Source organism: Megalobrama amblycephala, unplaced genomic scaffold, assembly GCF_018812025.1.
Source record: "Megalobrama amblycephala isolate DHTTF-2021 unplaced genomic scaffold, ASM1881202v1 scaffold503, whole genome shotgun sequence".
NCBI lineage: Eukaryota > Metazoa > Chordata > Actinopteri > Cypriniformes > Xenocyprididae > Megalobrama > Megalobrama amblycephala.
In genome coordinates, this window is record NW_025953418.1 from 13,744 (window position 1) to 85,832 (window position 72,089).

The 72,089-nt window shown below is 38.2% G+C and overlaps 4 protein-coding genes across 6 annotated transcripts; all 4 read right to left on the reverse strand.

Annotated features, from left to right (window-relative positions):
* Window positions 1-33,566: 33,566 nt before the first annotated feature.
* On the reverse strand, window positions 33,567-36,855 carry LOC125261849 (urokinase plasminogen activator surface receptor-like). The gene is made up of 6 exons (XM_048180401.1): window positions 36,458-36,855; window positions 35,266-35,387; window positions 35,054-35,173; window positions 34,647-34,778; window positions 34,335-34,442; window positions 33,567-34,209 (listed from the first exon to the last, which is right to left on the reverse strand). Exons 2-6 carry the CDS (start codon window positions 35,312-35,314, stop codon window positions 34,019-34,021), a joined length of 600 nt encoding a protein of 199 aa, XP_048036358.1. The 5' UTR covers window positions 35,315-35,387; window positions 36,458-36,855; the 3' UTR covers window positions 33,567-34,018.
* An 8,115-nt stretch (window positions 36,856-44,970) lies between these two features.
* LOC125261848 (gamma-bungarotoxin-like) lies at window positions 44,971-46,249 on the reverse strand. Its single transcript, XM_048180400.1, has 4 exons — window positions 45,887-46,249; window positions 45,697-45,813; window positions 45,413-45,538; window positions 44,971-45,141 (listed from the first exon to the last, which is right to left on the reverse strand). Exons 1-4 carry the CDS (start codon window positions 45,933-45,935, stop codon window positions 45,074-45,076), a joined length of 360 nt encoding a protein of 119 aa, XP_048036357.1. The 5' UTR covers window positions 45,936-46,249; the 3' UTR covers window positions 44,971-45,073.
* A 4,406-nt stretch (window positions 46,250-50,655) lies between these two features.
* Window positions 50,656-52,730, reverse strand: LOC125261844 (ly6/PLAUR domain-containing protein 2-like). Of its 3 annotated transcripts, none has more exons than XR_007183449.1 (4): window positions 52,393-52,730; window positions 51,608-51,727; window positions 51,336-51,461; window positions 50,656-51,021 (listed from the first exon to the last, which is right to left on the reverse strand). XR_007183449.1 is itself a non-coding variant. In XM_048180395.1 (4 exons), exons 1-4 carry the CDS (start codon window positions 51,846-51,848, stop codon window positions 50,922-50,924), a joined length of 330 nt encoding a protein of 109 aa, XP_048036352.1. In that variant the 5' UTR covers window positions 51,849-52,127; the 3' UTR covers window positions 50,656-50,921. The 3 variants fall into 3 exon arrangements, 2 of the variants coding, with proteins under 2 accessions (XP_048036352.1, XP_048036351.1); XM_048180395.1 differs by lacking the exon at window positions 52,393-52,730 and adding an exon at window positions 51,800-52,127 and having other exon boundaries at window positions 50,656-50,956; XM_048180394.1 differs by lacking the exon at window positions 52,393-52,730 and adding an exon at window positions 51,800-52,125.
* Window positions 52,731-60,128: 7,398 nt separating this feature from the next.
* LOC125261845 (beta-cardiotoxin CTX23-like) lies at window positions 60,129-61,327 on the reverse strand. Its single transcript, XM_048180397.1, has 4 exons — window positions 61,174-61,327; window positions 60,981-61,100; window positions 60,679-60,804; window positions 60,129-60,363 (listed from the first exon to the last, which is right to left on the reverse strand). Exons 1-4 carry the CDS (start codon window positions 61,223-61,225, stop codon window positions 60,296-60,298), a joined length of 366 nt encoding a protein of 121 aa, XP_048036354.1. The 5' UTR covers window positions 61,226-61,327; the 3' UTR covers window positions 60,129-60,295.
* Window positions 61,328-72,089: the final 10,762 nt, after the last annotated feature.

Genomic DNA, 72,089 nt, shown 5'->3' on the forward strand with positions numbered 1-72,089 from the left:
TATTGACTTTATTTCTGTCACATGTCTAAATAATTTCTTATTGAGAATTAACATAGGTTTAGATGTTGGTGTTTTATTGGTCAATAAATTATGCCACCATCGTGGTGGTCAGGGTTTGTTTTAGTTGGGCTCTTGACCTTTTTATGTTTTTAAAATAATTTGTGTTTGAGCAATTGCAATAGTGTTTCACAGCAAACCCTTGTGTATTGCCGAATCAAAAGACTAAAGGAGCAGATCCTTTCTATGTTAGATTTTTCTCTGCAACAATGCATATGTTGTTGTGAAGTCAGTGCTTATATGCTGATATAGTCATTGTGAGATGGCCTGATGGTATCTAAAGCAACTGATCACATGTTTAGTCGTTTGTACATTTTGGCTTTGCATTAGCAACCCTGTGAAACTACAGCATGAAAAGAAAGTGCTGCAGCAAACAGATATACTGTTTAATTTTAAAACCATGCAGTGCATAAAAAAATTTAACTACTGCATCATTTAGACACACACAGACAAATGGCTTTCAAGCTGCAAATTTATGTGGATCTGCTCCTTTAGTCTTTTGAATCGGCAATACACAAGTGTTTGCTGTGAAACACTATTGCAATTGCTCAAAAACAAATTATTTTAAAAACATAAAAAAGGTCAAGTCCCCAACTAAAACAAACCTTGACCACCACGATGGTGGCATAATTTATCGACCAATAAAACACCAACATTTAAACCTCTGTTAATTTTCAATAAGAAATTATTTAGACATGTGACAGAAATAAAGTCAATATGGTTAGTAATAAGTAAATCATATCTTGAGAGATTTAATGTCTTTTACCTTCAGTTGATTTCAATTAAATGGTTTTGGCTGAAGTCACTTGTAGTTCTTGTGTTTCTCTTTTCTTCAGTTACTCTGTTAACTTCATCATTAATGTTCAATCATCGTGAATATAGCTTTTATCTCATTAACTTTACTCTGCTTCAGTGTTATTTTTAACACTATTCAGAGAGGGACCAAATGTTATCTGAGCAGAGTTGATTTAACTCTGTGGATTTTACTGTGTAATTTCAAAGAATGCCCCCAGCGAAGAAAACCCGGGGACATTGTCGAGGAACAGACACATTGGATAACGGCACCTTTACCTGCCTCTCTATTCCCCAGACAACGCCCCCAACTACACATCCATCTGGTAAAATAGTCTCAGTGATGGAGGCGCTCTCCGAGGTACCGAACTGGCGAGAGAGAGCGTCAGGCTTTGTGTTCTTAACGCCGGGCCAAAAAGAAAGTCAAAGCGTCCAAAGAAAAGCACCCAACGAGCTTGGCGAGCATTTAATCGCTTAGCTGTACGAATATATTCAAGGTTCCTGTGATCCATCCATACTATGAATGGAACAGCGGAATCCTCTAACCAGTGTTGCCATTCGCCTAGAGCCAATCGCACGGCAAGGAGGCCTTTTCATCAATGGCGAGCGCTGAGATAGCACAGCATCTGCAGCCACATCGGAGTCATCGACCTTGACGATGAATTGTCTCTCGGGGTCTGGGGTTATCAGTATGGGAGCTGTGGTAAACAGCTCCTTGAGTTTATCGAACGCAAATTGCGCGGGTTCGGTCCAAACGAAACGAGTCTTAGACGAGGTGAGGGCAGTCAAAAGGGCGGCAATATGACTAAAATTAGAGATGAATCGACGATAAAAGCTGATATAACCGAGCCAAAGAACGTTACTGACTGGACAGGAAAGGCACACTTCTCAGCCTTAACGAAGAGGCGGTTCTCTAAGAGGCGCTGCAGAACGTGACAAATGTACTGGACGTGCACCTGGAGAGAGGGAGAGAGAATCAGAATATCGTCCAGGTAGACAAAAACAAAAATATTAAGCATGTCTCTCAGGACGTCATTTACCAGCGCTTGAAAAATGGCCGGTGCGTTGACAAGGCCGAACGGAAGAACCCGATATTCATAGTGCCCTAACGGGGTATTAAATGCCGTCTTCCATTCGTTGCCCTCCTTAATTCGAACCAAATGGTAAGCATTATGGAGGTCAAGCTTCATGAAAACCTTAGCTCCCTGTAAGATTTCAAAAGCTGATGACATAAGAGGCAAGGGATAATGGTTCTTGACTGTTATGTCATTAAGCCCTCGATAGTCTATACAGGGACGCAAAGACCCGTCCTTCTTTTTCACGAAGAAGAACCCCGTGCCGGTGGGCGAGGAGGACGGGACAATGGTACCAGCAGCGAGACTCTCAGTGAGATATTTCTCAAGAGCTTTGCATTCAGGTGCGGATAAAGAGTACAACTGGCCGCGAGGAGGGGTAGTACCGGAAGTAACTCGGTACTATGCTACAGTCGTACGGACGGTGAGGTGGAAGGGAAGCAGCCCGGGAACAACTGAACACAGCCTGCAGATCGTGGTACTCCTCCGGCACTCCAGACAAATCACCAGGCTCCTCCTGAAAAACAGAAACAGAAGAAACGGCAGGAACAGCAGACACAAGACATTGAACATGACACGATAGTTTCCAGGACATAATAGTCCCTTCGGCCCAGTTAATCTGAGGGTTATGCTGAACGAGCCAAGGATGACCCAAAACAACAGGGGAAAAAGAAGAACGAAAAATAAAAAAGGAAATAGTATCTTGATGATTGCCAGAGATGGTGAGAGTCACCGGAACGGTGACGTGACGAATTCTTGACAGCTCGCTGCCATCAAGCGGGAACAAGGGGGTAGGATCCTTAAGTTTGCATAAGGGAATGTCTCTCTCAGGGCCCAAACTTCGTCCAAGAAGTTACCCTCTGATCCCGAATCAATGAAGGCTAAACAAGAAGCAGCAGAGCTAGTCCAGCAAAGGGTGACGGGAAAAGTGGTGCAAGTCCTTCCAGGAGGGGAATGCGAAGTAGTGCTCGACAGTACTCCCTGTTCTACTGGCAAGCGCTTCCTTTTAACGGGTCTGAACGGCCGCAGTACGTGCATGGCCTGTGCAAAACGCAGCGCCGGCGTTCGGCAGGAGCAGTCTGAATCCCCCCCCACCTGCACGGGTTCGGGAAACTGTGCATCTTCGAACGGAATTTCAGCAGCAGGAGGAGGAGTGAATGGTACAGATGGCACATCGCGGACACGGCACCGTAAGTCAGATCGCTTGTCCAGTCTGATAGCTAATTCCACCAGCTGATCAAATGCAGCAGGGATTTCACACGCATAGATCTCATCCTTGAGATCCTTCAATCAAGTAGGGTTCAATCCTTTCAGGAAACAAGCAGTCAGGGCCAGTTCATTCCACTCACAAGTTCGATGGCGTAGTCAGAAACGGAACATTTCCCCTGGCACAGCACAGCGAGTAGACGAGAAGCCTCGTGCCCAAAAATGGACTGATCGAATACTTTGATCATCTCCTCCTTAAAAGCGATGAAACTGTGACAACAGGCAGCCTCCGCCTCCCAGACAGCCGTAGCCCAGTCACGCGCCCTTCCAGTCAACAGAGAAATGACAAAAGCAATCCTGGCGTGGTCAGCCGCATACATAGTGGGCTAAAGGGAAAAAAAAACTCACACTGGGTTAGAAAAGCTCTGCATTCAGTGGGCTCACCAGAATAACGTGGGGGGTTGTTGACTCTCAGTTCGGAAGTTTCGCAGGAAGTCGGTGAGTTAGGCTGATTTCGGTGAAGACACTGTAGGCGACTATTCAAGTCCGTTACCTGGGCAGCGAGATGCTCCACTGCATGCCTGGCTGCAGAGAACTCTTGCTCGTGTCTGCCCAACAAAATTCCCTGCCATCTAATGGCGGAACAAACGGCTGCCAAATTCGCCGGGTCCATTTGGTCAGATGATTCTGTTATGTGCGGCAGAAGACCCAGAGGCGAAAGTGCAAGTTAACAGATTTTAATCCACAGTCCAAACAAAATAACAGAGGCAGACTGCCAAGCGCCATCACAAAGGGCTGCTCACAGCTGGTAATCACAGAGGAAAAACAAGTAACAGTCACAGGCGATGGTTCGCAGAGAACAGTAGCTGGATCTCGGATCTGGAAGCGCCTCGGGTTGTTGATGGCGAGAACAATGCCTGGCAGTCGGACGAGACCAGGCTTGAGGACAAGAGAGCTTCAGATGGATGGATCACAAGACGGCTACTGGGACTGGGACTAAGACTGGGACGGACACACAAAGGTTACAGATATCTGAAGAAGAGCAGAGAGGTAACGCCAGTAAAATATATTTAATCGACTTCCGGTTATGGCACGCAGGTGGTAGGGCACGTTGATTTGAGCTGACGCTAATTCTCCTGAAATTTAACTCTACAAAACGACCAAGGCTTACCCACAAACGGTAAAAACTAAAACAAAAGTTTATTCACAAGTGACCATGCCACCAAAAAGCATAAAGCCGGGGCAACAGCCAAAATCTCAGCCTCAAACGAGCTCTGACAATGTGGATCAAACTAACAAGCTAGCGGTTAATGAGCAGAGCGATGCTAATGGAAATGAGGCTACAAGCTGTATTCTTTCGGCCATCCAGTCATTAAGGGACGACATGACCAAGCAATCATCCGACATGCTAGAAGCCATAAACGGGCTTAAAGCGGAACTGCTGTCGCATTCCAAAAGAATCTGAAAAATGGAAGAAAGGATATCGCAAACGGAGGAGGATGTTAATACACTTTGACAGAAAGCTAAAAAACTAGAACAAACGGTCGAGACGTTATCCAACAAGGTTCAGGATTTGGAAGACCGAAGTCGCCGCTCAAACCTTAGAATGGTGGGCCTACCTGAAAGAATGGAGGGATCGGATGCGTGTGCTTTTCTAGAGGACTGGCTTCCCAAAGTTTTGACTGACTGTTTTACTGCGGCTCCAATAATTGAACGGGCACATCGCGTGGGCCAGATTAACCCTTCTGCTCCGAGAACAATAGTGATGAAATTCCTGAATTACAAAGACTGTGAGAAGACGCTGAGGGCAGCTAGGAAATTAAAGGAGATACGCTACGGAGACCATCGGATCAGTCTGTTTCCAGACTTGTCAGCAGAGACTCACCAGCGCCAGTGATGCTTCGATGGCGTAAAAGCCCAGCTGAGATCTAGAGACATTCGGTATGGAATGCTTTATCCAGCTCACTTGATAGTGACCCACGAAGATAAGCGACACATCTTCAAGACTGTCTCTGAAGCGGAGGAGTACATTCGAGGGCTTAAAACTACCGTGTGAATGAAGCTGTACTGATAATTGAACTAGTGTGCCAATTCCTTTATGCTCCATTTACAAAAGGTAAACTTTTGACATGTACCCTATTTTGCCCTTTATGCTAAAGCAGTGAAAACTGAACCTGGACATTATAAGTTTACGATATTATATAGACTGGTCACGGACTTTTAAATTTCATTTCATTTAATAAGGTTAATGCCTATGGTTAACTTCGTGCTGTTCTTAGCGTTTTTCAACAGTTAGATGTTGTTTGCAAAATTCACACTGTGTTGCTTCACGCATTGTGGATCTATTGCTTTCCATAGCCAAAGTTTGGAAAAGGGGGGTTGTTTGTGCAGTTCGTTTGGGGAAATGCACGGTTCTTTGCATGGGGATTTCTTCTTTTGTTTCTTTCTGCGAAATCAGTCAAACGGTCAAATCATTGGATGCAATTATTACGTATTTCACATAATTGAATATGCCTAAATTAGTATGCAAGAGCTAAAAATAAGTAGTTGGAATGTAAGGGGATTGAATAAACTTGTTAAACTAAAGCAGGTATTAGATAGGATTAAACAAATGAAGATTGACATATTATTTTTACAGGAAACCCATCTGTTAAAGGCTGCTACTAGTCGAGTTTCAAAAAGATGGCCAGGACAGGTTTTTTCTGCCTCATATAGCTCACACGCTCGAGGGGTTATGATTTTAGTTCATAAACTAGTTCCATTTCAGTTGCATAAACAACATATTGACCCACAGGGTAGATTTATAATCCTTAATGGTTCAATTGTGAAAACACAAGTAACTCTAATAAATATATATGCTCCCAATGTCAAGACACACCAGGCTCCACCCTCACTCAGTCCCAGCGCACTCAATCACCGAGTACTAATCACCACCACCTGCATCATCATCACCGCACCCAGCACTATAAGAAGCCAACACTCACACACACTCCTGTCCGGTCTTGTTGTACCATACAATATCACCTCAAGGACTCCAGACGAACTATTCCTGTCTTCAGTCTCCAGTTTCCCTCGTGTGCTTCTCCTCCTGTGTGTGAGTGTTCCCATTATGTTCCATCTCCAGCGTTTCCAGTTCTCCTATCCTGCGACCACAAAAAGGACAGTATCACCAGTCAGCACTACTATATCTATCTCTACATCACGTATTACTCACCTGATTTGAACTCTGCTGGTAATAAACCTTACTGTGTTTTACACTGCCTCCGTCTCTTCTGTACTGTACACAGAAGATGATTCTTCTTTCTATCAAAACCTCTTCCATACAATATCAACATATTCAGGAGATTATATCATTGGTGGGGATTTTAATTGTGCACTGGACACACAGCTTGACCGTTCCACGATCACAGACAGCACTCATCAACAATCAAGGAAAATTATTAAAAAATGTATAAAAGATTTAAACTTAACTGAGATATGGAGGCATTTTAATTCTAATAAAAGAGAATATTCATGTTTTTCAAATACCCATAATACCTACTCCAGGATTGACTACTTTCTAGTCTCTAGCACCCTGCTGTCCAAAATAGGAAAGTGCTGGTATGATAGCATCATATTGTCTGACCATGCCCCCATTTAATTTACTATACAGTTAAGTAATTTAAATCCTACTCCATTTAGATTTAGATTTCAAACAAGTTGGCTCCGAAGCTCAAAGTTTGTAGGTTTTATAGAAAAAAAATAGATGAATATTTTAGTATTAATACAGATCAGACGAGTGCTTCGATAAGGTGGGAAGCCTTTAAGGCCTATATATGAGGGGAAATAAGGAGTTATACAAGGAGTAAATCCAAATAATATTATAAACAGTTAGGAAATCTTGATCAACAAATCAAAGAAATAGAATTACAACTTTTTGTGAATGATGACCCTGAGGAAAAGAAAAAGCTTCTTTCATTAAAAGCGCAATACAATAAACTGACTAGTAGTAAAATAGCTACAAATCTGATGTAGTTAAATCAGTCTTACTATGATCAAGGTGAGAAACACGGAAAATTGTTGGCATGGAGAATAAAAAGGATACAATCAAATAGAGCTATAAATTCTATTTTGCTAGATAATGGACAAACCTTGATTGATCCTATAGAAATAAATAATGCCTTTAAATCATATTATGAAAATCTGTATAATTCTGGGGCCGTATTCACAAAACATCTTAAGGCTAAAAGTAGCTCCTAAATTGCTGATTTAGGAGAAACTCTTAAAAATAATGGGCGTGTCAGTCCTAATTTTAGGACTCCTAAATTTTTGCTCTAAGAGTATTTCACAAAGCATTTTAGCGTTAAAACTAGCTCCTAAATCTGTGAAACATTAGGAGTAGTCAAGAGGACTCCTAAGTCGCTACCCCGCTAGAAATTTTACGTTCCCAGAACATTCTCAGAACGTCCCCACTGGTGTTGAGTAACGTTCCCATTATGTTCACAGATGGTCACGATGTGGAGTTCTTTTAAGGTTTGGGGGACGTTATTTGGTGGACCTTCAGGGAACATTCAAGACATTTAGGGAACCATACTTTATTTGGAAATGTTCTCAGAACGTCCCCGCTGCCCTTGTATATATATATATATATATATATATATATATAACTGTATATACTAGTTTAATTAGTGACACTTAGCCTATATTTTAAAACCTTTATGGCAACAATATGGCAACATTTTATTTTGAATAGGGCAACATTTGTATTTTTAAACCTTTATTTTAATATGGAAACATGACACCTCATTCTACAATATTTCTGTGATTAAATCACTGACTCCTCCCTCATCAGCCAATCAGTGTGTGTTTACTCCATAGCAACGAGGTCAACCCCGCCCTTACTCTTAGCTTAAGACTTCAAGTTGGTCTCAGCAGGTTTGTGAATAGGTTTTAAGAGAAAACTCTTAGCTAAGAACTTTTACTGCTATTTAGGAGAACTCTTAGTAGTAAGATAAAATGTTTTGTGAATACGGCCCCTGAATGCTTAGACACCTTGGAAGACCAAAATAATTTTCTTGATGAAATTGAATTTCCCCAGTTGACAGAAGACGTAAAACTAGATCTGGAAAACAATTTATGTATTGAAGAATTGATGGAAGCAGTACAAAATATGAGTAGCGGAAAAGCGCCTGGGCCTGATGGCTTGCCGCTAGAGATTTATAAAACATTTTCTAAAAAACTACTGCCCCACCTACTCGGAGTATTTAATGAATCATATGAAACAGGAATACTGCCCCTCTCTTTAAGGTCTGCATTAATTACTTTTATTATTGTGTTAAAGACGGGGAAATCCCCAACAGATAGGGCATCTTATCGACCCATCTCACTGATGTCATGCGATACAAAAATACTATGCAAGGTTTTAGCTAGAAGGATTGAAATTCATATACCCAAATTGATCCTAGATGATCAAAATGGATTTGTTGTTGGTAGACAGGCTTTTAATAATACTCGTAGAGTTTTAAACATATTATATAAAAAACAGAATGCCAAAGACCATGCAATCCTGTCCTTAGATGCTGAAAAGGCGTTTGACAGGATTGAATGGGGTTACTTATTTGAAACACTTAGAAGATATGGATTGGGAATAGAATATTTAAAATGGCTCAAACTACTGTACAATAAACCATTAGCCCAAGTTATAACAAACAGTAACATCTCAAAATTATTTAATTTGGCTAGAGGTACTAGGCAAGGATGCCCATTGTCCCCTTTATTGTTTTTGTGTGCTGTCGAAACCCTGGCTATGACTATTAGAAAGAGCCCAGATATAAAAGGTGTGAAGATAGGAGAGAGGGAACATCGCATTTCTGACATTGTTTTATTTCTAACCAATTTGAAGAATTCTATCCCTGCAATGGTCAATATACTGGGAAAATTTGGAAGATTCTCTGGTTATAAAGTCAATAAAAATAAAAGTATTCTGTTATTATTAAATGACCAGGAGAGGACAACCCCTGTAGGTTATACACAATTTAAAAATGCAACGGATGGTTTCACTTATTTAGGGATTAAAATCACACCTAATATAGATGATATAGTACCCTCTAATTATGACCCGCTACTAAAGAGGGCATTGGAATCTTTGGATAAATGGAGTGCAATGCCCATTTCCTTAATAGGACGTATAAACATAATCAAAATGTCGGTCTTACCCAAATTCGTATACCTATTTCAGTCTATTCCTCTTCCGCTACCTGCTGCTTTCCTCTCCACTCTCACTAAAGCCTTTACTAGATTCATATGGAATAATAGGCACCCTTGACTACGTTTATCCCTTCTCTACCTACCATATGATCGAGGAGGGCTCCAAGTACCAAATATAAAACTATATTACTGGGCGGCACAGCTTCGCACAGCATTGTTTTACTTTTCTACAACAGACCACCCTGCTTGGATTGATATTGAGAAAGATGAATTACCACTGCCTTTACAGTCATATATATACTCAGCACAAATTAAAATACTTAAAAAGTCCACTCTTAACCCCTTTCTCAGAAATACCATATTAGTTTGGCATGAGGCCCATTCCTTTTTGGAGGAAACAATATCTATCTCTCCTTTTTCACCAATATGGGGCAACAACGAATTTTTACCTGGGAGAAATGATATGGGGTTTAAAAAATGGCTGTTGAAAGGAATATGCATGTTAAAAAACGTATATGTAGGAGGTACACTCATGACCTTCCAACAGTTGGTCACAAAATATGCACTTCCACAAAAGCATTTCTTTAAATATCTTCAAATTAGGAGTTACATATATTCCAAAATTAAAACATATTCAGAACCTCAACTCCTACTTTAGAACAAATAACTCTGAATTGTGTATTCTGTAACTGTATATTTCTATATTCTGAATTGTTCATGGGGGTTCTACAACAAAATCAATAAATACAGAGTGAAAAAAAAAAAGGTATTTAATCATCTGACAAAGAAACGTGGAAAACAGCAAGGTGAAATAACAGAGAAAATCAGGGAAGAAGAGCAACAGGTGTGACTGCAATCAGCGCGAATGCCAATAGTAATGACAAGCAGCTGAGTCCAATAGGCAATGAAGGCAGAGGGAAAAAAGGAGAGTATCAAACCCGGCTCATGACACAAATCACATACAGGGTTTAAGCCTGAATATCAAATATAGCCAGGTCTATGGATAATTTTGGTTAACTTTCACACTAAACGGTTGCCTGGCAAGTCCAGAATGATATAACTTCTACAAGATATATCAGTCTGGTCAGTCCACCCTCCGTCGCGCCTCGAGTCAACTCCAAACCGCACCGTGCAATCAGATTAGTTTATTTCAGTGACGCAAACAGCGTCACTCTAGTGCGGTGAAAGTCCCTTCAATATCAACATAGATGGCGCACGCGAGACCCGAGAGTTTGTTCTATTCAGCCGTGAATTCAGTTTTAAATTACCAAAAACACATTAAGTCATTAAAACCCCAGCAGCTGACAGCACTAGAAGCTTTTATTTTAAAAGAAGACGTTTTCGCGTTGCTTCGCACAGAGGTGGAAAGTCCAGGGCTCAGAAAGTAAAAGTCCTGCCATATTTTTTTTTTCACCCACTGAAGCGCTGTTAAAGTTAATGAGATAAATAAGTGATTAATTGAGTGATGATTGACCATTATTGAAGACACCTGATGTTAACAAGCAGAATCACCAAAGGAGAAAATCACATTTTTTAAGACACCATCACAGAGATCAGGGTTTGCTTTAGTTGAGCTCTTGACCCTTCACTTTTTAATATTAGAATTTTTTTGGGCTGCTGTAACTGAGTTATAACAGCCAGACAAGCAAAGAGAAAAGATGATCAGGTGGTGTTGGTTATGTTTTCACATAATCATTATTTGATCTGAATCACTGAACTCATTTAGAGCCCAATCTCTGAGTTAGATTTACATTATTGATTACAGCAGCACTGTGATTATACAGCAGAAGATCCAGTTTTTTCAAAATAATCCAAAGGTTTTATCAAAAGTTGTGCTAAATTAAAAAAAAATGGCTCTCAGTTAGACACACAGAGATCAAGAATCAGCGTATGAATCTCAACAGTGGTGACTGTCAAAAAGAATTTTGCAGTGCATTCTGGGTGCCACCAATCAAAACTCATCCACGGCTCCCATCATGCATTGCTGCATGAATAAAGATTGGGCTCTAAATAAGTTCAGTGATTCAGGTCAAATAATGATTATGTGAAAACATAACCAACACCACCTGATCATCTTGTAACTTGACTTGTCTGGCTGTCATAACTCAGTTACAGCAGCCCAAACTAAATCTAATATTAAAAAGTCAAGGGTCAAGAGCTCAACTAAAGCAAACCCTGATCTCTGTGATGGTGTCTTAAAAATTGTGATTTTCTCCTTTGGTGATTCTGCTTGTTATCATCAGGTGTCTTCAATAATGGCCAATCATCACTCAATTAATCACTTATCTCATTAACTTTAACAGCGCTTCAGTGGGTGGAAAAAAAAATATGGCAGGACTTTTACTTTCTGACCCCTGGACTTTCCATCTCTGCCGCGAACGGACCCGTATCAGCGTCCACTTGCGCGCAGTGACGGATCTGTAACGAAGGCGGATCGCGGACCCCGCCTTGGCTCCACGCTGCATCCGCGATTAAAACCTTACGTCCGTGGCGGGTCCGTTTGGGACCCGCAAATTGATACAACCGTTACAGTAAAGGCGTGTGCGCGTCCACGGATCCGACATGGGTCCGCTCAGGATCCGCTGATTGACAGTAGAATTTATGGCGCCGCCCGGAGGCGGACCTGATCCTCTGGGCGGCACCAAAACGAATGTGACAGTCACGCGGGTTTGGCGACTTGAATGCGGATCCGCCTAGGAGTCCCCTGCTGTGTGGGTTCCCACTGGCTTTGGGAAAAGCTTAATATATCAGTTAGCTCAGCTCGTTGCTTTGCTAACGTCATATCCGCCCTTCTCTGATTGGTTTACTCTGCTTCCTGTTTGCACGGATTTGCTCCGCCCTAGAAATCGAATTGATTCAATGACGACCAGACTCATCCACTGGTACAGCGGTGAGGCTGGATTTTTCAGGCAAACTAAACGGTGGAACCAAGCTAACATATTGCCATGATACTTTACTGTGTTGGTTCCTTACTGATTGATAACTCAGATCTATTATTTCCATCTATGGTTGGAACCTCACAACGGAGATGTTAATTTGGCATTGCCTTTATGCCAAGGTGCTCAATATATCCAATAACTGGACAAGTAACATGCACTGTAAACCTGGATAAGTTCTACTAACTCAAAAAAATTTGAGGCAACTGATTGCCTCTTTTTTTTAAAGTTTGCAAATGTAAATATCATCAGCAAGCAGCTAGTTTTTTTTTTTTTTTTTGAATAACTGTAAATTACAAATAAACATTAATTTAAATCAATACTCATGTTAAAAGGGTCAAGACATTGATCGACTCAGCCGACGTCGTTTAGGAGACGTGCTAGAGTATAAATTATTTAAGTGTCGATTATGGGACGACTCAAGTAAACTTCAGGTGCGTAGGGGAAAATCTACCACAATTACCATAAGAGTGTTGATACATTGGTGTTTTCTTTTCTTTATATTTTATTATTGTTTAGATATTTAATTTCATAATCATTTATAATCATTAGTCATTTATGTAGTTGTCATTTGATTTATAATGTATTAATATTATTATTATTTACATCATTTATTCATTTTATCATTTAATTATTATTATTATTATTATTATTATTCATGTCATTTAATGTTTTTATATTTTACAGTATATTACTTATTTACTTAAGAGGAAAAAAATTATCAGGTGGTGTTGGTTATGTTTTCACACAATCGTTATTTGATCTGAATCACCAAACTCATTTAGAGCCCAATCTCTGAGTTAGATTTACATTATTGATTTCAGCAGCACTGTGATTATACAGCAGAAGATCCAGTTTTTTCAAAATTACCCAAAGGTTTTATCAAAAGTTGTTCTAAATAAAAATAAAAATAAAAAAAGGCTTTTATTTAGGCACACAGAGATCAAGAATCAGCGTATGAATCTCAACAGTGGTGACTGTCAAAAAGAATGTTGCAATGCATTCTGGGTGCCACCAATCAAAACTCATCCATATGTTGCTTGTCACCGTCGTTGAGATTCACAGGCTGATTCTTGATGTCTGTGTGTGCCTAAAAGAAAGATGTTTTTTTTTCTTTTGATCAGAACAACTTTAAAGAATTCGTTTGGATTATTTTGAAAACGCTGATCTTCTGCTGTAGAATCACAGTGCTGCTGTAATCAGTAATGTAAATCTAACTCAGAGATTGGGCTCTAAATGAGTTCAGTGATTCAGATCAAATAATGATTATGTGAAAATATAACCAACACCACCTGATCATCTTGTAACTTTACTTCTGGCTGTTATAACTCAGTTACAGCAGCCCAAACAAATTCTAACATTAAAAAGTCAAGGGTCAAGAGCTCAACTAAAGCAAACCCTGATCTCTATGATGGTGTCTTAAAAATTGTGATTTTCTCCTTTGGTGATTCTGCTTATTGACAGCAGGTGCTCATCGTTAATGTTCAATAGTCACACGATTAATGAATTATCTTGATTGAATGGTCTGGTTTTGGTCTTGGAAGGTCTGGTTTCGACCACACCTCTGGTCTTGAATGGTCTTGGTTTTGGAGGTCTGATCTTCACCTCTGAAATTAACACAAAGATGTGTAAATGTGTAATATTAAAGGTGCCCTAGAACATGTTTTTAAAAGATGTAATATAAGTCTAAGGTGTCCCCTGAATGTGTCTGTGAAGTTTCAGCTCAAAATACCCCATAGATTTTTTTTTAATAAATTTTTTTAACTGCCTATTTTGGGGCATCATTATAAACGCGCCGATTTATGCTGCGGCCCCTTTAAATCCCGTGCTCTCCGCCCACAGAGCTCGCGCTTGCCTTAAACAGTGCCTTAACACAGTTTACACAGCTAATATAACCCTCAAAAGTGATCTTTACAAAGTGTTCGTCATGCATGCGGCATGCATGCGTCGGATTATGTGAGTATTGTATACTGTTATATTGTTTACTTTGATTCTGAATGAGTTTGAGGCTGTGCTGCGTGGCTAAAGCTAACATTACACACTGTTGGAGAGATTTATAAAGAATGAAGTTGTGTTTATACATTATACAGACTGCAAGTGTTTAAAAATGAAAATAGTGACGGCTCTTGTCTCCGTGAATACAGTAATAAACGATGGCAACTTTAACCACATTTAACAGTACATTAGTAACATGCTAACGAAACATTTAGATAGACAATTTACAAATATCACTAAAAATATCATGATATCATGGATCATGTCAGTTATTATTGCTCCATCTGCCATTTTTCGCTGTTGTCCTTGCTTGCTTACCTAGTCTGTTGATTCAGCTATGCACATCCAGACGTTCTGCCCTTGTCTAATGGCTTGATCATGGGCAAAGAGTATAGAACCCAGTGTATATTCTTTGTCATGGGCTGGCATATGCAAATATTGGGGGCGTACACCCCGACTGTTACGTAACAGTCGGTGTTATGTTGAGATTCGCCTGTTCTTCGGAGGTCTTTTAAACAAATGAGATTTATATAAGAACACTGTAAAAAACTTCCTGTAGAAATTACAGTAACTTACTGGCAGCAGGTTGCCAGTAACTTACTGTAAATTGAACTTACAGTAAAAATACTGTATTAATATTTACAGTACCATTTAACTTGCTGTAAACATATTTACAGTATAGTATAGTATTTTTTGCTGTAAAAAATACAATAATTTTAAGGTCTTTTCTCTAGAAATATATTTTAATACAATCAAAAACATATAACTTTACACTGTAAAATTTCCTGTAATTCGTTGTCCACTGTTTCTATTTACTATAAAGCTGTACAAATTGTAAATTACTGTATTTTAACAGGTCTCAGTAAATAATAAAAAGTCAATGATAACTGTATAACGTTTATAATTTTGTTTTTAATTGTTCAATTGTAATACTTGAAATAACATTTTTATATTCTTGCAAATTGAACTTTCAATTTTCTTCACAAAATCTGATATTCCCAAGCCTGCAGTAACATTTATACATAAACGTTTAACATTACAGCATTTTAAAACAATTAATGAACAAATTCAGTTATAAGAACAATCTTGACCAGAGAAACTCTGATCTGAGCTGTGTTTCCCAAAAGTGCAGTGAGGCAAAGTTGATCAATTTAGGTTTACAATGCTTTGGGAAGCACAGTCATAATGGTTGTGTTTTATCATTGTGAAATGGCCAGATTCATTGGTGACATCCAGTGTTACCCGGTTACATAGATTTTATAATATTTCTTTACAGTACATCACTGTTACCGCTTGAGATCCAGCAGAGCTTTTATAATCTGAAGGGTTTTTCTGAAACACACACAGACATCAAGAATCAGCATATGACCCTCAACAATGGTGACAATAAAAACAAAGTGCTTCATGTTGCAGTGCCACCAATCAAAACTCATCCATGGCTCCTATCATGCATTGCTGCATGAATAAATTATGCAGCTGAATTGTCCTGTAATTTTCGTAGATTGTTCATGTTTGCGTTTATTTTTCTGTTGTTTTGTTGTGACAGTAGCTTGTTTTGTGATGTTCAGAGTTGATCTGAGTGGATCTCAAGCTGTAAAGTCACAGGACTACAATCATTAATACTAAAGCTACACATCAAGCACACAGTCAGAGATTTAGACTCTAAACTACATCAGGCCATCACATGACGAATATATCATCAAATTATATTGTGACCTGATCCTATTTTCTCTGACCATAACAAATGTGTTGGAACAGTTAGAGAAAAATTAATAAAAAAAGGCAAAAAGTCAAGAGCCCAACTAAAGCAAACGCTGACCTCTTTCATGGTGACTTGAAATGAAACGTTCCATAAAACATTAGTTAACACCTTTTTTTCTCTCTTTCCTTCAGTGAATCTGCTTATTACCATCAGGTGTCACCACTAATTGTCAATCATCACTCAATCATCAATCAATTATCTCATTAACTTTAACACTGCTTCAGTGTTACTTTTTAACACCCGGCAAGATGGACTCATATGTACACTTTGGGGTGTTAATTTAACACTGGGGATTTTGCTGTGTGTCATTATGGTTTGACATCTACATTAAGCCATGGATTTCAATTTCCAACCATCTACAACCGTGATTCCACTGTACCAGATGAACTGCTGCATCCAGAACCTTGTTGTTCATGGCACAGGAATATGTTAGGTTAAGCTTGAGGTCAAGGATTCAAAAGCAGAACACTGAGAACATGCAGCCGGGCGTGTGTCGTAACACTGTGTCAAGACCGGACAAAGAGAATAGAACCCATTATAATCAGTGATAGTGATGCTACACTAGATGCGGGGCAACGCTACATGACACAACAAAATGCTACTTCTGTTATGAAGGACAAATGGACTTGCAATATTCTGTCACATGACTCGATAATGGTCACATCCAGTTTAAACACAGTGTAACAGTGGTCAATAGTTCAGATTCTGGTGTGCTGATATTTGTGTGCAGCCCAACTTACCCATCTTTCAAACACATTCTCTGACATTACATTTACTGCATGTGCAACTTTCAAAACCCATTAATTACATATTACTTAACAATTAGTTAATAGTCATGCGCCTCAACAAGTAAAGTCATGACATAATGATACATTTTCAATTCATTAGATAATTAATTCATGCAGACAACTGGAAGTTGAAGTACATGGCTTCAACCCATTGTGGTAATTAACACATTCATTTACAATTTTAGTTACTAAAATATGGTATTTAATACAAGGAATAAATACATTATGACACATTTAATTAATAACAATTCATATATTACTTAATCTATTAATCATATAGAAACTTTAATAGTTGCTGATGCAGTAATCATTAACCCTCTGGAGTCTGAGGCTGATTTGGGGCCTGGAGAAGTTTTGACATGCCCTGACATTTGTGCTTTTTTCAGTTGTTCATAAACATATTAATGACAAAAGTGTCATTACACTGTATTCAGCACAAACTAGGCTACCATAATATGTAAGGAACATGTATGTACATGTTTGTATTTTTGAAGGGGTTAATAATAAGTGTAATAATGTTTAATGGCTGGAAGTCAGTTGTAGTTGTTGTGTCTCTCTCTTTTTCTCTTGTTGTTTCTTCAGTGATTTTGCTTATTAACATCAGGTGTCACCACTAATTGTCAATCATCACTCAATCATCAATCAATTATCTCATTAACTTTAACACTGCTTAAGTGTTACTTTTTAATACCCGGCAAGATGGACTCATATGTACACTTTGGGTGTTCATTTAACACTGGGGATTTTGCTGTGTGTTTATGCGTGGTTATTGAAAAAACAAAAAATTTAAGTCACTGAAATAAGGCCAAAAAAAGTATATTAAATCTGTGTTCACAAAACTTCTGGTATTGGAGGTTGTAGACTAAAGTTTTTGCTTCAAAATTATGTAAAAATTATAATGCCTACTTGTTCATATAAAACAATATATTGATTTAGTTTTTGTAAGACACTTTTTGTCAAGAAACACAGTATGCGTGGAGGCGTGACTCATCATGAATAATGGCTCATTTTAATAATGACCTGAAATGACTTGCATATTAATGAGGCCTTTCAGTCAGGTAGGCTGTGATCTGTAATCATGTCTCAGCTCAATTTAAAATAATGGTATTCTATTATATTGTTTAAAATATAATGTATTTCTGTGATGCAAAGTGTCTGAACAATTATGTAACAGCTATGGCATTTCATATAGGCTTTTAGCTTAAAAGCATGCACATTTGGAGAAATATTGATGGATTCTTATATGTTTATGTCAATATTCTATACTGAGGAGTAATATTCAATATTTATTATCATCACTATGAGTTCTGGATACTGTGTTTTCAATTCATACTTGCAGCCGGAGGACGCTCTGTGCTCATTTAGTCCACAAATGTGCACAGAGAGAAGAGAAAATTTCAGGAAGTAACGGCATGTCTTCCAGAGGACGCTAACCATGGCTTTTACATACAGATAAACACTTTTCAAGACAATAAATACATGATTGAGACGATGTATGCCTGTATTGACTTGAGAATTTGCGTCTGAATAGCGCTCGCTCCGTGGGCTTGGCCGCATTAGCGGATAATGAGCTGAATCACGGACTTCTGACATGTGTCTCTTTTCATACAGATTACATAAACACAGCATTTTTGTTTTCGATATGACTTACATGATGTAAAACCTTACATTTCAATGTTTCTTAAAACATAAATCTAATTTATTTGTGATTAGTATTCACTAAGTTATAGTTCATTTTCTGAGAACTATCACATTAAACTTTGTTCAGAGGGAGAGGACAAATCATGCATCATTTTAGTTTTCTTTATTTTGCAAAAAGCACAACATTTTGTTTTTACTCTGAGTGTATACAAATGAAAGAAGATATTCTATAGTTTCAATTGATATATTACTTATGTCAAAAAATTACGGAGTATTTTAAGCCTGTTTTGCTGCAATGTGAAAAAAAACTGCAAAACGCGCCGGCGCGTTATCAGACCTCAGGGAGTTAATTAAGGGTTTAGTTCTTCATGAGTTATACATTAAAACATGATTATCTGTGCATTAGTTAAGCATGAATTAAAAGGGTGAGGAACTGAGAAATCAAATTTTCCTTGAACTTTTGACATATAAGAGGTCATCATACTATAAGAATATCATGTAAGTTTCAGAGTTGAAAACTTCCTTGTTAGTCCAATAAAAACTTTGACACCAGACCCAGAAAACGACAGGATTTACAAAGTGGTGATCTATGACGTCAAAGGGCAGCAAGCACCGCCTCTGCAGAAGAAGATCAACGCCTACTTCATTCCTGCCTGTTTAAATTATGAGAACAAATTCATAATTTAACAACTTTTTTCTCGTAATTTAACGAGTTTATTCTCAACATTTTATCTCGACTTTTTTCTTGAAATTTAACGAGTTTTTTCTCGTAATTTAATGAGTTTATTCTCAACATTTTATCTTGACTTTTTTCTCGAAATTTAACGACTTTTTTCTCGTAATTTAACGAGTTTATTCTCAACATTTTATCTCAACTTTTTTCTCGTAATTTAACAACTTTTTTCTCTTAATTTAACAACTTTTTTCTTGTAATTTAACGGGTTTATTCTCAACATTTTATCTCGACTTTTTTCTCGAAATTTAACAAGTTTTTTCTCGTAATTTAACGAGTTTATTCTCAACATTTTATCTCGACTTTTTTCTCGAAATTTAACAACTTTAATCTCGAGATGGTTTTATTTTTTTATTATTGCTTGGCCCTAATCCTCTTCCGTAATGACATAATTACCTTTTTATTTTCTATTCGTGGCAGAAATAAGCTTTCATAGGTGAAAAAACAGAGATGCACACCTACACAGCAAGGGACTCCTAGGCGGATCCGTATTCAAGTCGCCAAACCCGCGTGACTGTCACATCCGTTTTGGTGCCGCCCAGAGGATCAGGTCCGCATCCGGACGACGCCATAAATTCTACTGTCAATCAGCGGGTCCCAAACGGACCCGCCGCGAAGGTAAGGTTTTAATCGCGGATGCCGCCTTTGTTGCGGATCCGTCACTGCGCGCAAGTGGACTCCGATACGGGTCCGTTCGCAGCAGAGGTGGAAAGTCCAGGGGTCAGAAAGTAAAAGTCCTGCTATATTTTTTTTTTCCAGCCGCTGAAGCGCTGTTAAAGTTAATGAGATAAATAAGTGTTTAATTGAGTGATGATTGACCATTATTGAAGACACCTGATGATAACAAGCAGAATCACCAAAGGAGAAAATCACATTTTTTTAAGATACCATCACAGAGGTCATAGTTTGCTTTAGTTGAGCTCTTGACCCTTCACTTTTTGATATTAGAATTTGTTTGGGCTGTTGTAACTGAGTTATAACAGCCAGACAAGCAAAGAGAAAAGATGGTCAGGTAATGTTGGTTATGTTATCACATAATCATTATCTGATCTGAACTCGTTTAGAGCCCAATCTCTGAGTTAGATTTACATTATTGATTACAGCAGCACTGTGATTAAACAGAAGATCAGCTTTATCGATAAAATATGAAGGATTTCTTAAAAGTTGTTCTGATAAAAAAAACCCTTCTTTTAGGCACACACAGACATCAAGAATCAGCGTATGAATCTCAACGACAGTGACAAGCAACATATTCTGATCAACAGATTAACTCTGAACATTAGAAAACAAGCTACTAAAAAGTCCCATAAAAACAGCAAAAAACAAAATAGTGAGAATAAAGAAAATTACTAAAACAATTAAGCTCATAATTTATTCATGCAGCAATGCATGATGGGAGCCGTGGATGAATTTTGATTGGTAGCACCCAGAATGCACTGCAACATGCTTAATTATTCTCACCATTGTTGAGATTCACAGACTGATTCTTGATATGTGTGTCTAAATGTGAGCTTTTTTTTCTAAGAACTTTTGATGAAACCTTTGAATTATTTTGAAAAAAACAAACAAACTGGATCTTGTGCTGTATAATCACAGTGCTGCTGTAATCAATAATGTAAATCCAACTCAGAGATTGGGTTCTAAATGAGTTCAGTGATTCAGATCAAATAATTATATGAAAACATAACCAACACCACCTGATCATGTTTTAACTTTGCTTGTCTGGTTGGTTTTAATGCAGTTAAAACTGCCCAAGTAAAATCTAATGTTAAAAAGTCAAGGGTCAAGAGCCCAACTATAACTTCAATAATGCTTAATCATCACTCAATTAATCACTTAATTATCTCATTAACTTTAACACTGCTTCAGTGGGTGGAAAAAAAATATGGCAGGACTTTTACTTTCTGAGCCCTGGACTTTCCACCTCTGCGCGATACCTCCGCGGTGGATCCGCCACGGAGTCCTTTTGCTGTGTGGGCAGTCCAGCACACATTCTTCCTCCTCTCACATACCTCTTCTTCTCCCTTGTCCTGATCCAACTTCTCCTCTCCTCTTCCATCTATTCCTCTCCCTTACCCACACGTTTTTGTTTGTTTGTTTGTTTGCTTGCTTTTTTTGCTCCTCTGTATTGTTCTTCATACACACTGAACAAATCCGTTTCAAAGAGTCCTATTTTACTGTGTGTCCATGTAATGAAAAGAACTTCAACACCTGACTATGCCTCCAGCTGAGATTGGAATCTGCTATTTCTCAGTATTTCAGTGATCTGCTAATTAAAAATGCTTATCAATTCTTTCAGTATTTGTTTTATAAAAATTTTTCAATACTTTTGAGCTGCTGTTGTTGCAGAATTAGAGGTTTTATCCTATATTTAAAGATTGGAACATTATTAGGTTAATAATTATTATTACTTTTATATTGTTCTCAAATTGTTAATGTTAACAACATCAGCACTGCGTGACTGTGTATTTAGTGTATAGGTCCGTGTACGTTTTGATAGTTTGTTTTCCAATTTGAAATGAAATACGCAGAAACGAGAAAACGGTCGTTTCCCGTTTTATCGTTTGTTAAAAAAACGGAAAAAGGAGATTTTGACTCGATTTTTGTTTTTTTCGGGTCACGGATAGAAAACGGAAACACGACTTCAAAACTCGTTTTCCACATGTGGGCAGTCATTACACGCCCCTTTCAGCCGATTGGTCAATCAAATCTGAGCCAGTGACGTCATCTTCAGTTCGTTCAACAAAATAGTAGTCCTCTGCCGCTATATCAGTAGATGTCATAAATCGGCTTTCTTCTGTGCAACCTAACGCGTATTTCACAGAAATATGTTTGCACAGATAAAAAAAAGTTTTAAAAAAACCTACAGTAAATTTAATTAAATCTGTTTTTAAGCTGTCACTGTGTTTTTTTTTTTTTTTTGTGTATTAAAATGTAAAATGTAAATTCTCTACATCTGTTACCAAGCGCATGACATCCTTTGGGATACTACCACCGATCATAGGCTATAGCTACATAATGATAGACTAGCCTATTCTCTATTATAGATCAGTGGCTACTGCACTCATTTTTTTTTTTTTTTTTTCTTATTTTAATGTTTTGTTTCATACATTTAAATTCAATAATTTAGCAGACGCATTCCTTGCAGTAGGCTATGCAGTCATATTAGAAAATAGGCTATCCACTAGGTGGCAACACCTAATAACGGTATCACCAACGGCTTTTTAGTTTTCCTTACTTATAAATGGCCATGCAGATTTTATCTCTTAAATTAAACACTTTTATGAACACAGTGAACATTATTATATGTCACAGTTTACTTGCTATCCTCACTTTTTCTGTCTTTCCTTCGCTTTTGAATGAATTAGCTATAAATGGCCCTGAACATTTTACTTTCAATTTCGATTTAACGGCAATTGGCGATTCTGCGTCAATTGCTTTAGTGGACAACAGCAAAACAAAAACTCTCGTATATTGAACATAGAACTTTTATTATCTTTGTAATTATTTTATTATCTTTTATTATCTTTGTAATTATTTTATTTTGTAAATATTCGTGGCTTAAACAGCGGGAAAATTTACTGTATGCAGTTCTGTGGATGTTTTGAAAAACTTAAACTAAACGAAAATTATTGTTGCCTTGTCAATATAATTTCTGTTTTTTCCCCCTGACTTTCAACTGACGCGATCATCGTTTCATTAACCGACAAGATTATATTAAATTAGAATTAAACGAAATTTGATAAATGTCTGTGAATCATTAAAAAAATCCCAGGGGTTTAGTTTTAGCCTACATGAACAAATAGCAGAATAAACAACAGAACATGAGGATTGATCATCATCACGCACCTGCCGCGCTTCTGTGTACGGAGAAAAAAGGATTCAATTATACAAAAGGAATAAATAGCCTATGTCTATGCGCGAAAATTATTTCACTTAAGTAATTAACATATTACCAAAATGAAAGGGGAAAAAAATGCGACAATATGAGTGTCGGTTCATTTTTGAGAAGTTCACAGAAAGGAAAAGGAGACGGCAGAAAATTTCTTTGTTTATTTTACGAGCAATGTTTTGTTTTTATTGTGAGTGTACAAAAATAATAGGCCTATTTAACCAGATTCGAATGGTGTTACATATTTGACCATAAATGTCTGAGTATTTTAAGTTGTTTCCGCTTTTACAAGAAAATTCAAGTGAACGCGTCGGCGCATCAGTTTTAGTAACTTGACATCACAAACTGTCAAAATAACATAGCCTACATTCAACCAAATATAAAAAGCTATACTGCTCATTTTAAGTCTGTGTATAGGCTACAATAAAAGCGTCCAAATAATAAATAGCTATAGTTTAGCCTCCAAATCGTGGATATTGAAACATTTGGATTTGTGTCAAATTAGAGAGGTAGTTATAACGCCGGTTTCTGTTTCAGTTCAGCTTTAAATTAATTCGTTTTGGCTTAACATTTATATATTATTTTTGTGATAACTAAAATAGCTATGTAGCTGTAATTTTGATCTTTAATGTTTGATCTTTACATATTCCCTCAATCTTTTAACCAAAGGGTTATTAACATTAGCCTATATTCAGCAGGCAATGCTAGGCTATATAAAATAAATAAATAAAGAGAGATGAGCTATTGTTCGTTTTTCAAAACTGCTTACACTACTTATTTATTGTGATTTATTCTATTTATTCAAAATAGAATAAAATAAAAACTCGTTTTTTTTTTGTTGTTGTTGTTTTTTTTTTAAATCTGTGCTTTTCATCCGCTCCTCTGTGTGGGTAGCGCAGTTTCACCATGCATATTAAACAACAAACAGCATTACAACAGTCTGTGTGCTGATTATGTTAACATTTCTAAAATAAATATTCTGAAATAAATATTTCTGTGAAATACGCGTTTGGTTGCACAGAAGAAAGCCGATTTATGACATCTACTGATATAGCAGGAGAGGACTGTTATTTTGTTGAACGAACTGAAGATGACGTCACTGGCTCAGATTTGATTGACCAATCGGCTGAAAGGGGCGTGTAATGACCGCCCACATGTGGAAAACGAGTTTTGAAGTCGTGTTTCCGTTTTCTATCCGTGACCCGAAAAAACGAAAATTGAGTCAAAATCTCGTTTTTCCGTTTTTTTTAACAAAGGAAAAAACGGGAAACGACCGTTTTCTCGTTTCTGCGTATTTCATTTCAAATTGGAAAACAAACTATCAAAACGTACACGGACCAGGTATATTAGCGTTACCTGTAGATTTCAATTTCTGTAGTCACTCCTCAGTCCAAAGTCTTTTGCTTTTTGACTATGGCTGAATCTCCAGTTGTCACTGATGATTGTCATTTGGACCTTTCTGGATTACAATCCGCCATCAAATTAAGTTTAATTATTTCAGCTGCTGTGAGAAAAGGCTATAAATGTGCCGCTACCGGCAGCATCCACCATGTCGTTCTTATTATAAAACATTATTACAAGCTTACCGTTGTGAATCGAGACAAGATAATTAGATAGTTTTGAACGGTCCGTGTACGTTTTGATAGTTTGTTTTCCAATTTGAAATGAAATAGGCAGAAACGAGAAAACGGTCGTTTCCCGTTTTTTCGTTTGTTAAAAAAACGGAAAAACGAGATTTTGACTCGATTTTCGTTTTTTTCGGGTCACGGATAGAAAACGGAAACACGACTTCAAAACTCGTTTTCCACATGTGGGCGGTCATTACACGCCCCTTTCAGCCGATTGGTCAATCAAATCTGAGCCAGTGACGTCATTTTCAGTTCGTTCAACAAAATAACAGTCCTCTGCCGCTATATCAGTAGATGTCATAAATCGGCTTTCTTCTGTGCAACCTAACGCGTATTTCACAGAAATATTTATTTCAGAAATGTTAATCAGCACACAGACTGTTGTAATGCTGTTTGTAGTTTAATATGCATAGTGAAACTGCACCCACATAGAGGAGCGGATGAAAAGCACAGATTTAAAAAAAAAAAAAAAAAAAAAAAAAAAAAAAAACTATAGTTTTTATTTTATTCTATTTTGAATAAATACAATAAATCACAATAAATAAGTAGTGTAAGCAATTTTGAAAAACGAACAATAGCTCATCTCTCTTTATTTATTTATTTTATATAGCCTAACATTGCCTGCTGATATAGGCTAATGTTAATAACCCTTTGGTTAAAAGATTGAGGGAATATGTAAAGATCAAACATTAAAGATCAAAATTACAGCTACATAGCTATTTTAGTTATAATATATTTTAATAATATATAATAATATTATATATATTTTAATAATATATAAATGTTAAGCCAAAACGAATTAATTTAAAGCTGAATTGAAACGGAAACCGGCGTTATAACTACCTCTCTAATTTGACACAAATCCAAATGTTTCAATATTCACGATTTGGAGGCTAAACTATATTTATTATTTAAACGCTTTTATTGTAGCCTACACAGACTACTTAAAATGAGCAGTATAACTTTTTATATATTTGGTTGAATGTATGTTATTTTGACAGTTAACAGGCTGTGATGTCAAGTTACTAAAAATGATGTTGCGCGTGAGGCGCCGACGCGTTCACTTGAATTTTCTTATCCTAAAAGCCGAAACAACTTAAAATACTCAGACATTTATGGTCAAATATATGTAACACCATTCGAATCTGTGAAGGGTTAAATAGGCCTATTATTTTTGTACTCACAATAAAAACAAAACATTGCTCGTAAAATAAACAAAGACATTTTCTGCCGTCTCGGGTTCCTTTCTGTGAACTTCTCAAAAATGAACCGACACTCATATTGTCGCATTTTTTCCCCTTTCATTTTGGTAATATGTTAATTACTTAAGTGAAATAAATTTCGCGCATAGACATAGGCTATTTATTCCTTTTATATAATTGAATCCTTTGTTCTCCATTCACAGAAGCGCGGCAGCTGCGTGATGATGATGAATCTCAACTGTCAAAATTCAACCAAATATAAAAAGTTATACTGCTCATTTTAAGTAGTCTGTGTACAATAAAAGCGTTTAAATAATAAATACAGTTTAGCCTCCAAATCGTGAATATTGAAACATTTGGATTTGTGTCAAATTAGAGAGGTAGCCTAGGTTATAACGCTGGTTTCTGTTTCAGTTCAGCTTTAAATTAATTAGTTTTGGCTTAACATTTATATATTATTTTTGTGATAACTAAAATAGCTATGTAGCTGTAATTTTGATCTTTAATGTTTGATCTTTACATATTCCCTCAATCTTTTAACCAAAGGGTTATTAACATTAGCCTATATTCAGCAGGCAATGTTAGGCTATATAAAATAAATAAATAAAGAGAGATGAGCTATTGTTCGTTTATTGCTTTCAAAATTGCTTACACTACTTATTTATTGTGATTTATTCTATTTATTCAAAAGAGAATAAAATAAAAACTGTAGTTTTTTTTTTTTTTTTTTTTATCTGTGCTTTTCATCCGGTCCTCTGTGTGGGTAGTGCAGTTTCACTATGCATATTAAACTACAAACCGCATTACAACAGTCTGTGTGCTGATTAACATTTCTGAAATAAATATTTCTGTGAAATAGGCTACGCGTTAGGTTGCACAGAAGAAAGCCGATTTATGACATCTACTGATATAGCGGCAGAGGACTGTTATTTTGTTGAACGAACTGAAGATGACGTCACTGGCTCAGATTTGATTGACCAATCGGCTGAAAGGGGCGTGTAATGACCGCCCACATGTGGAAAACGAGTTTTGAAGTCGTGTTTCCGTTTTCTATCCGTGACCCGAAAAAAACGAAAATCGAGTCAAAATCTCGTTTTCCGTTTTTTTTAACAAACAAAAAAACGGGAAACGACCGTTTTCTCGTTTCTGCATATTTCATTTCAAATTGGAAAACAAACTATCAAAACGTACACGGACCTTGAACACTGCTGGTTATGTACTTGCTCAAAAATTGATTTTGAATCATTTTAACCAAAAAAAGTTACGGACTGCAGCTTTAAAGGTGCCCTAGAATTGAAAATTGAATTTACCTCGGCATCAGGGGCGTCGGACTGGGGGGGGTAAAGGGTACCGAGTACCCAGGGCCCGAGGCAGGGGGGGGGGGGTTTCTATACATACATATACATGCACTAACATTTGTATAGCATTTATGTACAAATAAAAAAGTTTCTGTGCAAAACTAAACTTGTAGTTAGGCACTGGTTTGGTATAAAAAAAGTAATTTTCATGCTGTGCAGGGCCCCACCACCCCTCTCGAATCAATGTAAATGGTACGACCCGCAGGTCAGGTGCTTCTGCTGCGGATCTGCGGTGAATCAGTTAATGAGACAGGAGCTGGAGTTAGCCGAGATATGAACTAGGAAGACAGGGGAAGATTCATGTCTTTCCTTAAGAAAGGAAAATCAGGGGCTCAAAAACGAAAAGAAAAGAAGATTAAAGAGAGAAAGGCAAATGAGGACAAGCAGTTGCTCACTCAGTTTTTTGAAAAGAAAGGTGAGCTCCAAATGCATCATCGAGCATTGACATTGTTTTAACATAAATATCTACTCCAGGTAGAATAGCATACATTTATGTTCGTACTCTATTTGAATAATATACCAATACTTTATAGTATCACACCCTACATAGCGAGCAAACAATATTTCTGGGTAAATAACAGGGAGTGAGAAGCAGACGGAGGCGGAGCTGGGAGCTCAACACACTGCCACTCCAGGCAGCTGCGCAGCTTGTCTCCTCTTCTGCTGCAGTTCTCCCAGAGTCAGAAGTTTACATGAAAACACTGTATATTTCCCTCCATTGTCAAAATCTAACACCCGCGAAAACACAGATCGTTAGCGCCTATTTTACCGCATTGTTATGCAAATTAGTTCGCGCACGCTCTTACATTAAAGCTGCAGTAGGTAACTTTTGTAAAAATGTATTTTTTACATATTTGTTAAACCTGTTATTATGTCCTGACAGTAGAATATGAGACAGATAATCTGTGAAAAAATCAAGCTCCTCTGGCTCCTCCCAGTGGTCCTATTGCCATTTGTAAAAATACACCGCTCCCGGTAAGAACCAACCAATCAGAGTCAGGAGGAGTGTCTTAGCAGTGTCAATCAAGCTCGTGTGCGCGCTGATCACACTCCTGTCATGCACAGCCATAGTGCACAGCGTGTACAGGCATTCAAATTCAAGATTACCAGTGTGCAGCAGCTTTGCTTATGACGGACAAACAATCCAGTTTCGTACGTATAATACCCCATAAAGTGCGTATCATATGCACGCGAAAAACTCATTTTGGCGTATATATTCTACGAGATTACAAACTCGTACTATTGATACGCATTTTCGTGTGATCGGGCTCTATTAAGTCATGATATGCAGTTTTAAGATTTTTTTCAGGCTAGAATGTGCTGGTTTAAAGCTCAAATTTGTGGTTCATTGATAAAGATAGCGCCTTTCTAAAAATTTGATCTGACGTTGTCGGAGTTGCCGGACTCTCAGCGCTCATGTACCCACCCGAGAGCAGCCTTACCTCGGCTAATCCTTCTGACGTTTGCCGCTGGCTCCGTTTTGGCTGAGGGCAACGTGACGTTTCATAAATTTATATATGGCTATTTAACTTTTGTATCATACTAAAGCGCTGATTTTGTACGCTTGACTGAATTGTTTGCTTTATTTCTTATTGTATATTTTTATACCTTTTATAATGGCTATTATTGAACATTAAAACTGACATTTAACAAAAAGAGAAGGTTGTGTTTTATGTTAAAGCCTATTTCATTTCATTACAGTGAAGATAATCAGAGTATGCACAAATAGTATTACATTTAATATGTTTGAAATGTAAACGAAAAGAGGCAGGGTTGTTTAATATTTCGTTTTGTTATAAATATAAGCAGACATTGCAGATAATTAATCACTCGTTGCCTGAGGCTATTAATATGTTTTTGTTTGTTTCTTTAAATAAAACGAAAAGAGGCAGAGTGGTTTAATAACAAATTTGTTTTATTCTTGGCTAAAATATACATACAGAGATAACCGGAGAAGCCAGTTATTTGCGTACTGTAACATTAGTTACCGTTATATTATCTTACTAGCTATTTATTTCTTATAGAAATAGTGCATATACTGTACGTCATATAGTTACATTACATGTATTGCAAAATACGTAATGTTTTGAGGACCAAGTTTGTAGTCAAAGTATGGGAAGGCCATAGTCAATGTAAATCATATTGTTGATGTTTCGTCTGTACCAGTGAATGTGCTATAACTGTTTATCCGCCGTCATCGGTCCTGCTTGCTTACTAGCCTGCGCGTTCACGGCAGGCTCCGTTGTGATGGGGGAGGAGCTGTGGAGGGAGGGCTGTAGCGCAGCAGAGAGCAAGGGGGAGTGACCTGTGAGTTGTGCTTGTTCAAATTCTCAGGCTAAGTCAACGTTTTCTAAAAACTCCCTACTGCAGCTTTAAGTACAGGATTGTTCTCAGTTTAATGCACATCTTAATGATTGAAAACAGGGGCGTAGCACAAAATTTTGGGCCCTGGGTACAAACCATCTTGCTGGGCCCCCGTACCAAATACCATAGTGATACCAATGGGTGGGGTATTGCATTTTTATCATAAAAACACTTAAAATGTAAACAAAATAAGCCACACTCTGATTAATATATTTTTGTTTTATTGTCAAAAGTGCTACTACTTACTGAGATGACAAAAGGTCTAGCAGGTCCAAACCTGGACTAAATCAAATATACTGTAAAGCAGTTCTGAACAATGACCATACCAAATGAGAAAAAAACTTTGGTCTGAACATTAATAAACACAAACTGAATAATGTCAGTTTTTACTAAATGCCCATTGACGGGTCTTTGCATGCGCAAATTTGCCGATCGGGTCTTTAAAGTCCAGTTTTTTGGCAAACTGACTTTCTACAGAGAGTATGGCAAGGCTGTGCAGTCTATCCTGGGACATTGTTGATCTTAAATAGTTCTTTACAAGTTTACTGAAAGCACGTTCCCCTTCAGCAACAGTCACTGGGAGGGTCTGAAACTGAAATATATGGCTTCAAATGGTTGCTAAAATATCCTTGTCACAATACCTTTTTTAAAGTGTAGGCTAGGTACAAGTTAATTGCTGATTATTTGTCTGTTTAAAATAAATGCAGACTATAGAATCACAGGGTACACTAACCGCCAAACTAGACATTCAGTCTTTGAATTACGTTTTAAAATAAGTCATTTTCAATCATTAAGATGTTACGCAAAAACGTCAAAAAAAAAAAAGTTTGGAACCTGGGCATGCCAAAGTTCCTTTAAGACAAGTCATTTCACTCGGCGGCCATCTTTGAAACGCCTCTCGGGCATCCTGGGCATCATGCAATCTCTTTGAATGGGCAAACATCAAATTCTCCAAAACTGTTCGCCAACCTTACGATTAAAGGTCCCGTTCTTTGTGGTTTTTTGAAGCTTTGATTGTGTTTATAGTGTGCAATATAACATGTGTTCATGTTTCGCGTGTAAAAAAACACAGTATTTTTCACATAATTTACTTATCTGTATGCCGCTGTTTCCACTGTCATAAAAACGGGCTGATGACTTCCTTGTTCTATGAAGTCCCTCCTTCAGAAATACGTAACGAGTTCTGATTGTGCCAGCGGTTCCTGTGTTGTGATTCGACAGCAGCTCTTAGCGCATCTTGCCCGGAAAGGTCACGCCTCTTACCATAACGTGGAGATGCACGCGCTCAGTATTGTTGTAAACATGTCTTTAATTTTACCCTATCAATTTGAGACCTAACAAAATCAGACCCGGTGATTGGACTGCGGGATGAAAATAACAGCGTTTCGACGACACGGCGACAAACACACTCTACAAACGCAACTCTTGTGTATTCCTGTGGGCGGAGGTTAGTCAAAAAACTGTTTTAGTGACGTCATTAAAGAAGGAAGTAGAGGGATGTAGTCCAAACTGGCCGTTCGATGTAGGCGACTTCTGTTAAATAAAATATCTCGCTTGGCATTGAACTTTGAGCTTTAAAATTTTACAGATTTTATTTATACTCTAACAACAACATTACACACTAACTAAAGTTTGAAACATGGGATCACGAAGAACGGGACCTTTAAATTTCATATTTGAAATCACCAATGAAATCTAACAACAACCGGCTCATAAATTTAGTTTCTAAACGCTCGAATCATGACAAAAAAACTGTATTTTTCAGGCTGGATCAAGCTAATGCGCATGCACAGACATAAATGCGCGTCTCTTCGGACGCTCGCGTCTCACTGTTTCTATAGAAACCGGTGATTCTAACGGCCGCTGAAGTGACGCGATGACTTTACCAGTCGGCGATTGGCTCTTATTTAGAAGGCGGGACTTATTCCGCCATATTGCGCGTTACACTTTCTCCCATTCAAAACAATACGAGTGACACGTCTTGTGTTATTTTATAGTCTTTGGCATGCGCAGAAAGACTCGTCAGTGGAGCCCGGAGGCGGAGTCGCGGTATCAAACTTCCGCCCAGACGGCTGCGTCATCATTGATGTATTTTAAATAGGCTATATATAAATTATACGTAATTTAAAATTCTACCTATAAAATAATAGGCTATTCTGTTTCTAGAGCAATAATATTTTTGAAACAGCAAATTCAGTAGATGAACTCAACATAATATGCCTCCAGAAACTCTAAAATGTCAGAAACGGTCCTGCCATTTTAAATAAAATGTTTAAACTAACGTTACAGGAGATCGATTGCTGTAGACAGTACTCTATAATTAATTAGAGTAGGCTATCATTAGTTTTATCCTGCTAATTATTATTTTATACCCATAAAAATAATTATAACTGCCAGATAACGATCACCTGCTTTTTTTCTGTCATGGCTAACGTTAGGCGTGTTATCTTAACTAATAACTTAACTTTATTAATTAGCTTATGAAGTCCACATTTAACGTTACAGAGAAAAGCTCACATATCTGTCAGATCCTGTAGGTCGGTTAATACAGTTTACTGCTGAACAGCTCACTTTGTCGGTGTGAAATAACACAGAAATTGAAAATTAATAGTTATTTATTTATCTTCAATCTCCCCTCGAAGCTCCGACAGTCCTCAGACAAGCTGTCAATCAACTGTGAATCACGACGACACGCCCTGTTTCGATAGCACCAAATTGCTAGCTAAAATCAGACTTATCACAAAAACGAACAATTGAATATAAATCAGCGTGATAACAACTACCTTAAATGACCAAAACCATCTTTCGGGAAATTTTATTTGAAGCATAATTTATTTTTATGTTTTAAAAGTCTCATTCGTCTGCATTGAGCGGGCGGGGTTTATGACCTGTACTGCATCCAGCCTCCAGGGGGCGATCAAAGAGCCCGCAGCTTCACTTTTCAGGACTTATGAGGCACACCCGATCCACCTTGTTTAGGGAGTAAATGAAGAGAGCTATGTTAATTAATCCATCCAGCAGAACACCTAAAATGCTTGGGAGACATTCAGTGCAGCAATGGCGGACTCGCTGAACGCGCTCAGGGCGGTTCTATGTTCAAACGTCAGTGTCTGTCAACATTCGTGGGCGGGGCCTGTGGCTTTTGTGACGTCACACTGCCAGAGATCTGGAAACGGCTTGTTCTGAGACACTGCTTATGATTTATGGGGATTAAAAAAAAAAGGAATGGGTGGACTTTTATCACTATAGGGTGGTTGTGTACACACACTGCCAACACACATTTATGTCCAAACACCATACAACAAAAAAAAGTGAATTTTGCATAATAGGTCCCCTTTAAAGCAGAAATAAGAAAGCTGTAATCTCTCAACATTGTGTCGGCCCAGATCCGGCCCAGATCTGGCACTTGTGGCATGATGTGTTTTTGTAGGCCAAGTTAGCGGCGCATAGATTCCCTCGATCGAAAACCTAATAATTTTACCCAGACTTTTGGAAAATCGCAAAAAAATAAGCTCTGTGTTTAACAAAGGGTTATGAAACTTACACGTTTGGACTATCAAGATAATCTTTACAAGTTAACACAACATTTATAGATTTTGAAGCCTAAATAAAGTGGTCAGATATAAAAGGCTAACAGTAGGCTATAAACGGACTACAGCACACCATGGTCGCGGATCAACGTCACCACCACTAAGCTTCCTCAAACTTTTTTTTTTAAAAACAACTTTATTTAAAAACATGCTCGCTGATTATGATTTGCGCTGTGTATGAATACTTATCCACTTTTTCATGAGAAATGCTGTCCAAATGTCCTGTTTGTCATGATGACGTCTAAAGTCCCCGCTAAAGGAAGTAGTTCCTTTTAGCAACTTGTTAGCAACCGCCGTTTTTAAGACACAATAAAGGTTTAATAATCACAAGCGGGTTATAATTCGTGTTTTATGTCATAAATCAAAACGTGAAAATATTTAGAGGCTTTGTTAACCACAGACCTTATTTCAGGCGATTTAGCAAAAACCCATTCAAAAAACCCTATGGACTCTGTACACATGAAATCTTGCTCACTCCTGTTATCAAAAACAAAGGCTTAAAGAAAAGCCATAACAGTTATTAATAGAGCTCAAATTGATCAAATTGCTAATTTTTGTCAGATATAATAATCAACACTCAAACAGGAAAATCCTGATATTGAGAATGCAATTATTGTTTCAAAACTCATGAAAACTAAACAGATTATTTATTTATTTATATGAATCAATAAAGAAATAATTATGATATTTTTCTTCTAATAGATCACTTGATTTTTCTTTTTTGTTATTACAGTCCTGAATATCTTATAAAATAAACAAGATGATATATATATTCAGTACAGTGTGTCTCATTGTAGGATGAAGAGCTGCTGGATTCAGTGCAGCAGGAAGTAGGAGAGCAGAGAACAGCAGAGGAACAGGAAGCTCTGGGAGACACTCGGAGCACCGTTACACAGGTTCCCATTACAACATGAGATGCTCCCAAAACCAGCAACTGATGTTGTGGCATCACAAACTGATTTAGATGCACAGCCTTTTACAGAAACTGACTGGCCTCCAGAAGTCACTGATGAAAAGAAAGAAAACAAAGGTTGATTCAGTCTAAGCTGGACTTTGGTATATGTGATCTGTGTCAAAAGTTAAACCTAAGAGAGTTTAAAAGATCATGATTTTAATCTTCTTCATTCTCACCTGTTGCATTAATGCAGCGGTCTTCAGTCTCTAAACAGCTCAAAATGGTTGTGCAGTTCTGTCCATCACAGGTGTAACATGTCTTTCCATTGGTTGCAGTAGAGGGATCTACAGGAGGAAAACAGGTATTATTTGAATTTAATTTCTGTATAAAATATAATATCTAATGAAACACTTTAGTGGCTCTATTCAATGAGTTCATGACAGACATGTCGCACCCTGTGTTTTGCTTGATTAAATGTATTTTGGAAGTAAAATCAGTGTTGACTTTAAAGAAGGTATTAGTTGCACATGATCATTGAAGCACAATACCTGGAGCATCTTCAAGGTTACATTCGTCTGAATTACAGCAGGAAATAGTCGCCTTTATACTGCCTATGTTCAGGGACCCACTTTGACAGGCAGGAGCACAATCCTTAACCTTCACTTTAGATCTAATGTCACCTAAAAACATGAATGACACAGGAAAGGCCAGTTACACCAGTTAAATTATAAATATGTCAGAATGTTGCATATTTCTCATTTCAAACAATTTTTTAAATACAAAATCATAACAATCTGAGAGAAAACGGATTAAATATCAGAAATTTATAGAATATTCTGTGATTGAAATTGTAAATTCCACCATAAAAACGAGTATCTGTTCTGTTGCAGCACCAGTAAATAACAGCAGCATCTCCAATCAGTCAAACAGTTAATTTCAATGATATTGGACTTACCAACTTGTACCACAGATGTTACACTCGAGCACTGAGAAGATTCACTGGGACATGTTTTTAACCTCTGATCTGCACAAGAACCCGTCAGACTCGTGCACTCATAACATCTGCGAGAGTGTCCTTTAGTAATAAAACAGAGACAGTGAGAGAGAGAAGATCTAATGATCTGTATTAGTATTTAAAATCATCACAAACATTATATGCCTTTGTACCTGCAGTGAAAAGAATGAAGAGAAGAAAAACTGAGATTTGCAGATCCATCTTTGATCAGGAGGTGAATGAAATAACGCACCTGTTTCAGTGTCCGTTTTATATCTTATCTAAAGGGGAGGATCTTCATGAGAAAATGAAAGATTAAAAGAAAAATGCATGTCTTGAAACAGAAACTTCAGCGTACATAATTTACTTGTCAATTAAAGATCAAGGAAGATTTAATAAGGAATTGTAATAAATGTATAGGTCTAACCAACCTTCTTAAAGTGATAGTTCACACAAAAATGAAAATTATATCATCTTTTATATACCCTCATGTCATTCAAAACCAGTATGTCTGGAACACAGAAGTGTTCAACAGAAGAAAGTAAATATCTGCTTGTGTTCTGCAGAAGAAAGAAAATTCAGTTTAATTAGAAAGGCTTTAGTGATCACCACCCAGATAGCAAGCAATGATCGAAACAATGTTAAATCAATGTTAATGTGTCAACATTAACCTCTTATATGTACATAATACATGCAACATACAGTAGGGTACAACAAGGCTAAAGGCACACCTTAATAGTGCTTTTCACTACTCTCAAAGCGTATGATTGCTGGAAAAATATATATATTTGTATTGAACACTGATGGAGCCACAGATTTTGTGTGAAAATAAATCAGTGAAAATAAACCGATCGTTTCGTTTCTTAGGACATCAATGTGCCGTCACGAGCCGCAGGGTTTCATTTGGATTCGTCTGTGCATGTTTATTGACTCTTATAGATTGTATGACCATTGACTCGCATTATTTGACTGACAGACAGCAACGGTTGGAGTTAAAAATCATCATTTGTGTTCGACTGAAGAAACAAAGTCACCTGCATCTTGGATGCGCTGGGGGTAAGCAGATAAACATCAAATTTTCATTTTTGGGTGAACTATCCCTTTAACATTGTTTCAATCATTGCTTGCTATCTGGGAAGGTATGGAAATTTTAGCTAGCTGCAAAGAAGCTACTTGTTCAGCGTTGGAAACCACCTCATTACATTTCCTCTAAGCATTTGCTGCATTCTTTAGTGGAGATACTATATCTGGAACTGTCATCTGCACGGACTAATCAAGCTAAACCTGTATCTGTCACAGACATGCCAGGCTCTACCCTCACACAGACACAGTACACGTCATCACCAGAGTTTCAATCACGCACACCTGAAGCCCATCAGCACCCTCATAAACTCAACATGCGTTCTTCAGCAATCTTGCGTCCTTGTGTTCTTGCTCTACGTCATCATCAACCGTCGAAGTACAGTTCCAATTCTAAAGAACGCAAGAACAGAGGACGCATGAAAGCACCCGGATGTGTTCTTGATATCGAGAATGCATGGAATGCAAACTTGAGAGAATCGAACCGTTAAAAATCACAGAAGACGCTGCGGGCGGTCGACATACGGAAGCCTGTAAGCTTTAAAGTTCTCGTTCTCACTTATGAGATTCCCGTTCCCCCTACAAGCTCGCTAATACGTCACGGCTCGTGAAAGTAAACCGTTTGTTTTGCTTAATTTTAATAAAGTGATAACCTGAAGAAAGCCTTTTATTGGAATATAAAAAATAATCTTAACATTGACAAAGCATGTAACACAAAAGCTACTCATTTTCATAAATACATGCGGTGAAATAAAAAGATATAAAATGATATGAAAACAATGTCTATAATAATGTGAAAGAAATCTTTTAATAGGTTATGACAATTGTTTGTGATGTTCTGTTGTATTTATTGTGCACTTATAAGATGCTGGGATGGTCAGTTGAGCAACAAGATCGCAGCACATCTCAATCTCAAATGATGCGTTCTGTGTCCTCGCGTCCTTCCGAGTTCGTTCTTTCAAGGTCGCCTGGCAAGACCGATCTACAAGAGAACGCAAGTCCGTTCTCTGCGTTCTTTGAATTCCATAAGAAACAGCCACGCTCTCATTCAGTCAATGCGCGGTCTCGTTTGCACGTGGTCTTACCTGTTCGCTTACCTCACGGACTCCACCGAAGACACTTAGCCTACCTGTCTCCAGCGTGTTCCCTCGTCTCCTCGTTGTCTCCTCGTCCTGCGTGAGTTCATCTGTGTCTGCTCAAGTCCCAAGTCTGTCATTCATCTGTCATTCCTGCAATACAAAGACAAGTATCAGTTCTACATCCATATCTGCCATTGTATTAACCTGCCATCACTTACCTGCACTCTGTCACTCTTCTGGTTGTTCAATAAACATCATTACCTGCATTCCTGTGTCGCTGTCCCCTTCTGTATTGTAACGGTATTGTCTAGTTGAAAGAACTGGATATCTACAGTCAAAGAAATTTTAGATACATAATCTGCAGCTACTGCTTCTGCTTTTTTAATTATTGTTACTATTTTATATTTTTATTTATTTTTTTATTATTTTTTTATTTTAAATTCCATTTTATATGATTCAATGAGGTTAACGTTGACACATTAACATTGATTTTGTTTCGATCATTGCTTGCTATCTACATTTTAACTAGCTGCCATGACTGCTGCAAAGAAGCTACTTGTTCAGCGTTGGTAACCACCTCATTACATTTCCTCTAAGCATTGTCTGCATTCTTTAGTGGAGATACTATATCTGGAACTGTCATCTGCACGGACTAATCAAGCTAAACCTGTATCTTTGTCTAGGTGAAAGAATTGGATATCTACAGTGACAGTCAAAGAAATTTTAGATACTTTTTTAAATTACAATTATTGTTACTATTTTATATTTTAATTAATTAATTTTTTATTTTATTTTTAAATTCCATTTTATATATATATATATATATATATATATATATATATATATATATATACGCATGATATATGTCCTGGGACCTAACAAAGTCCTTCTGGGAAGTTCGTATTTACGAGGTTGGAAGTCGTGTTCACGATGGCAGGTGCATTCAAGTCCATTTCGTCTGAGTAAGATGGTGTTGTACCTTCTCTTATCCTTACTATTACAGAAAAATACATCACTTCTACTCGAAAATAAAGAACAAAATGTGCATGAGGTGCATTTTGCCTTTTATGTTTTTAATGTATTTATGAAGCCACAAACTTTATCGTTACATATTATGTTATTATATTATAATGCCATCATATTTTCTGCAGGCAATTAGCTTACTTCATTTCAATAAAAAAGCCTGACAGTGTCACTGCTATATACCTGTAAGTATTGTTGTATTCCGCAATGTTTCTCACTGACACACTCCCACTCGAACAGATCGGGACTGAAAGAAAATCCTGAGTGTCGTATTTACCACATTGTGGTGACATTCATGTGCGTTCATCTCGTAAATACGATTTTTCTTGAACGCACCAAAAGTCTTAGAAACAGGCGTAGAGGATAGGCTCTAGAGCGCCACCTTTTGACAAAAGTGTGGGGTTTAATTTACAGTCACCAAACTCAGTACATATATTGTTCTTATCAAGCCGAACAACTTTGTAATTTGGAGTCAATATCTCTGACCAACAGGAAGTGGGCTATTTTGATTTTCATTGTGGAATTTTTTTTGAAAAATCAGTCTCTGTCTCAATAGGAGTAGTAGTAGAATCTACTACTCCTATTGAGTTTAAATGATTCACAACAAACTTTTTCAACATGATGCAAAGAGATTGAAGATGCTAAATTGTGAATGAATATTGGATATCTCAAATACTGTTGCCATGGTAAGGGATTTTTTTTTTTTTTAAAGGGTAACAGGAAGAGTCTCATATCTTCTCAACAATAAATTATACACCATTTATTTCTATATAAAATAATACAAATGTTAGATTTTTTTTCAATTCAAATCAAGTAAAAATTTCCAGATTAGTGATATCTGGTTGAAATTAGTAAAAAAATCAAAAGTTTGGAAAACTTAAAAGTTTAAGGCAACAAACTTAAGCTGATTTTTTTGTTTCAGTTACCAAAATGTAGAGAAAAAATTCAAAAATCTCCTACAAAAACAAGTTGAGAAAACTCAAAAATCTGCTTAAGTTTGTTACCTTAAACTTTTAAGTTTTCTCAACTTTTGATTTTTTAGGCAAGTCCAGGAACCAGTTGAATAATCTGCTTCAACAAAAGTTAGACATCATTTTTTGTCTTTAAGAATGTTTTTATGTTTTTATAAGTCAGATACATAAAAACATTGATTTAATTTGATTCCGAAAAGTAAGACTGATTACCCAAAACGAACTGAAAATTGCTCAGAATTCAGAATTTTGGCTGGGCCAAAGCTGGTACGGGTGTGGCAGGGGGGCTCTAGAGCGCCCCCTTGAATGGAATCTGAAATCTTTAATTGTTGATATCTTGAACAGTTTGGCCATGTCATTGAAACAAATTTATGGTGACAAAAGGAAAACATGAAGTGTGTTATAACTTTGACTGATTTGGATGAAACTTCAGCTGTGTGTTCATTGTAGGAGGCCGATCACATGGATGTGACTATTGTGAGTTAAAGTCATAGTGCCACCAACTGGCAGCAGGAAATGTGTCACTTTTCAAAATGTTTTGAAATCACCCTTTTATTTTTAGTATAATGTCAAATCAATATAATGTCAAAACAGGGCAGATGTAGGATTGTAAAATGATTTTTGATATCTTAAATAATGTTGCCATGACAACATGTCAAACTTTAATAATATTCTTGCAATATTAATGCTAAGAGTCTCTTAGCATGCTTCAAATTGCATGAAACACAACACACACATTAGAGTTGTCTGCCAGTAGACATGGACAAAGCCTGAGAAATGGGTGTAGAGGAGAGGCTCTACTCTGTCCTTATATGACAGTAAGTGGCAGGAGTTTGAAGGGTGGTGTGATGGGCGTGGTCTCACATCACATCAGTGCTCAGTTCCTGATATTTTGTGCTTCTAACAAGACCTTATGGATAAAGGCAGGTCTTTTTCCACCATTAAGGTCTACCTGGTGGCTATTTCGGCCTGTCATGTGGGCTTTGAGGGCTCAATCCTTCGGCAGCATCCTCTAATCCATAGATTTATGAAGGGTGCACGTCGTTCTTTGCTGGTTATCAGGAGGACGGTTCCTGAATGGGACCTCTCCATGGTGCTGGAGGCTCTGTCCCAGTTCCCTTTTGAGCCCCTTGGAAGTATTTCCCTGAAGCTCAGTTCATTCCTCGTGCACTAGATTCTCTCTTAGTGGAGATAAGGTTTTTCTTAAGCTGAACCCAGCATTTATGCCTAAATGCTTCCCTGCGTTTACATCGAAGGTGTTGGAGCTTTTCACCCTCCACCCTTTCACTCCACCAAGGATCAGAGGCTGAATGCTGTCCAGTTCGTGCGTTACGGAAGTATATGACCTGGACCAGTGTTTTCCAGAAGAGCGACCTGCTCTTTATTTCATGGGCACCCCCTCACAAGGGGAGTCCCATACCTAAGCAACGCCTCTCACATTGTCTTGTGGAGGCTATTGCTTTGGCTTATGATTCAATGGGAGCGCAGCCCCCAGGGAACATCAGAGCTCATTCCATGAGGGGTTTAGCCGCCTCTTGGGCCTTGTTCAGGGAAGTATCACTGCAGGACATCTGCGCTGCTGCCAGATGGGCTTCGCCTCATACGTTTGTGCGTTACTACCGACTGGATGTCACCAAAACTTTGGTAGCACATTCTGTTTTAGGGGTGGGGTCTTCTTAACCCCTTGTTACCTTCCTCTCTTCCTTCCTATTTTCACATTGTAGTAAGGGAACGGAGGGTGACTGGGTCGGCGGGCCAAGCACATTTGTGTCACCAAGCATGCGCGTACATTTATGCTTTTATATGTGTTGCTGGATTTATTTACATATGTGGGCCTCATACATGTTTCATGTCCTGCCTGTGCACAGCTGTCATGTGTGTGCATCAGGGTTGCCAGGTGCATGTTTATGGGATGTGTCAGGCACCGCCCCTTTCTCTGGCTTACAGAACCTCACTGTGAGTGTATTGGGGAATCGGGGAGCTGTCCATGTCTCTCTCCCATAGGTGGATCTCGAACACGAGATGATGAAAGAGAACAATAGGTTACTGTCGTAACTCTGAAACATCGAGTGGAGAGATCCACCAGCTTTGCCCCGCTTTCTGCACGAGAAACTAATATACTTACTGGAGAATAGCGACACGTGCAGCCCTTATATGCTCTCTGTGTGCTTCTGTCTGTCTAGCCAGACTTGGTGCTATTGGATGCTTCTGCAGAGGTCAGGTACGGATGCCCTTCTCATAGGTGGATCGCTCCACTCAATGTTTCAGAGAACCAAAGTTACGACAGTAACCTATTGTTTTTTGTACCTCCAGTGAGAAAATGAAAAGAAGAACGACAGAGACTTGCAGATCCATCGTGTGTCAGAAACAGAATGAAATCACAATGTTTGCGTTCCTTTTATATCTGTTCAGAAAGGGGTGGGTTCAACGAGGAAACTTTGTGAAGTCAAACTTGACAAACTCAAACACTCATGATAATTTTTTTCTCCTTCAGAATACCTCAGTTTTAATTAATGGATTACAGTAATGTACTATAAGTTAATGATTTTAAATGTAAGTAAAGTTCCGCAAGACAAAAGTTGGCTGTTGCTATGCTGTTCTAGGTGGTTGCTAGGCATTTCTGGGGTGTTCTGACTTGTTGCTAGGCATTGTTAGACTCTTCTGGTTAATAGACATTTCTGATTTCTATCTGGTTGATAGATGTTTTAATAATATACAGAGTTTACATGTGTGGCTATTTCTGTAGTGAGAACTCATTTTAATGCTACGGCGTTGCAGAGAAATTTTCTCCTCCACTGTCATTTACAATGAGGCATTAATCATCTCTTGAGGTTTATTGAAGAGCCTCATAGAACAACACTGTATTCAGTTAGTTCAGGAACACACTTATGTACTTCAATGTGTCACTTGTCCATACAGTAATCCATGAGTCCCCCTAGTGGGCTGGATAGTGAAACACATCTCTCAGGTGATACACAATAACCTAATGAGAAAAAACCAAATTGCCTATCACAGCTATGCAGATTCTCTGCTGTCTTGAAAAAAAAATTGTAGCCCACAAACCTGTGTGTGTGTGTGTGTGTGTGTGTGTGTGTGTGTGTGTGTGTAGTGAGTGCAAATGTGAGTGTGGTGTGGGTGTGCATGTGAAATGTGTGAAATGAAATGTGTCTGTGGTTGTGTGAGTGTCATAGGAAAAATTTACATTATGCTTCTTGTCTCTTCTGTGTATGTTAAATATTGTAAATGTGAATAACTTATGGCCATATTGTTATAAAGAAGCATATATATTTGTGCATATAATGCATGCGTTTGTAGGAGCTCTTCATATATTTGTGAATCGATTCGTGTATGTGAGGATGTAGATTACAGTGGCTTGAGTGCTGTTCTGAAATAAAAAGGTCCCCACTTTGGTTTTGGTTTTTTTCTTCTTTTAGTCCATATACTGTAACTTTATGTTCCTTTCCATCTGCATGGAACAACATTTACCATACAACAATCAAGCAAAAAAAGTTCTACTTTTGCATATTTTTATATGATTTTTTAAATTAAAAGCAAGTTGCAAAGTCTCATCAAGTTTTTTTTTGTTTGTTTGTTGTTGTTGTTTTGTTTTTTTTACATTGTCTCAAAAATAAATACAATAACACATAAGGAGCCTGTTTTTGCATTATATTATATTATAGTATATTACAGTTCCAAGTTCATGTTCAATTCTTTGGTATATTTAATTTTTCTTTTCTAGTGCTTTTCATCTGCAAGATCTCTCTACACTAGTGTAATGAATATAAACTTTTCTTAAAGCTTATTGTTGAATTTCACTGTATTTTGCACATCTCTGTTTGTTGTATACTGTAATAGACATTGAGCTGTACAATGATTCCTGATTGCCAAAAGGAGTTTTTTGTAACAGTGTTTTGAACTGAATTCACTAGTGTGTACGACTATGTTGAATTGTGTGTTTTTGAGGGCTTGTGTGTCATGTCTGAGGTTTGGTTTTTCACCAAGATTGAATGGTTTTGAGTGGAAACCTTCATTTTGACCTGAAAATAGGAAGTATAGGCCTATCTGAAAATATTTGTTATTAATATCAATATATAATATTGGATCATTACTCATCAGATCCTCAGTACTGTTATGATGATCTCAGGCACAAAGTTGCAACTTTAATTTTACTGAGCTAAAAACCAGCTCTCTCAGATCATTATTTCAAGTTATTTTGATTCATTTGGGCTCAAGGAGGCATTAGAGATGATGTCACTCTCTGAAACAGTGTCTAAGCAGTGTTTGTCACACCTCACATGTGTGATTTCTCTGGAGACATATTTAAAGGTGCCCTAGATTCAAAAATTGAATTTACCTCGGCATAGTTAAATAACAAGAGTTCAGTACATGGAAATGGCATACAGTGAGTCTCAAACTCCATTGTTTCCTCCTTCTTATATAAATCTCATTTGTTTAAACGACCTCCGAAAAACAGGCGAACCTCAACATAACACCGACTGTTACGTAACATTCGGGGTGTACGCCCCCAATATTTGCATATGCCAGCCCATGTTTAAGGGATTACAAAAGCCAGTAACGTCTGGATCTGTGCACAGATGAAGCATCAGACTAGGTAAGCAAGCAAGAACAATAGCGAAAAATGGCAGATGGAGCAATAATAACTGACATGATCCATGATAACATGATATTTTTAGTGATATTTGTAAATTGTCTTTCTAAATGTTTCGTTAGCATGTTGCTAATGTACTGTTAAATGTGGTTAAAGTTACCATCGTTTCTTACTGTATTCACGGAGACAAGACTGTCGTTATTTTCATCAACACTTGCAGTCTGTATAATGCATAAACACAACTTCATTCTTTATAAATCTCTCCAACAATGTAGCATTAGCCGTTAGCCACGGAGGACAGCCTCAAATTCACTCAGAATAAAACGTTAACATCCAAATAAATACTTTACTCACATAATTCGAAGCATGCATACAGCATGCATGACGAACATCTTGTAAAGATCCATTTGAGGGTTATATTAGCTGTGTGAACTTTGTAAATGCACTGTAATATAGTCGAGAGCTCGTGAGGCAGGGAGCGTGAGCATTTAAAGGGGCGGCGTCAAGTGTAAATCAGTTAATGATGCCCCAAAATAGGCAGTTAAAAAAATTAATTTAAAAAAATCTATGTGGTATTTTGAGCTGAAACTTCACAGACACATTCATGAGACACCTTAGATTTATATTACATCTTGTGAAAAAGCATTCTTCGGCACCTTTAACATCTGTCAGGTTATGTGTGAAATATGTGTGACTGGTGTGTCTGTGGTTGTGTGAGTGTCACCGAGTAAGAAAATAAATATATTAATCTTGTAATTCTCTCTGGACAAATGTCTTTTTAAAGGTTTAATGTCTTAAATGTACATGTGAGCAGTTGTGAATTATAATCATATTGTTTCTAAACATTATAAAGCTTTGATTGGTTAAACCAAAAACACATTTTCATGATTTGTAGATACACGTGTTTCCAAATGAAAAACACATCTCACATACTCTTACTCATCTTAAACTATCTGTTTTTCTGTGTATGAAAGAAATGTTTGTGTTTTGATTTTTGTATGAAGAATTATTTGGCTATAAAGACAATCTGCTTATAATGATGATGCAATATATTTGTTTTGTATTTGTTTATTAAAATGTATATTTTTGAGTTCCTCAAATCATGATACAAAGAACAGCAGAGCAACAAAACTTTTATTCAGTGAACTATAGTAATGCATCAGAATGTGTCTCATATTCGCTGATCTTCACTGTAGAATCTGAAGTCTTGAATCTGGACTCACTGAAACAGGAAGTAGAAGAGCAGAGGAGAGAAGAGCAGGAGGAAGCTTCCCTTAAACACTCCATCTAATCAAGATAAAGAAATCAATATACTACTTCTACTACTACTAATAATAGTAAATTAAAATAGCATGTTCCTTGTTGATCAATTTTGTCACAGTTTTGTAAACTCAGAAAGCACTTGACTATGCTGTTCTGCTTTACATTATTCTTCTTGAAATTTAAAATTGTACTCCCTATGAACAACCACTTTGAATTATTATACTAGTGTTTACGGAAAAAGGCAATTGCTAGATGTCAATGTAAATAAGCACACGGTCAAAAAAAAGGCCAGTACCTGCTGCATTGCAGAGGTCAGTGTCACAGCAGTGGACAGACACTGTCCCTCCAGTTGGCAGATTTCGGGTCCTTGCATCACATTTCTCTACACACCCTTTAGTTGTGACGGACACCTTAGATGAACCTGCAAAAAGGACAAACTTCCTATAATAGGCTAAAGAAACAATTCCAGAAATCATGTTCCTCTTGCAATAGACAAATAATTGCAATTATGTGATGAGATTAACATTTATACTTCTACTAAACTACGACAGTAAATTTCCACATTCACACTGAACTTACCATCTGTTTGTTCAAATATTCTGCTTTCACATTTAGAAGATCCATCTTTACATGTCTCTGTTGTATCACAGGAACCCATCGAATCAGATGAGCACGAGTAACACTTGAGAGAATATCCTTAAAGACAGAGAGAGACATTCAGTGATCTCTGTGTACCAAATAATACATTCAATACTTGCTGTTTTTGTACCTCCAGTGAAAAAAAAGAAAAGAAGAACAACAGAGACTCGCAGATCCATCTTGTGTCAGGAACCGAATGAAACCACAGTGTTTGCGTTCCTTTTATGTCTGTTCAGAAAGGGGTGGGTTCAACAAGGAAACTTTGTGAAGTCCTACACACACTTGACACATTCAGACACACACAGTAAATGTTTTCTCCTCCAAAATACCTGATGATCAGCTTTAAATAATGGATTTGAGTAATGTCAGTGAATGACATCCCTTAATACCTAAACTTAACAACTACCTTAACAATAAGCAGAAATTGGGAGTTTATTGAGGCAAAAGTCATAGTTGAAGGATTAGTTCACTTTCAAATTAAAATTTCCTGATAATTTACTCACCCCCATGTCATCCAAGATGTCCATGTCTTTCTTTCTTCAGTCGAAAAGAAATTAAGGTTTTTGATGAAAACATTCCAGGATTTTTCTCCTTATAGTGGACCCCAAACAGTTGAATGCCAAAATCACAGTTTCATTGCAGCTTCGAAGCGTTCTACACGATCCCAGATGAGAAATAATCACTCATTTTCTAACGTTTTTTTTTAAATTTTATACATTTTAACCATAAATGCTCATCTTGAACTAGCTCTCTTCTTCTTCTATTGTAATTCTGGCAGTGTAGACACTGCTAAGTGTATTACTGCCCTCCTCAGGTCAAAGTTGAAACTAAATTGTCTTATACAATATGCTAGTGCAAGTATATAACAATTAGTTCAAACTTTGACTTGTAGAGGGCAGTAATACACTTAGCAGTGTCTACACTGCTGGAATTCTAATAGAGAAGAAGAAGGAGAGAGCTAGTTCAAGATGAGCATTTATGGTTAGGAACTATACTCTCTTTCTGGCGTAATACTCAAGGAACTTGGCCGCCGTATCATGGGTGCAGCAGGCGCAATGATATTACACAGCATGACTTTAGGGGAGTTGGATAATGAGCCTATTTTCAAAAAAAGTGGAGTGTTCCTTTAAGGGTGCTTTCACACCTGCCTCATTTAGTTCGGTTGAATCGTACCAGAGTTCGTTTGCCCCTTTGGTGCGGTTCGTTTGGGCAGGTGGGAAAGCAGCAATCGCACTCGGGTGCGCACCAAAAGCGGACCAAACAAGCGTACCGAGACCTGCTTGAAGAGGTGGTCTCGGTACGCTTTCAAACGAACTCTGGAGCGGTTCGCTTGAGATGTGAAAGCAATCGACCCAGTTAACGGACCAACGAACCAAATGATATCATTTTCATAACGGAAAATATGATATAAAAATCAGTAATGTCTGATTCTGTGAGTGAGCACATTATTTACAATATCTAAAAGCCAACGAGCGCCTCTGGTGTGTAATTACACTTCTCCGTGCGAGAATGCTGTCCCGACGAAGTCTCAGTTCCCGCTCTGCTTCATTATAAAATTCAAATGGTCTCTCTCGACAGACACACGGACAACAGGTCGCCTACTAGACAGCGCTGGGAAATCCAGAGATGGAGAGAGAGAGAAAGAGCGCGGGTTTGAATTTGCCGCAGCAAATATGAATTAACTGCGGGAGAGACGGCTACATTTATAAAGTGTTTGTGTGTGTCTCGACAGTTACAAATAAAGCCACAATAAGCTCATGGAGCTAGTTTGTCAATCATTATTTTGATGGATGACGCAGCGAAAACTCTGACCGATAAGAGGACAGTTGTACTCGCATGTGATTTGCCTGAATGCATTTTGGTACGCTTTGAAATGTTGCCATGTGAAAGCGAACCGAACCAAGAAGAAAATGCAACATTGTAACAAATTTAGTCCCTGTTTCGGAACAAAACAAGCGATCCATAGGTGTGAAAACACCCTAAGTGAACGATGGGAGCCAACTCCTTTCTGAGAGCCCATTTATTTGATTTACTTTTTTTTTTAATCATAGTTCAAATTCACTGCTTTTTTCACAGTCTTTTGTCCTGCACCCTTTCCCCTACACTGTAAAAAAAATCCCGTTGTTTCTACGGAAAAATACCGGCAGCTGTGGTTACCAGAACAATACTGTAAAAATGACATCAAACCGTAAACATACTTACGGAGTTACATGTGAATTTTACATTTTAAATATGTATATTTAACATTGGATTTCAGTACACTGTAAAAAAAAAATCCCAGTAAAATTTACGGTAAAATAACATATTTCATTAACTGATATAATGTTAATTTACCAACCTAATGAAGTACTAATATCTGTTTTGTATCTTTATAATACACTGACAGTCACCAAACACAGTGGTGATAAGAGTCACATGATGAATCAAAGTTCATCACAAGCAGCTTTTCCACAAGCTGAGGAGGACAATACTAATATATAGAAGGTGCACACAGTGTCATTCACACACACACACTAAACACCATCATGGTAACATGCATGAAACTTTAAAAATGCAATAAACATTAATTTAACAACATTAGATGTAACATAAAACCCTAATGTACATAACTGATTAGAAAAAAATGAGAAAAACTAAGAAGAAACAGTTATTTCAACAAAAATATATCAAATGTGAAGTGTCATGCAGGGAATTGTGGGAATGTCAATTTATGGTTTTTCACTGTAAATTTTACAATGAATTGTTATTTTTCACTTTCAAAAACTGTGAATTTAACGGTATTTTACCGTAAAATTACATTAAATGTACCGTTAGATCTATTACAGTTATTCACCGTATATAGTACAGAAACTTTCTGTAAACCAATTGACAGTTTTTCACCGCAGCATTTTTACAGTCTTTTACTGTTAAAATCACGGTAATTTTTTACAGTGTAGACAGGGCTCTGGTCAAACACTGTGTGCACCTGCACCAGCAGCTCCCTCTTGTGGGCTTCAGTTAAACATGCAGATATATTACCTTTTGTCGCCCTCTTCACCTCTAGATGGGGAACAAACATAAATGTAGAAATAATTTACTAACATAACAAACTACATCCCTCCACCCATTCTTCAAACCGCTTGTCTTATCACAAAACCTGGACAGAAAGCCAGTCCATCACAGACAACTAATAATACAAAAATATAGTAAATATTGGACTGTTAAACTAATGACATGTAGATATTAGTTTTGGGTCATTTCAGTTCACACCTATTGAAAATGACCATTTAAATTCATTTTCTAATTATTTTTATATTTCTATGTTTCTATAACCTCAGTAATACACAAGATCTCCTGTGTTTTGTGTGTGTTCAACAAACCTTAAGCTCACAAACAAGCCTTTTGTGCCAAAATATGTGATCATTTCAGAGATTTATCATCTGCACATGTAAATCTGCAACATGTCAGATCACATGGACAACTCTGCAGTCTCTCTAGTAAAATCTAAATGTATTCAGTGTAAATGTGTGCAGTTGTGGATTATAGTCATTTAGCATTTCAACTTAAGGCCGTATTCACAAAACATCTTAAGGCTAAAAGTAGCTCTTAACTTGTTGATTTAGGAGAAACTCTTAAAAATAATGGGTGTGTCAGTCCTAATTTTTTGGACTCTTAAATTTTTGCTTTAAGAGTATCGCACCAAAGCATTTTAGCGCTAAAACTAGCTCCTAAATCTGTGAAACGTTAGGAGTAGTCAAGAGGACTCCACTAAGACCTGTATCTTCTCAAACAATGCTAAAATGTTGCCCAAAGAAACTTGTAAACACAAGCGAGGCAATAGTTGAATGAACTTTGAGTGTTGAGCCTTTTCTTCATAAATGCAATACATATTTTGATTTATAGATTTGTATCTACGATAAAAAGCCATGAATAACTATTTATAAATAAATAATGTCAGATTAACTGTGGCAGTTGTTTTCACCAGTTCAAATGATTGAATAAAAAAATATAATAAGCATATTTGGCGTGCTGTCCAGTGGGATCGAGCGCTCCGAGCTTGGAATTTATCCCAAACCCAAAGTTCCATTATCTCTCCAGCCGATGGAGGGATGCAGAAAACTGTCAAGATAACTATAGGTGAGTCGGCTCTCGTCTGTGTGTATATACCTCCACTCGAGCTGATTAGATAGACTGTTTGAACGCGCTCCTCCTTAACTTTATAAAACATAATTTGTCGCTTGAATTCTACATTCTCTTGAGACGCAGACATGTTGAGGCTGACGAATAGCTGAGCATATATGGAAACATGATACCTCATTCAACAATATTTCTATGATTAAATCGCTGACAGAGACTCCTTCCCCATCAGCCAATCACTGTGTGCATAGTTAGTTTGTGTGTTGGCATCATCCATAGCAACGAGGTCAACCCCAACCTTACTCTTAGTTTAAAGGGATAGTTCACCCAAAAATTAAAATTCTGTCATCATTTACTCACCCTCAGGTTGTTCCAAACCTGTAAACATTTCTTTGTTCTGTTGAAGATATTTTGAAGAATGTGGGAAACTGAACAGTTCTGCGACACCATTGATTTCCACAGTATTATTTTTCCTACTATGGAAGTCAGTGGTGCCCCAAAGTGTCCTGGTTACAAACTGGTTACAAAGTATCTTCCTTTGTGTCCAGCAGAACAAAGAAATTTATACAGGTTTGGACAACTTGAGTAAATGATGGTCATTTTTGGGTGAACTATCCCTTTAAGACTTTGTTCTACGCCTTAGTAAAAGTTTGTCTCAGCAGCTTTGTGGGTAAGTTTTAAGAGAAAACTCTTAGCTAAGAACTCCTAGTGGAAAGATAAAATGTTTTGTGAATACGGCCGCAGATTTCCAGTCCCTCACAGAAATAACTGAGAAAGATGTTTACAGGTAAGTAAATATTTTATTACAGCAGTTTATCTCACTCTTTTTAAAACATTACATTTTAAAGTTTCTTTAATTCTTTATTACATTCTATAATAATTTTTATTTTATGCATAATCTGTTAGTGCTGATGCAGTATTTTGTTTAATATTCATTTAATAAAATACATACTTTCAGTTCCTTAAACCAAAGAACAGAAGAGCAACAAACAAACATTATTCAGTAAATTAAGTCAGTTGTGTCTCATATTCAGTTTTTGTGCTGATCTTCACTGTAGAATCTGAAGTCTTGAATCTGGATTCACTGAAACAGGAAGTAGAAGAGCAGAGGAGAGAAGAGCAGGAGGAAGCTTCCCTTAAACACTCCATCTAATCAAGATGATTATTGATTAATACTACTACTAATAATAATAGTTATTAAAATGGCATGTTTATTGTTGATCAATTTCCTCACATTTTTTTAAAAACAGTAAAAACTCTCAGAAAGCACTTGACTAATTCATACACTTTTCATGCTGTTCAAGCTTTACACTATTTTTGACTACTCTTGATATTGTGCATCTTATGAACCATCACTTGTGTATTATTATTGTTTGTTTGAATTATTGAATGACTTGTATAAATCATTTCCTGGTTTTAAATAAAATCCAACTGCTAGCACACAGTCAAATCAAGAATAATACCTGCTGCATTGCAAAGGTCAGTGTCACAGCAGCGGGTTGAAACTGTCCCTCCAATTGCTAACTGTTTGGTCCCTGGTTCACATTGATTTGCACACCCTTTTGTTGTGAAGAACACCTTAGTGGAACCTGCAAAAAAAAGACAAAAACCATATAATAAGATAATAAAACAATCCCAAGATTTAGTGATGTGAAAAGATCCACAAGTAAACTTTTTCTCCAGCAGTACTTTCACTTTCAGTAAATTATTACAGCAGATTTGACACTGGACTTACCAGCTGATTGTTCAAATAAACTGCTTTCACATTCAGAAAATCCATCTTTACATGTTTCCACTGTTGCTTTACAGGAACCCGTCAAAGCAGATGAACAAGAGTAACACTTGAGAGAATATCCTTAAAGACAGAGAGAGACATTCAGATCTCTGTGTACCAAATAATACATTCAATACTTGCTGTTTTTTGTACCTCCAGTAAGAAAAATGAAAAGAAGAACGACAGAGACTCGCAGAACCATCGTGTGTCAGAAACAGAATTATCGTTTCCGTTTCTTTCATGTCTGTTCAGAAAGGGGTGCTTTTAACACTAGACCCGCCAGGGGTCGCTGTATACCTAAAACCGCCATGCGGGTCATTTGATCCGCGCACATTACACCTGTTTTTATATGGCTAAAGAACATATTATTTCACTGTATTATGTCACTGTCTTCACAAAGAAGTGTCTGGAGTCATGAAATGATTATGTCTAGTCATCAACTATATTTTTGTCCTGTTGTTTTATGTTCAAGGTTTTTTTTTTATGCATAAAAAAAATCACTTTTCATAACGGACAATATAAGTCTGCACTGACAACGAGAATTAGAAGGAAGTAAACACATATTTGAGTGGTGTAATATTATAAATAATCATAGATAACCCATGTTATTTAAATGACTAAAATAGCCTATAGACAACAATGAACAATAATAATTCACCACACTGCATAGGATGTATGATGCGATGACAAATTCAAGCGCACAGCTTCACCTTAATTATTTACATCCAAAGTTTATTGATGCTCACCCTCTGTACTATAGCAATCCTGTCCTGAAGAACAGACTCAGTCAGTCTAATTTTTCTCGGAGGCTGGATCGCTGTCTCACCACCATCAGACTCTCCATCACTCATGGCATTTAGGGCTTCTACCTCTTCTGCATCCATAAATCCTTTTACTCATTGTGGCTTTATTTATGAAACTGATAACATTAGGTATTCTAGAAGAATGACCAGCTTTAATTAATAGATTATAATAATGCAAATTAAGAATTTTAAATGGAAACTAGAAAAATTCCTCAAGACAAAAGTTGCCTGTTGCTAGGCATTTTTAGGCAGACATTGTTGAGGATCATACACTGATTCATGAGTCTAAAGGCCAATTCACACCGCCCCGACGACGGCCAACAAACACCAACAAACGCCAACGAACAAGTTGGCCGTTGGATTTAGAATTCTATGAGAAAAAACTGTCATGTTCACACCGCCCCAACAAACACCGACCAACGAGTGACGTCTGACTGGGAAAATTCCACAACTACACAAGTAACCATGTTAACAATATGTCAGGTTAGTTTACTATATTAATAATATAGTATCATATATATTTATATTGTATTAAAGTATTGAGGCAAAACAAAAATAACCTGAAATCCGAAGCGCTGTAGCCATCGATCTGATCGTAACCTATTGCGCTGCGGTTGGTATACGGTTTTTAAACTTTTTTTTAGCGCGACCCTTTTTATTAACGAGACCCATAAGCATATACAACCATGTAGCTAAACAAGTCAAAACGAATTATTAAAAAACGAAACTGAAGGTAAACCTGCGTTGCTCTCATGGTGGTTATAACGTTACCTCTCTCTTTCGGTGAAGTGGAGCAGCTGCTCTTGCTGAATGGCACGGATTGCACTATGGACTATTGTACCTTTTGTATATATATATATATATATATATATATATATATATATAACTGTATTTTATTTTTTATAACGAACAAGCTGCGATGTCACGTTTCCAGTGCTTTGTTGTGTGTGCGTGAGGCGCGGGCGCGATCAAATAGCTGTCTTTGAAGGGGACTTCCCTCATCGTCATGGCAACGGTTCGTTAACAGGTCAGATTACGTCAGAGTTGGCTGCCGTCTGTTGGAAAACTGTTCACACCGCGCAGACATTCCACGACCCGACAAACGCCGATTAAACATGTTCAGTCGGGTGAAAACCAACTCCGACCAACGCCAACAACGGCCAACAAACGCCAACAGGGGTATCACACCAAACCAACAAACTCCAACAGACGAGTTTGTTGGCGTTTGTTGGCCGTCGTCGGGGCGGTGTGAATTGGCCTTTTAAAAGGCACTGCTCAAAACTATTCAGTATACTGTCTGTATAATGAATTTAACAGTTAACACACTCAGAGCTTAGACTTGGGAGAGGATCAGTTAACCAACATCATTAAATAACCAAATTCATCTGATCAGAGCTTCACTTACAAGCTGTTGTAACAAGCATGTTTTGAAACACACAAGAGAAAATCTAATTTTAATGTCAAGAATTAAGAGCCCATCTAAAGCAAACACTCACCTCCATAACAGTGACTTCAAACTTAATTATTTTCAATAAAACATCAACATATAAACTTATAAACTTGGGTTCATCAGAGTCAGAATAAACCCAGAACATCTAAATCTCAAACCTTTTATCCTGTTACAAGTTTACCACTCTGTTCACAGACAGGGCTTAGCCTAAACCAGGATTAGGTCTTAGTTCATAAACATTACTGGTGGTGTGCATCTTAAGACAAAACAGTGGCACTGACATATTTTAAGACAAGTTGCGTTAAGTTAAAACAGCTCAAACATACATTTTAGTCTAGAACTAGCTTAAGCCTTGTCTGTGAAACTAGGGGTATGTGTAAATGAAATTGCTCCTGTTGTAACAGCTGTGGTCTGTGTGTTAATGAAGTTGTGACACCTCAAGCAATAATTGGCTTGTTTTGATTAAAAAAATCTTGTGGATTTCACAAAAGATGGGGAATTACAAAGCAGGAGTGAAGCCCTGTTGATCAAATTAAATTAGTTTGTTTTAGTTTAAACAAACAAAAATATGGGTGTTGAACACAAGGAGAAAAAGTCCATGATGCAAAGACTGTCAAAGACTGTATTCACCTGCACTCGCAGCGCCCTCTTCTGGCCTTCAGTTGCTCTTACATATTTATCAGCTTCCCGTCTTCACCTGTAGAGGGAGCATTTTTGTTGTTGTTGTTCAAAATGCATCTCCGAATGTGTTCGTCTGAAAGAAGGCTGAGTAAAGCTTGGGATCATTTTCATTTTTGTGTGAACTATCCCTTTAATATGAGGCCTTGTTAGTAGATGATTAACAATATTCACTTCACATGTGATTGGTTTTGACCAAGCGGCAACCTCCCCCAGTTTCTCGTGAAGCCAATACGGAAGTAACTTAAACTGCAATTCATCGACTGGCCGCTAGGGACAGGCTGCAAAAGGGAGCAGAATCTTATTGACCATCATGTTAAAACAGCCAAGTTTACAGCAGAAAAAAACATGTTTACACTCTGGTTCACATTGTGTTTTGGTCTATACTGCTAATATTGCCCTTCATGACAACTCTGAGGGGGTGAATTTTTTTATAACTCATCCGTTTAAATTATATTAAGCCTTAAAGTTCTGCATAATTAAGGGCGTGGTCACTTGAGTGACAGGTGGATTGGCACTGCTGTCTGTGAGCCGTCATGTTACCTCAGCTAATTCCAGCCACTGAATTTGGCATCTCAGCCGTATTTGTGCCTTTTTTCTGGATTATTTTATACAATATGGCTTGCTGCATACTCGAGACAGATGTCAGTCTGTGTACATGTGCTGGCATGCGGAACACACGTTGTTGGATCGTCGTGGCATTGGCTAAAAGTTTTGTTCCTTAGATTTACTACAATGACAATACCAGGAGGATATACAACTCCGACAGCACTGCTTGGATATTATAACTAAAACTGCTGCACTGTTTTGAAAAATTATACTTTGGACACGTGCTCATTAGTTTGAGAGAACATTTGAGAGTTATACAGATATCTGGTAATGTACGTATAGAGTTTTACATTATAAACGATGTTTTATGTTTTGAAATGGACATTTTACCCAAGTGCAACGGATTGGATTCATCTCGCGATCTCTATTTCATTAAAGTTATGAAGTCCCAGTTGATTTTTTTGTGTTGTTTGCACACCCCACACAAATTAATTAGCCTACTGGTGTTGGAGCATCTATAACGTTATCTTAAAAATCACCGTAGATTGACAATAAACCTTTAGTACTTTCTAATGATATTGTTATCTTTATTAATATTTTAGATAGTATCTAAGATAGATATGCTAGGCGGGCGTGGTTTCAGCAACAAGTCGCATGGGCTCCAACTACATCCCGCCTCTTTGCCCATTTTCAGTTATCCGTGAGTGACGTGCGGTCACGTGCAGCTAAGATGCACTGTTGCCAACTATTTTCAAAGGAAAGTAGCTAAAGCCTGCCCAAAAAGTCGCTAAATGTCGCTAGATGACGTCATGGGTAAATTAGCATATTCGTGACGTCATCACGCCGGTTGCATTCTGCCTGCCTAATGTGTTTTCTCTCCTAATCCGTGCTCACATAGCCTACTGTATTTTAATACAATATAATATAATATAGCCGAATGTCAAATAAAGCTGTTCTCATATATATATATATATATATATATATATATATATATATATATATATATGCCTATATAATTTTTTATTTTTTTGTCCGGCAACAAAACGCGTATGATATAATGAATGACATTTTTATACATTTGTAAATTACATGAATTCAGAGAGTTCGGAAACTGGATGAACTAAAGCTCTGTGATAGTGAGTAAAATAAGTGATAATAAGCACACGAGAAAAATGGAAATTAAAACCATCAAACTAAATTCTTTAAATATAAAACAAAGGAGAATCAGAAATAGTGTTTGGTCCGTGGCAACACTGTGTGCTCGTATGTACTCGCTCATTCACATCTGTCAGATGCCGTGCACTCAACGGTGCTGCTGCTCCTCTCAGCCACTCAATGACGGCAGCGGGAAAGCAAGACCTCGCGCTCACAGGACAGTGCTGGTGACATTTGAAAAGTTACTTAGGTTTGTCCAAAAAGTCGCTAGATTTGTCGCTAGGCGCTTTTTTGAAAAATTGTCGCTAAAGGGGTCTGAAAAGTCGCTAAATCTAGCGACAAAGTCGCTAAGTTGGCAACAATGCTAAGATGGCCGCGGCCTCATTTTTGCGTCAAAACTGCTGTTCAGAACTCTATGGGTGACGTCACGGACACTACGTCCATATTTTTTACAGTCTATGGTTTTGACTCATCAGTGTATGTTAAAATAAACATCTTTGTGATCTGTAACTGTGAAGAGGAAAATCCTGACATTGAATGCAAATATTGTATTAAAAACCAAACATATCTTTGTTTTTAATGATCATATTTGATCACATTTTTCATAAATTTTCACATTTTGTGCAGTACTCTTGCAGTCTTTAAAAGCACACAAGAAACAAGATGATATTTTATTTCATAAAGCATCCAGTATACTTTTCAGTTTATCACATCAGAACACCAATTAACTAAACATGTTTGCTCAGAATAACTTGCTCTCCACGTCATTTAATGGTGAAGAAAATGTTAAATGAGGCCTAAAGAAAATTAAGGTGAGATCACCAGAAAACAAGGAAGAATGAAAAAGTGTGCATGGCTCTTAGGGATAAAGTGTCCAAGTAAAAAAAAATGCCTTTCCTTTTCAGAACATGTTTAATTTCACATAACATAACACACATAAAGGTCACACACATACGGAGGTCAGAATGAGTAATGATAGAGTTGAACCGGAAGAGGTACTGTTACTAGAGCTATAGGAAAAAGTCAAAGACAATCTGGAAAGGAATTATCAGTTTCTTCAGCAATAGCAAGGGTATTACAAATCAATACTAAATCACTGTTTAGTGTTCAAATGTACGATACTTGCAAGATGCCTTTAGGCTGAGGAGCGTCGGATCTGCAGGTTGAGGAGAGATCTTGAGGATTTCGTCTGAAGTTGTTGCCAGTCTTTTCTATGTTGGATGTTGAGCACATGGCTGGTTTGTAGGCCTTGGCCTGAAGAGGCCTGCAGCAAGGAGAAGTCTGTTCAGTGGTCCCAGACGCAAGGAAAGAGAGGGAGTGGCATTGTTCTCTAGCTTTTAACCTCTGGTCAAAGTCCAACCTCTTAAAGTTGATGTAGCCAGTGAAGGTGTTGTATTTCCAGGCGACAACACACCTCCTGTCAGGGCTTTTACGACCAAGAAAGATTAACAAGCTGAGTTTTTGAATAAGAACTATTAAAGATTCTTGTAATACTGATGTGTTGCACAAGTATGGACATACCGCATACACAAGCATTTAAATCTTTTCGATATGAACGCATAGACACTAAACATGGCATGATTGAAGTTACCTTAAATGTATCATAAAACATACACATACATACGTGAATACAATGATTGTAATACAGCAACGGTAATAATGGATACCATTTCCTGGGAATGTGCATGTTCATTTTTAGAACAGTCTGTCTATACATTAATGCAAGAGAGTCTGTGTTATGTGTGGATAATGCAGGAAAGATGCACGTTTTTGTGTGTCTCTTCTCTGCTCTCAATGCGGCAGCCACATTCTTTGGTGCAATAAAACTTGTAACTAAGAACTTCTCGGGGATGGAAGCCAGATCCCAGAGTGAGCTTAAAACTATTGGTTAACTAACAAATAATTGTGTCTGATTTGTCTCAGTCATTACACAGAACACATATTTCCGTTACATTTGACGTGTGTGTACATTTGTGTGTGTGTGTGGTTGTGTGAGTGTCACTGAGTAAGAAAATAAATATATGAATCTTGTAATTAGTTAACCCAAAAACACAATTTCATGATTTGTAGATACACGCGGGGCTTGACATTAACACCCGCCAAATGCTGGTAGATTTCAGCTGAAAGTGCGCACGATCAGATCTCCTTTCCTTGCGCTTGTAGTCAAATACACGCGCACACACATTTGTCAAATGTGGCTTAAAGGTGCCATCGAACGTTTTTTTACAAGATGTGATATAAGTCTAAGGTGTCCCCTGAATGTGTCTGTGAAGTTGCAACTCAAAATACCCCATAGATTTTTTTTAATTAATTTTTTTAACTGCCTATTTTGAGGCATAATTAGAAATGCGCCGATTCATGCTGCGGCCCCTTTAAATGGCGCGCTCTCCGCCCCCTCCCGAGCTCTCGACTGCCTTAAACAGTGCATAAACAAAGTTCACACAGCTAATATAACCCTAAAAATGGATCTTTACAAGATGTTCGTCATGCATCCTGCATGCATACATCGGATCATGTGAGTATAGTATTTATTTGGATGTTTACATTTGATTCTGAATGAGTTTGATAGTGCTCCGTGGCTAAAGCTAACATTACACACTGTTGAAGAGATTTATAAAGAATGAAGTTGTGTTTATGCATTATACAGACTGCAAGTGTTTAATAATGAAAATAGCGACGGCTCTTGTCTCCGTGAATACAGTAATAAACGATGGTAACTTTAACCACATTTAACAGTACATTAGCAACATGCTAACGAAACATTTAGAAAGACAATTTACAAATATCACTAAAAATATCATGTAATCATGGATCATGTCAGTTATTATCGCTCCATCTGCCATTTTTCGCTATTGTTCTTGCTTGCTTACCTAGTTTGATGATTCAGCTGTGCACAGATCCAGACGTTAATACTGGCTGCCCTTGTCTAATGCCTTGAACATGAGCTGTCTTTGGGGGCGTAAATTAATGATCACTGTTAAACAGTGAGATTCGCCTGTTCTTCGGACAAACAAATAATTTACATAAGAAGGAGGAAACAATGGTGTTTGAGACTCACTGTATGTCATTTCCATGTACTGAACTCTTGTTATTCAACTATGCCGAAGTAAATTCAATTTTCAATTCGATGGCACCTTTAAGTGTACGTAAACAGGTTGGTAAAAACCGGTAAAAACTGGATATGTGTTCATGCATTCAGCAGCCCAATTAAATACCTGTCTGTCATTAATGTTAATCAAATGACAAAAGATGTTAAATGTTAAATAAGCCTACTGTATCTGAAAAAAAAGGCTATTTAATTTACTATTGTATTTGTAATTTGCTAATTTGCTTCTTTGTTCTTTTTATATAGCCTAACAAAAATAACATACACAATTATAAAATGTATCATATTATGGTCATATTACCCACCCCTTGCCCACCCGTACATACCAGCTGATATACCATGTAAGCCTAGTCTTGATTTGGGTGGTCAATCGGCATTTGAAAGTTTGAAAGGGTTTTAAATCTAGCTCATCAAGTAAAATGACTCAAAATCAAGTAATTTTAGCATGTCAAAGTCAACTTTAATCATATAAAATGTAATTTCCCAACAGCAAAATTGTGGGCAGTGAAAATGCTGAGTGGTAACTTTGTAAAACCACTAGCCACAGGTGGCTGGTGAGCAAAAAAGTTAATGTCAAGCCCTGGATACACAAGTTTCCAAATGAAAAACACATCTCACATACTCTTACTCATCTTAAAATATCTGTTTTTCTGTGTATAAAAGAAATGTTTATGTTTTGATTGTTTTATGAATAATTATTTGGCTATAAAGACAATCTGCTTATAATGATGATGCAGTATATTTGTTTCGTATTTGTTTATTAAAATGTATATTTCTGAGTTCCTCAAATCATGATACAAAGAACAGCAGAGCAACAAAACTTTTATTCAGTGAACTATAGTAATGCATCAGAATGTGTCTCATATTCACTGATCTTCACTGTAGAATCTGAAGTCTTGAATCTGGACTCACTGAAACAGGAAGTAGAAGAGCAGAGGAGAGAAGAGCAGGAGGAAGCTTCCCTTAAACACTCCATCTAATCAAGATGATAAAGAAAACTGGTATTATACTAATAATAATAATACAAATAATAATAGTGAATTAATTAGTTGAATAAATGTCACAATTTTCTAAAACAATAAAAAAAAACCTCAGAAAACATTTGACTAATTCAAAAACTCATTTTCAAGCTGTTCTGCTTTACACTATTCTTGACTACTCTTGAAATTTGATATTGTGCTCCTTATGAACAATGACTTTGAATTATTATAATAGTGGTTATGGGAAAAGGCAACTGATAGATGAATACATGTAAATGTAAATTAGCAAATGGTCAAATAAAGAACAATACCTGCTGCATTGCAGAGATCAGTGTCACAGCAGCGGACAGTCACTGTCCCTCCAGTTGGCAGCTGATGGGTCCCTGGATCACATATCTCTGAACACCCTTTAGTTATGGCGGAAACCTTAGTGGAACCTGTAAAAAGGACAAACTTCCTATATAATAGGCTAAAGAAGCAATTCCAGAAATCATGTTCCTCTTGCAATAGACAAATAATTGCAATTATGTGATGAGATTAACATATATTTCTACTTCATATTATCACTTTCAGTAAACTACGACAGTAAATTTCCACATCACACTGAACTTACCAACTGATTGTTCCACTGTACTGGTTAGACATTTAGAAGATCCAACTGGACATGTTTCCTCTTTTGCTTCACAGGAAGCCGTCAAAGCAGATGAACAAGAGTAACACTTGAGAGAATATCCTTAAAGACAGAGAGAGACATTCAGTGATCTCAGTGTACCAAATAATACATTCAATACTTGCTGTTTTTGTACCTCCAGTGAAAAAAAAGAAAAGAAGAACGACAGAGACTCGCAGATCCATCATGTGTCAGGAAGAGAATGAAATCACAATGTTTCTGTTCCTTTTATGTCTGTTCAGAAAGGGGTGGGTTCAACAAGGAAACTTTGTGAAGTCCTACACACACTTGACACACTCAAACACTCATGATAAATGTTTTCCCTTCCGAAATACCTTATGATCAGCTTTAAGTACGGGTAATGAAAGTGAATGATGCATAGGACTGGATAAGGAGAATACATGTCGAAATTGTTCATTTATGTTTTTATGTGTTTTTTAGCAAAAAGAAACACTTGTTATTGTTTAGAGCTGTTATGGTTGAGATCTTGAATAGTTGTGTTAGATTTTGTGGTTACCATTATTCTGAAGAGTGCAGCGTCTGGTCAGGGCGTGAGAGGCTTCATGATGGTTTATACTAAATTAAAGTCAAACTAATGTGGGTGAAAGGTATTACATTTCCATGTTAAGTTATATTTAGTATAGTAGTAGTTAATTTTATTTGAAATAGATAAGATTTCATTTTCAGGGCCGTAACTCAGTTATGCTGAAATTCTTTTTTTTTTTTTACTAAATGTTACATTTCCACTGTTGCAGCACCAGTAAATAATACTAGCATCTCCATCAATCAGATATAACAGTGAGTTTCAATAAACCACACTGGACTTACCAACTGGTGATAGCGATTCAAACACTGAGAAGATCCACTGGTTTTTACTTTTTGTCCTGCACAAGAACCTGTCGGACTTTCACACTCATTACAGCTGAGAGAGTGTCCTTTAGTAATAAAACTCATTTAAAAAGGGGCCTGATTTCCGAACACTGATTCAGGTACTTCATAAAGAATTATTATACATGTATGTAAAAGCGTTCTTAAATGAAAGCCTCAGACCACTCGCAAATCTTAACATGTAATAAACATTTCCCCAATACATACTATATACATGTATTTTAATATAGGAAAATATAAACAATGTAATGATGTTTATTTATTAATGGGTGTTAAATATTTTATTATGATTAGTATATGCAGGCGCTTTCGCTGGTTGACGGTTCATCATAGACACTCTGATTGGGCTGCGGCTACACAGCCCCATACGAAGCTCAGGGTGTTGTGACACATTCCTCCCATAACCATCATTTAAATTTTGTGACTTGTGCCACTTCTGTTGGCTTGGACCAGACAGCCTTCATTGCCCCCATGTATCCTTGGCAGGCCAACATCTGTCAGGGTTCTGTCACTTCGGTCTAGTTTATTTCTTGGTTTTGTGACAGAGCTCTGACACTCCCGTTCTTGTCGTGTTTTTGTGTGAGCGTACGGTCTTGAGTGTTCTCGGGGCCGTGCGCTCTCTTGTCTGCGTGCCATTGTTTCATGTTGGGAGCGTGGCGTTCGGATCCCGGCACTCGTGTCTAGTTTGGTTTCGGTTTCGTGTCGGGATTCGGACACTCGCGCTCCCAGTCCTGTCTTTATTGTGAGCGCACGGTTTGTGTGTACTTTCACTTGCCGTGCGCTCTTGTCTCATGTTTTGTGTAGCACGCGGTTTTTCCACCTGCCGCGTGCTTTCATGTTGTGTTTTTGTCTTTTGTTGTGTAGCACGCAGTCTGTGTTCATGGGCTGCGTGCTCTCATGTTGTCTTGTTTTGTGTGAACACGTGGCTTATGAGTTTTCATAGTCACGTGTTCATGTCTCGTCTTGTGTAAGCACATGGCTTGTGATTTGTCTTCATTGGCCATGTGCTTGTGTCTTTGTTTTGTTTGGTGTGAGCACATGGCTTGACATGTGTTTCTTTGTGCCATGTGCTCTCATGTCTATTGTCTTGACCCCGCCCATCTTGTTACCTGATTATTGGTTGATTTGCCCCACCTGTCCTCCCTCGTTACCTGCCTTGTTTGCTCTCCTATTTATTCTCCTTGTGTTTGCAGTCCTGTGCTGGTTCGTTGTCATATTATTCCTTGTGTGTCAAGTCAAGTTCGAGTTCAAGGTCAAGTCAAGTCAAGTCAGTCGAGTCAAGTCAAGTTTAAGTTATAGTCTGTTTTCCCCCTCGGGGTTGTTTTTGTTGTGTTTTTGTTTTTATTTTTATTATTAATAAAGCCCTTCCTTTCCCTGCATCATTGAGTCCTCGCTCCTTCCCTTCCACCCACCTGACAACATCTACAGCAGGTTTGTTGTTTTGTCCCTAAATTCCCACCACTGCTGACCAGGACCGACACACAAGATACTCTGACTATTTCTCATGCAACACATTGATTATGAGAACTGATTGTTTGCTTACCATCTAATCTACCAGACCTTAAAAGACTAACTACACCTCCGATTGAAGAAGATAGTCAGATGGCTTGAGAGTGAGAAAATCATGGTATTATTTTCATTTTTGTGTAAACTATCCCTTTAATATGAGGCCTCGTTAGCAGATGATGAACAAAATTCACTTCACATGTAATTGGTCATAATATTTTGGCTTATCAGTGTATATTATATTAAAATAAACAATAAAGATGTCTTTGTGATCTGTAACTGTGAACAGGAAAATCCTGACATTGAATGCAAATATTGTATTAAAAACTAAACATATCTTTATTTTTAATGATCATATATTTGAACACATTTTTTCATAATTTATCACATTTTGTGTTACTGCAGTACTCTTGCAGTCTTTCAAAGCACACAAGAAACAAGGTGATATTTTTTATGTCATAAAGCATCCAGTATTGTCACGATCACCGTCTGCTCCTGTCACTTCCCAGACTACATTCCCCATAATCCTCTCTGCCAATCACCTGCACTCCCTCCACCAATCACTACACTAATCACCACCCAGCTGCAGCTCATTACCAGGACTATAAAGGACTGTCACACACACACCACCTCACCGCGAAGTCTTGTTTACCCTGTGTGACATTTCTGAGCGTTTCCCTGTGTTTATTGTCTGCCTGTTTCCTGTTACCGATCCTGCCTGTTTCCTGTTTATTGACCCGTTGCTGCCTGTCCTGACCCCTTGCTTTGTATACCGACCTGTGAGTGATATCTGCCTGCCTCGATCCACTGCCTGTACCCTGACTACGACTCTGCCTGTCCCTTGCTGTTCCTGTTTGATCCTGTTTGACCCTGCCTATGCGACCACGCTTCCCTTTAATAAAACGCTGCATTTGGATCCCCTGCCTGAGTCCCACTTCGTTACAGAAGACTTCGCCATACCCAGATCCAGCAGCTTCTGTGAGCGTTTTCCAGTCTCAGCATGGACCCAGCAATGCGTCTTGTCAGCCTCCGTCAAGGTAACAGTACCCTCAAGGCACATATCCGGAAATTTTTAGATATTGCTTATTTATCTGATCTGCTGGACTGTGCCCTCATTGACTTCTTTGCCTATGGATTAAACAAACCATTAAAGAACTGTTTACTCACCAATGGTCCCCGAGGGTCGCTCACGGAATTTCTGGACTTTGCCCTGTTCACTGTTGGTTCACTTTTTACTGTGGGTATCGTGGAGGAATGCGACACCACGGTGAATCACGTCATGGCGGCCGCTAAAGAGAACACTCACAAAATGGTGGCTACCACAACAACATCACATCACATCTCCGCCGATCGCCCAGAGCAACGTCACGTCTCCGCTGATCGCCCAGAGCAACGTCACGTCTCCGCTGATCGCCCAGAGTCTCATCACGTCTCCGCTGATCGCCCAGAGCAACGTCACGTCTCCGCTGATCGCCCAGAGTCACATCACGTCTCCGCTGATCGCCCAGAGCAACGTCACGTCTCCGCTGATCGCCCAGAGTCACATCACGTCTCCGCTGATCGCCCAGAGCAACGTCACGTCTCCACTGATCGCCCAGAGTCACATCACGTCTCCGCTGATTGCCCAGAGCCACGTCACGTCTCCGCTGATCGCCCAGAGTCATGTCACGTCTCCGCTGTTGTTCCAGAGCAGCCCTCTCTCCTTGTCAGTTCTGTCATGGCCAAGAGGGCTGTTTTCACTTTTTATGTCTTGGCTGTCATGCGTGCGTGGAGGATGTACTCGAGCTCTATGGACTTGGGAGCAGTCTGCCAGCCCGAGCCCGCTGTGGTTCCAGAGCAGTCCGCTGTTGTCCCAGAGCAACCCGCTGTTGTCCCAGAACGGCCTGCTGCCGTCTCAGAGCAGCCGTTTGCCCCACTGGCCGCTTCGCACTCAAGCCCGCTGGCCGCATTGCATTCAAGCCAGCCAGTCGCTACGCACTCAAGCCCGTCGGCCGCTTCGCTCTCAAGCCCACCGCTTGCAACGCACTCAAGTTTGCCGGTTGGAACGCACTCAAGTTTGCCGGTTGGAACGCACTCAAGTTTGCCGGTTGGAACGCACTCAAGTTTGCCGGTTGGAACGCACTCAAGTTTGCCGGTTGGAACGCACTCAAGTTTGCCGGTTGGAACGCACTCAAGTTTGCCGGTTGGTACGCACTCAAGTTCGCCGGTTGCAACGCACTCAAGTTCGCTGGTTGCAACGCACCTCAGCTCTCTGGATGCGATGGACAAGATGGCTGTTTCGCCAGTGCCCACGGGCAAGATGGCCGCCCCTTCGATGTCAAGGAACATAGGGGGTGTTCCAGCCATCGAGTTCGCTCCAGAACCTGTGCTACTTGCCCTGCCGGCGCCCCACGAGCTCCTTGTCCATGAATCGACCATGGCCACCGTTGATTTCCCCAAGAACTTTTTTGGGGGGGGGCCATATACCAGAGGGTGGGGAGCTTGTGGGTGGGGACCCTGCACGGCCACAACCATCAGCGGGCTCCGAACTGCTAGGGCCGCCCATGGACTATAAACCCCTATGGCCATCAATGGACTTTGACCCACCGTGGTCATCTTCGGACTCTGTCCTGCCGTGGCTGCCCGAGCCACCTGACCTGCCGTGGTTGCCCAAGCCACCTGACCTGCCGTGGCTGCCCGAGCCACCTGACCCGCCGTGGCTGCTCAAGCCACCTGACCAGCCATGGCTGCCCGAGACTCCTGACCCGCCATGGCTGCCCGTGGCACCTGACCCTCCGTGGCTGCCCGTGGCTCCTGACCCGCCATGGCTGCCTGTGGCACCTGACCCTCCGTGGCTGCCTAGTTCCTGGACCTGCATTGGGGACCCTGTTCCTGTCTGCATGCAGGTCCCCAATGCACCCACCCGCCCCTCCCTAGCTGTTCCTTTTACGCCGCAAGGACGTGCCTTCCGGGGGGCGTTATGTCACGATCACCGTCTGCTCCTGTCACTTCCCGGACTACATTCCCCATAATCCTCTCTGCCAATCACCTGCACTCCCTCCACCAATCACTACACTAATCACCACCCAGCTGCAGCTCATTACCAGGACTATAAAGGACTGTCACACACACCACCTCACCGCGAAGTCTTGTTTACCCTGTGTGACATTTCTGAGCGTTTCCCTGTGTTTATTGTCTGCCTGTTTATTGTTACCGATCCTGCCTGTTTCCTGTTTATTGACCCGTTGCTGCCTGTCCTGACCTCTTGCTTTGTATACCGACCTGTGAGTGATATCTGCCTGCCTCGATCCACTGCCTGTACCCTGACTACGACTCTGCCTGTCCCTTGCTGTTCCTGTTTGATCCTGTTTGACCCTGCCTGTACGACCACGCTTACCTTTAATAAAACGCTGCATTTGGATCCCCTGCCTGAGTCCCACTTCGTTACAAGTATAATTTTCAGTTTATCACATCAGAACACCAAAGACAGTACAGAGAAAACACAAGCTCTAGCCTTTTGTAACCCTCAACTCATCTTTTATCCCTGATGAAAAGAAAGAAAACAAAGGTTGATTAAGCTAGCAATACATCTGTATTAAATGTTTAATATGAATGATGGTGAGACAAAAAAACTTTAAAGGTGCCATAGACTTGAAAACTGAATTTATCTTGGCATAGTTGAATAACAAGAGTTCAGTACATGGAAATGACATACAGTGAGTCTCAAACTCCATTGTTTCCTCCTTCTTATGTAAATCTCATTTGTTTAAAAGACCTCTGAAGAACAGGCGAATCTCAACATAACACCGACTGTGACGCAACAGTCGGGATCATTAATATGTACGCCCCCAATATTTGCATATGCCAGCCCATGTTCAAGGCATTAGAGTAGACGTTAGACGTCTGGATCTGTGCACAGCTGAATAATCAGACGTTATGCAGGTAAGCAAGCAAGGACAACAGCGAAAAATGGCAGATGGGGCAATAATAATTGACATGATCCATGATATCATGATATATATAAACTGATATATGATATTTGTAAACTGTCTTTCTGAATGTTTCATTAGCATGTTGCTAATGTACTGTTAAATGTGGTTATTGTTTATTACTACATTCACGGAGACAAGAGCTGTCGCTATTTTCATTATTAAACACTTGCAGTCTGTATAATTCATAAACGCAACTTCATTCTTTATAAATCTCTCAAACAGTGTGTAACGTTAGCTTTAGCCACGGAGCACTATCAAACTCATTCAGAATCAAATGTAAACATCCAAATAAATACCATACTTACATAATCAGCACTGGTGTCAAAAGTATTCACATTCATTACTCAAGTAGAAGTATAGATAGAGTTTAAAAATACTTCTGTAGAAGTTGAAGTATCAACTCAAGCTTTTTACTCAAGTAAAAGTGTAAAAGTACTGGTTTCAAAACTACTTAAAGTATAAAAGTAAAAGTAATGTAGGGGGAAAAAATGCCATTAAGGACAAAAGCTTAGGCCGCGCCACAGGGGCCTATTGTGCACTACCCCACCTCCTCAAAAAAAAAAAATTCTAAAGGCCATAATGACTATAATGTTATATTAAAATGTTAATGTTGAAAAATTTGGAACGCACTAGGCTTACACGTTTCAGCATATATGAGCATACATGCCCATTGAAAATGAACACATTTTAGTACAATGCAAATACATTAAAGCACCATATATGTTTACTACTGAGCATTAAAGGCAGGGTAGGTAAGAAATTTTGTTCCAAATTTGTTTAAACTTTCTATATATATACATGCATAATTAAAATGTAAGAACTCTGATAAAAAGAGTATAAAAATCGAGTGACTCTAGACCGTTTAATCTGTATTAAACACAGCTCATTATTTCCATCCGGGACGAAACATAGGATTGGCTTAGGCGGCTGTCACTCTCTCGCAACCATGGCAACCACCCTTTTGCCACACATGACCTGCCCACTTGCGCGCGCATGTTTGATTTGGGGAATTCAAGAGGCATGGATCCTAGGAATACCAAAACAATGGCAGAGAAACAGCAAGCTAAATTCACAGTACCGGCCTATGCAGTTAGTGAAGGCAAACCAGGCAAAAAAGGAAGACAGTAACAGTACAAGAAAAGGCAATGAACAAAAAGTCTTTGGATAAACAAAGAAATAAAACGCGAGTTAATATCGCCGTGGCTCTCCAGTGATGGCGAGAACTGAGGGAACTCAAGGGGCTGAAAAGTGACTCCTTGATGGCTTTATTTCTGCTGGACAGGTAAATCTTTCTTTTTGTATTTTGATCATACATATTTTTTTGTTTATTTTTTCATGAAGCATGTGTCATTAGCACACGTAGCTGCGTAATATAGCTAACATAATATTACTTAGCGAGCCGTAGTAGAGACGATAAATAATCTATAGGCCTAGCACAAGATGATAGCTATAGTGTTGAATTGTGCATATTTTTGCTTTAGATAACTAAATACATGTTTAACAGATAGTAGGCCTAACATTACTCCGCATCTAGGAACTTTTCTTAGAACTATATTTACCCTCTGTCTAACTCTTTTACCATGTTCACCTGTAAGTTTACCTGCACGGTTTTTTTCGCCTTTGTTTTGTTTTTATATTCTCTACCTATGTTTACTGATGTCTTTATCTTGTATCTGTGTGTGTCGTACACACTTTGTTGTATGTGTGTGTTATTATTTTGTGTCTGCAATGCAGTTGTGAGTTGATATTTGAGTGTATGTTACTCTGTTTATCTGTAGAACAACGTATATGTTATGAATCTTACACGAAATTCATCTTCATCACAGTGTAAATGATGGTAATGGAAAAACGTGTATCATGCAACCTGTTTTTAGCTTTGCCTTATAGATAACTAACTCGTTAGCGAATTAAATTATGTTTATCTTCATAATTATAAAGTTATTTTTATTACATGTGATTCTGACATGATGTCACTACATGCACTGTGCTCCTTCCTCTCGCTCGTCTCAGGTAAATAATGCGTCTTCCAGCTCAGTGGTCGGAGTCGCACGTTCATGCGTTTTGGGGGCGTGGCTTTGGAAGGAGCCCAGAAGGGAGGGGTGGAGTGAATGGAAATAATGAGCTGTCTTTAAAACAGTCGTGAGAGGTCTACAGACACTCGATTTTTATACTTTCTTTTTCAGAGTACTTACATTTTAAATATGTATTGATATATAAATAAAGTTTAAACAAATTTTGAAAAAAAAGTTTTTTATACATTTTTTACCTACCCTGCCTTTAAGGTGTTTCGTGGAGTGGAAGATATCATGACTAGTTGCCTATAAGTATTGTAATGGTGCAAAAAGTCAAACTTCAGAGGCATGACATCAGTGACCTTTATTGGAATGTAAATGTACATCCAAGCTTAACTGCAGGAATCTGTGAGGGCAGCGGACAAGAAAAATGCAGGTAGTTTTGGTGTACCCAGGGCAGGCTTAGTAACAATCAGGGGTTGACATTAACACCCGCCAACCCGCCAAATGCGGGTAGTTTTCAGCTGTTTCAGTTCACACCGCACCGAAAAAAGGCCAACAAACTCGTCTGTTGGAGTTTGTTGGATAGGTGTTATAACCCTGTCGGGGTCTGTTTTTACCAGACTGAACATGTTTAATCGGCGTTTGTTTGGTCGTCCGAGCATCCAACAAACTCTGACTTAATCTGACCTGGCCATGAACCGTTGCCATGACGACGAGGCAAATCCCCTGCAAAGACAGCTGTTTGATCGCGCCCGCGCCTCACGCACACACAACAAAGCACTGGAAACGTGACATCGCAGCTTGTTCGTTATAAAAAATAAAATAGTTTTTAAAAAAAACAAACATATAAAAGGTACAGTAGTCCGTAGTGCAATCCATGCCGTTCAGCAAGAGCACTGCTCGTCTTCACCGAGAGAGAGAGAGGTATAACCTATAACACCATGAGAGCAACGCAGGTTTACCTTCAGTTTCGTTTTAAATTAACTTGTTTTGGCTTGTTTAGCTACATGGTTGTATAGGCCTATGGGTCACATAAATAAAAAGGGTCGCGCTAAAAAAACGTTTAAAAACCGGTGTATACGCTAATTTATTCAAACGTCTCTCTACCGAACTAATGTTACCTAGCTTAATTTGTGGAGGACGAAGAGAAAGCACTAAATGATAGCCTAAATGAGCCAGTAGTGGAGAAATAACAACTTTTAAGAAATAATCTTTTTTGAGTAACGACCCCTAACACTGGCTATGTCCTCCTTGCTGGAGTGTGACGTGATTTGTGACATGTGCAGGTGCGATGGATCGCGTACAAACCAATAGGGTGTCAGAATGGTATATGTTTATACTTCTCATCCAACCACAATCAAATTCACTCTATCCGGATGGCACGATTTATCTGGATAGTTGTTGTTTTTTTTCTCAAGCCGGAATGAAAACAAGCCGAAATGGAGTAAGGAGGCTATTTTTAAAATGTAAGGAGTAGAAGTAAAAAGTCAGCTGAAAAATAATTACTCCAGTAAAGTATAGATACCTGAAATTTCTACTTAAGTAAGGTAACGAAGTATTTGTTCTTCGTTACTTGACACCTCTGATAATCGGTTATGCTGCATGACGAACACTTTGTAAATATCCATTTTGAGGGTTATATTAGCTGTGTGAACTTTGTTTATGCAATGTATTATAGAGTTGCGAGCTTGGGGGCGGGGAGCAGGAGCATTTAAAGGGGAAGCAGCCTGAATCGGCGAATTTATAATGATGCCCCAAAAAAGGAAGTTAAAAAAAATGAATAAAAAAAAATCTATGGGAAATTTTGAGCTGAAACTTCACAGACACATTCAGGAGACACCTTAGACTTATATTACATCTTGTGAAAAAGCGTTCTATGGCACCTTTAATCTTCTTCTTCCTTTAGCAGATTCTCACATGTTGTTGTAATGCAGTGGTCTTCAGCTCCTAAACAGTTCAATATGGTTGTGCAGTTCTGTCCATCACAAGAGAAACATTTCTTTCCATTGGGAGCAACAGACCTGGGATCTACAGGAGTAGATTATTTACTTTATTATAATAAAGTATTATTTTATTTTCTGTACAAAATATAACATCGAATGAAATTACACTCCTTTAGCCGCTCTTTTCAATCAGTTCATGATAATCAAGTCGCACCTTGCATTTTATTTCCTGACTGAATGTTATTTAGAAGTAAAATGAGACATTAAAGAAGATCATTTCATGTTTATGTTTTGAAAGTCATTTGCACATGATCATTTAAGTACAATACCTGGAGCATCTTGGGCGTTACACAGGTCAGTGTCACAGCACTCAGAAAGCGACCTTACATTGCCAGTGTTTATGGACCCACTGTGACAGTCAGGAACACAATCTCTACCCTTCATCATAGAAATATTGTCACCTAAAAAACATGAATGATACAAAAAAGATCAGTTCAACTACACACAATTTTGATGGAAAGTTGATTTATAAATATGTCAAAGTAAAAAGAAGCAGTGAGAGTTAAGACAAACATCTTCTTGCAGCTGCAAAGCAGAAAAGAAAAGAAAGAATTTTTCTCTTTATCGATTTTTTTAAAATACAAATTGTATTGTTAGCATAACAATCGGAGAGAAAACAAATCTGGAATATTCTGTGACTGAAATTGTAAATTCTGGCAAGAAAAGAGT

What these genes read in the sequence shown, in the direction of transcription:
- LOC125261849 (XM_048180401.1), bottom strand. Translation starts at nt 35,314, where the DNA reads ATGGATCTGCAAATCTCAGTTTTTCTTCTCTTCATTCTTTTCACTGCA. An exon ending in CTTCATTCTTTTCACTGCAG is followed by an intron (nt 35,174 to 35,265) that starts GTACAAAGGCAT and finishes TTATTACTAAAG; the next exon opens with GACACTCTCGCAGATGTTAT. An exon ending in CCGCTGCATTAATGCAACAG is followed by an intron (nt 34,210 to 34,334) that starts GTGAGAATGAAG and finishes TCTTTTCATCAG; the next exon opens with TGACTTCTGGAGGCCAGTCA.
- LOC125261848 (XM_048180400.1), bottom strand. Translation starts at nt 45,935, where the DNA reads ATGGATCTGCGAGTCTCTGTTGTTCTTCTTTTCTTTTTTTTCACTGGA. An exon ending in TTTCTTTTTTTTCACTGGAG is followed by an intron (nt 45,814 to 45,886) that starts GTACAAAAACAG and finishes TCTGTCTTTAAG; the next exon opens with GATATTCTCTCAAGTGTTAC. An exon ending in AATATTTGAACAAACAGATG is followed by an intron (nt 45,539 to 45,696) that starts GTAAGTTCAGTG and finishes TCCTTTTTGCAG; the next exon opens with GTTCATCTAAGGTGTCCGTC.
- LOC125261844 (XM_048180394.1), bottom strand. Translation starts at nt 51,848, where the DNA reads ATGGTTCTGCGAGTCTCTGTCGTTCTTCTTTTCATTTTTCTTACTGGA. An exon ending in TTTATTTGAACAATCAGCTG is followed by an intron (nt 51,462 to 51,607) that starts GTAAGTCCAGTG and finishes TTTTTTTTGCAG; the next exon opens with GTTCCACTAAGGTGTTCTTC. An exon ending in TGACCTTTGCAATGCAGCAG is followed by an intron (nt 51,022 to 51,335) that starts GTATTATTCTTG and finishes CATCTTGATTAG; the next exon opens with ATGGAGTGTTTAAGGGAAGC.
- LOC125261845 (XM_048180397.1), bottom strand. Translation starts at nt 61,225, where the DNA reads ATGATGGATCTGCGAGTCTCTGTCGTTCTTCTTTTCTTTTTTTTCACT. An exon ending in TTTCTTTTTTTTCACTGGAG is followed by an intron (nt 61,101 to 61,173) that starts GTACAAAAACAG and finishes TCTGTCTTTAAG; the next exon opens with GATATTCTCTCAAGTGTTAC. An exon ending in TGATCTCTGCAATGCAGCAG is followed by an intron (nt 60,364 to 60,678) that starts GTATTGTTCTTT and finishes CATCTTGATTAG; the next exon opens with ATGGAGTGTTTAAGGGAAGC.